The 68,682-nt window shown below is 33.6% G+C and overlaps 5 protein-coding genes across 6 annotated transcripts; 1 reads left to right on the top strand and 4 right to left on the bottom strand.

Moving 5' to 3' along the window:
- Positions 1–8,227: 8,227 nt before the first annotated feature.
- Positions 8,228–16,110, bottom strand: LOC106120853 (cathepsin O). Its single transcript, XM_013316320.1, has 6 exons — positions 15,821–16,110; positions 15,426–15,736; positions 11,712–11,844; positions 10,018–10,211; positions 9,248–9,367; positions 8,228–8,495 (listed from the first exon to the last, which is right to left on the bottom strand). Exons 1-6 carry the CDS (start codon positions 16,007–16,009, stop codon positions 8,309–8,311), a joined length of 1,134 nt encoding a protein of 377 aa, XP_013171774.1. The 5' UTR covers positions 16,010–16,110; the 3' UTR covers positions 8,228–8,308.
- Positions 16,111–16,406: 296 nt separating this feature from the next.
- LOC106120617 (ecto-NOX disulfide-thiol exchanger 2-like) lies at positions 16,407–21,268 on the bottom strand. 2 transcript variants are annotated; one of them, XM_013315972.1, is made up of 9 exons: positions 20,805–21,268; positions 20,370–20,537; positions 19,379–19,824; positions 18,886–19,020; positions 18,351–18,534; positions 17,601–17,707; positions 17,206–17,313; positions 16,990–17,124; positions 16,407–16,843 (listed from the first exon to the last, which is right to left on the bottom strand). In XM_013315972.1, the coding sequence occupies exons 1-9, from the start codon at positions 21,025–21,027 to the stop codon at positions 16,484–16,486; spliced, it is 1,866 nt and encodes a 621-aa protein (XP_013171426.1). In that variant the 5' UTR covers positions 21,028–21,268; the 3' UTR covers positions 16,407–16,483. The 2 variants fall into 2 exon arrangements, with proteins under 2 accessions (XP_013171426.1, XP_013171427.1); XM_013315973.1 differs by having other exon boundaries at positions 21,119–21,268.
- A 138-nt stretch (positions 21,269–21,406) lies between these two features.
- Positions 21,407–24,260, top strand: LOC106120762 (RNA-binding protein 41). Its single transcript, XM_013316188.1, has 5 exons — positions 21,407–21,725; positions 21,808–22,080; positions 22,209–22,824; positions 23,263–23,410; positions 24,122–24,260. The coding sequence occupies exons 1-5, from the start codon at positions 21,721–21,723 to the stop codon at positions 24,235–24,237; spliced, it is 1,158 nt and encodes a 385-aa protein (XP_013171642.1). The 5' UTR covers positions 21,407–21,720; the 3' UTR covers positions 24,238–24,260.
- LOC106120765 (forkhead box protein B2-like) lies at positions 24,091–26,550 on the bottom strand. Its single transcript, XM_013316189.1, has 4 exons — positions 26,490–26,550; positions 26,235–26,309; positions 25,686–25,883; positions 24,091–25,357 (listed from the first exon to the last, which is right to left on the bottom strand). The coding sequence occupies exons 2-4, from the start codon at positions 26,305–26,307 to the stop codon at positions 25,323–25,325; spliced, it is 306 nt and encodes a 101-aa protein (XP_013171643.1). The 5' UTR covers positions 26,308–26,309; positions 26,490–26,550; the 3' UTR covers positions 24,091–25,322.
- LOC106120576 (Brahma associated protein 111kD) lies at positions 26,473–33,169 on the bottom strand. The gene is made up of 12 exons (XM_013315927.1): positions 33,017–33,169; positions 32,416–32,493; positions 31,957–32,001; positions 31,312–31,574; positions 31,001–31,204; positions 30,645–30,720; positions 28,919–29,026; positions 28,401–28,534; positions 27,949–28,089; positions 27,508–27,639; positions 27,005–27,197; positions 26,473–26,660 (listed from the first exon to the last, which is right to left on the bottom strand). The coding sequence occupies exons 2-12, from the start codon at positions 32,477–32,479 to the stop codon at positions 26,473–26,475; spliced, it is 1,548 nt and encodes a 515-aa protein (XP_013171381.1). The 5' UTR covers positions 32,480–32,493; positions 33,017–33,169.
- Positions 33,170–68,682: the final 35,513 nt, after the last annotated feature.

The raw sequence follows: 68,682 nt of genomic DNA, 5'->3' as shown, positions 1-68,682 counted from the left end.
CGATAATAACCTATTAATCCTAAAAATCTTTTGATTTCTGTTGTCGTTCTAGGTAAAGGATAATTCAAAATGGTTTTAATTTTATCGTTATTTGGTTTAAGTCCTTCTGGGGTTATTGTGTGTCCTAAGTATAATACTTCTTTTCTTAAAAATTCTGATTTATCGAGTTGTACTTTTAAATTGGTTTGTCTTAATCTATCAAATACTGTTCTTAATTTGTCTATATGTTCCTGTAAGCTTGTTGAATATATTATGATATCGTCTAAATAAACTAAGCAATGTATTCCTTGTAAACCTCGTAATACATTGTCCATTGTGCGCTGGAAAGTTGCTGGACCTGTCTTAAGACCAAAGGGAAGTCGTGTGAACTCGTAATGTCCTGACTGTGTACTAAAAGCTGTCTTTTGTCTGTCCTTTTCGGCTACTTCTATTTGATGATATCCACTAGCTAAGTCTAGTGTAGTAAAATAACAACTGCGTCCTAACTTATCAAAGAGGTCCGTTATGTTCGGCAATGGGTACTTGTCGTCTATTGTTATTTCATTTAGTTTACGATAATCGATAACCAGTCTATATTTCTTTTCGTTACTTGCATCGGTCTTTTTAGGAATTAAGTGTACTGGTGCACTCCAGGGTGAGAAAGAAGGTCTTATTATATCGTTTGCTAACATTTTGTCTACTTGTTTATTAATTTCATCGTTAATTACTTGTGGTTGTCTATACGGTCGGACAAAAATAGGGTCTTCGTTTTGGGTTCTTATATAATGTTTGACATCGTTAGTAAATGTTAAAGGTAAATGTTCTGAATAAAAAATATCTTTATATTGTGAACAGAGTTTTTTAATACAATTGCGCTCTTCGGGGTTCATGTGTTCTAAACGTAATCTATTTAAGTTTTCCGTTAAGATTTTATCTATTTGGATGTTGTCTCTGTCTTGTAAATTATTCATATTAATTCTTTCTGTTCTACTATTGTATGGGGTTACGTCAAAGGGTTTTGTTATCTTTAAGGTAATTTCTTTTTCCGATGTGTTTTGAATTATTGTGGTTGCATAGCCATTCTGACATTTTACAAGTGCGCTTGGCATTCTAACGCCATTACAGAATTCAGTATAATTTAAAATAACTTCGCCATTTAAAATATTGGTGGGTAATTTAACTCGTTGTTCACAACGGGGGGCTATTCTAATTTCATTAGATGGGTTATAAATAATAGGAATTTTAGCGGAGTCTGTGTATAATATTTGGTTTTTCATATCTATTTTGGAGTTTAATTGTTTCAAAAGATCACTACCTATTACTCCGTCGTATCTTCCGTCTACATCAAATATATAAAATTTATGAATTTTGTCAGTATTAAAAGTGGGAAATAATTGTGTCAAAATCACTTCATTATGAAAGCTTGAAGCGTGTGTGCTAATAACTTCAAAAGGCTCGTATTCTTTACAATAATAAAAATATTCATTAGCCTTTGCCGGGCTTATAAATGATCGTGAACTTCCTGTATCGATCATAAATTTTGCGTTTATTTCTGGGATTTCAATGTATGGTAATTTTAATCTAGGGTCAGAATAATTAATATGGATTATTTCCGGTTTTTGTTCGAGGCTTTCATGGGAAAATTTTCGTCATCTGTTAATAGAGATTCATCCTGTTCATTATAAGAATTAATATTTTCATCGTAATCATTTTGTTCTAATTGGTACTGCTCTGGGTAATATTCGTTATACTCGTCAAAGTAATATTCACTTTCATCATAAGGAATGTCGTCTTTTATGTTGTACAATTGGTTCATGCGAAAAGCTTGAGGCTTAATGGGGGGTGCGGTACGCATGCTAACGTCCGTTGTCTGTGTTTTGGGTTGGAATTGTGGTTTTAGTAAATGAGGTGGTGGTCTATAACCAGTAGGTTGCGAATTTAAGTTGGGTTTATATCCAGATTGTTGTTGAGGTAATCTAAATTGCTTGCTTGGAGTAATACCAAATTTAAATTTAGGTTGTGTTTGTGATTGATATATCGGTTTCGTATTATATGTTGTGTGTGTATGTGGAATACCGAATTTAAAATTAGGCTGTGAATGTTGCGCCTGGTAAATAGGTTTCGTTTGTAAGTTGTCTTGTTGTGGTATTCCGAATTTAAAATTACTTTGTTGTGTATTTTGAGAAAAGAAAGGTTTCATTACATTTTTGTCTATGAAAGGATTTTGTGTGATTAGTTGCGGCTTTTGTTGCGCGTTATTAGGTAATCGAAGCATTTTATTTCTAGTTTGATACTGATATAAGAAATTTACTTCTTCTAAAACAATGCTTAGGGCATCTTCAAGTGAGTTGCATCCTTTTAATCGCACTATGCGTAATAAATCTTCTGGTAAATTATAGAGAAATACGTTCATTGACATGTGATCGTAAATTGTGATTTTACTTTTGCGCAGATTTACGTCACTAATTCGGTTTACTTTTGCAAATAGTGTACTTTTAATATGCTGTATTCTATTACAAAAATCAAGATAAGATTCGCCATTGTTAATTTTTAAAGTTTCTAATTCAATCGCGATACATTCTTCGGAACGTGGATCACCGAAATGTTGTTCAAAAGCTAATTTAAGTTCATTCCATGTCTCAATGTCTGGTCTTTCACTTATTAATGTTGCTGCTTTGCCTGTTAGTTTGGATGTAATGACTTGGAATATATATAGGTCTTGTTCTAAATTACCTGCTTCTCTACTTAATTTAATAACATATTCACTTTTTCTTATAAAAAGATTTAATAAACTTTCATCACCGTCGAATTTGGGGATGATTCCTGAAAGTTCTTTGGGAATTTGTGTGATCTTAGACATTTTTATTTATTTAATAGTATTTAAAAGTTTAATAAAATTTTCTTTCAAAATGTTCTTATATACTAATTAAAAGAAATATATAGTGCAAATCAATTTTTGGAAAATACACTACGTATCTCTAGACACTTATAATTAATGTGGAATAGGATTGGATTAAATCAGATGGAATAGCGATAGAGTCTACTCACATGCTGTCCATGTCCCTCCTGGTGAGTCTTAATCTGGAGCTCTGCCTTGGCCTGCCGTTCTTCTTGACGAATTTGTTTGGTTCGAGGATTCTCGTATGAAAACGTTAGAAAACGCTCGTCGAATTTTTCTGATTTGGAGTAAAACGCGACGCGAAAATCCTACCGGCTGCGCCAGTCAAGTGTTGTGGGAGCCGGAAGGCCTTTTAAAAATACGACTTTATTTTAATTAGACATGTATATTGATTACAAGTGCTAACGAAAGTTCGTATGCTCGCTACCAGAGTTGGCTTAAGACTAACTTACAATGCTATTGTTCTTATGCTAGAGAAATATTATCCTATCTGGTAATTTGACCCTCAGGAATGTTATCAACATCCGTTACGTTAAGTCAGACGATGATTGTTACAATGTAATACAATGTTCTTAGAATATCTCGCTGACGCGGGCATTCGTGGGGGTCTCAGCATACGTAACTAGGTAATGGATTGCTAAAAATAGCAAGTCTTCTCTGTTTACATATACACATGTCTAAGGGTCTAAAGGTATAAGGGTCTAAGAGTCTAAGAGTCTAAAGGTCTAAGGGTCTAAAGGTATAAGGGTCTAAAGGTATAAGGGTCTAACGGTCGAAGAGTCTAACGGTCTAAGAGTCTAACGGTCTAACGGTCTAAGAGTCTAACGGTCTAAGAGTCTAACGGTCTAAGAGTCTAACGGTCTAAGAGTCTAACGGTCTAAGAGTCTAACGGTCTAAGAGTCTAACGGTCTAAGAGTCTAAGAGTCTAACGGTCTAAGAGTCTAAGAGTCTAAGGGTCTAAGGGTCTAAAGGTATAAGGGTCTAAAGGTATAAGGGTCTAAAGGTATAAGGGTCTAACGGTCTAACGGTCTAAGAGTCTAACGGTCTAAGAGTCTAAGAGTCTAACGGTCTAAGAGTCTAACGGTCTAAGAGTCTAAGAGTCTAACGGTCTAAGAGTCTAAGAGTCTAAGGGTCTAAGGGTCTAAGGGTCTAAAGGTATAAGTATCTAAAGGTATAAGGGTCTAAAGGTATAAGGGTCTAAAGGTATAAGGGTCTAACGGTCTAAGAGTCTAACGGTCTAAGAGTCTAACGGTCTAAGAGTCTAAGAGTCTAACGGTCTAAGAGTCTAACGGTCTAAGAGTCTAACGGTCTAAGAGTCTAACGGTCTAAGAGTCTTAGAGTCTAACGGTCTAAGAGGCTAACGGTCTAAGAGGCTAACGGTCTAAGAGTCTAACGGTCTAAGAGTCTAAGAGTCGAAGAGTCTAAGAGTCTAAGAGTCTAAGAGTCTAAGAGTCTAAGAGTCTAAGAGTCGAAGAGTCGAAGAGTCGAAGAGTCTAAGAGTCTAAGAGTCTAAGAGTCGAAGAGTCTAAGAGTCTAAGGTCTAAGAGTCTAACGGTCTAAGAGTCTAACGGTCTAAGAGTCTAAGAGTCTAACGGTCTAAGAGTCTAATGGTCTAAGAGTCTAACGGTCTAAGAGTCTAACGGTCTAAGAGTCTAACGGTCTAAGAGTCTAACGGTCTAAGAGTCTAACGGACTAAGAGTCTAACGGTCTAAGAGTATAAGAGTCTAAAGGTCTAAGAGTCTAACGGTCTAAGAGTCTAAGGGTCTAAGGGTCTAAAGGTATAAGTATATAAAGGTATAAGGGTCTAAAGGTATAAGGGTCTAAAGGTATAAGGGTCTAAAGGTATAAGGGTCTAAAGGTATAAGGGTCTAACGGTCTAAGAGTCTAACGGTCTAAGAGTCTAACGGTCTAAGAGTCTAACGGTCTAAGAGTCTAACGGTCTAAGAGTCTAACGGTCTAAGAGTCTAACGGTCTAAGAGTCTAACGGTCTAAGAGGCTAACGGTCTAAGAGTCTAAGAATCTAACGGTCTAAGAGTCTAAGAGTCGAAGAGTCTAAGAGTCGAAGAGTCTAAGAGTCTAACGGTCTAAGAGTCTAAGAGTCTAACGGACTAAGAGTCTAACGGTCTAAGAGTATAAGAGTCTAAAGGTCTAAGAGTCTAAGAGGCTAAGAGTCTAACGGTCTAAGAGTCTAAGGTCGAAGAGTCTAACGGTCTAAGAGTCTAACGGTCTAAGAGTCTAACGGTCTAAGAGTCTAACGGTCTAACGGTCTAAGAGTCTAACGGTCTAAGAGTCTAACGGTCTAAGAGTCTAACGGTCTAAGAGTCTAACGGTCTAAGAGGCTAACGGTCTAAGAGTCTAAGTGTCTAAGAGTCTAACGGTCTAAGAGTCTAAGAGTCGAAGAGTCTAAGAGTCTAAGAGTCGAAGAGTCTAAGAGTCTAAGAGTCTAAGAGTCGAAGAGTCGAAGGGTCGAAGAGTCGAGAAAAAGAAGAAGAAGAAGAAGAACTTATTGCGAAGATTAGTTTGGATAAGCCAAATAAAAGTTCATAGTCTCTGCCTACCCCTATATGTAACAGGCGTGAAAATGTATACGTTTTTAACTTAATCGAATCGAAAGTTACAGTTCAGTGTTTCATCCTAAAAAATGTATCCCTTACTTCAGTGGTTTGATGCAAAGTGTCAAATGAATTTAACAGAAGTAGTTTATTCCAAATTGTACTACAAGTATCAACTACAAATAGAGTTCAATTTTGTCAAATGTTACGATCTTTTCGCACACCTTGACTGCTTCGTTACTTATGACGCTGTGGCTGCTACGATATTTATGGGCACCTTGCATGTACTCATATATTTGACGCCATGTACCGATGTATTTGAGCAGGGTGAATGTATCTATTAATTTGAGGACTTTTGTTGTACCGATATAATTGATTACTTTTGGTGTACCTATATATTTGCATATCTTGTCTGTTACGATCTATATCACGCTGACTGTACATCAAGGCGTCGTCGGTAAGTTGAGTTGCAGCTCAACGGTTCGAATCTATATGACCTGAATTTATAAACCGGTTCAAACCTGATTTACACACGTATTATTTTGAAAGTAACACATAAAAGGTTACGCATTTACGCTAATATACTGACATTTTGCCTTTTTTGAAGACAATGAGAGATGGCAATGTAATATAGGTGATAATCGAGATTTACAAAACCCGTTCAAAGCTAGGGCGTATCGCTAGTATGCTCTTATCAAACGTCGTAAATATTGGTTTGATATCAGATATACAAACAATGATGGGAAACTATTTTAACCGCAAATTATCAAGTGATTTTTATACATGTACCCGAGGTTTGATAAACTTTTGACATTTAAAAGCGCGCGCAAACGTAATGTGGTATAGTTGACTTCTAGAAATAACATAATCTATGGTGAACATCACAAATAATATTAGAAATAAAAAACAACAGTATCTTATAAAAAATTTATTTAAAAGCATTAAAACACGACTGACCATATGTAACTACAAATTGGCACTTAAATATTATTTACTAAGAAAAAAAAACAACATGATATTCATAGCTTTTTACAGATTATGCAGTAAATCTACAACAGAGTATAAAAGTAAAAAAAAATCTGTCACGTTCACTTCAAACGAGGGTGGGTTTTTTTAAGTTTTTTTTCTTAAACCATAGTTTAATGGTACAAAAGTATATGGAATGATTTCTCAGTCAAGATATTAAATTTAAATATATTTTCGATATCAAAAAATCTTTTCCCTTCAAATAAAATGACAATCATATAAAGGTATGAATAAATCTTAATATTATTTTTTTAATTATTTGTAATTAAATAGTTGCCATTTTTCAGCCCATGATTAATTAGTATTATTTTTGTTTTAATAGTTTTTAAACATTAATCAAATATTTTTCCTAAAATAAATAAAGGATTGGACACAAAAATATTATTGTCTATGAAGTAAATTCTACAAAAAAAAAAACAAAATTGGCAAGAACAATTAATTCGACTTTCAGAGAGTATTTCCTATAATTATTATAAAAAAAACATACTACTTATAAATGCTTTCAGCCGTGAAAAAATTAGTTTTTTTTTTATATTGATATCTTCAACACATTTGACGTGATATTTTTTGTAACAACAATAAATTTTGTAAAATGTCTAAAAATGGACGGTTGATTTTTTTTTTTTGGATTTTTTATTTTTTAATAAAAAACCTATTACAAACAGAGAGCTTTATAAATTGTTATAATCACACTTTATAATTATTACTAAAAATTATTCTTAATTAATAAAGTTTCTGAGCATTCTTATGATTTAAGGCACATTGAACACGATTCAACTATTATTATGTTATTTATTAAAAAGAAAAAAAGAGTATTCGAAACGCATAAATCTGGAATTCGAGAAATTAAATTCAATATTAAACATCACAAATACAACTAAACTTTAAAATATCACATAAAAAACTCTTGAATTAAACTTTAGAACCACTGTTAAACAAATGTATAAATATAACTCATACAAAATAACTCTGCAATGTATTAAAGCAGTCTTTCACAAAGTGGGCAATAACGCCCCCTTGTGGGCGCTGCAGGTCTCAAGGGGGGCGGTGAGAGACCCAGAAAGAAAATGGAGGCGTTGTGTAGAGGCCTGGGGGGGTGATTGTAATTTTATTTAGCTAGGAGGCCTCTTAGACAACGACTGCATGAACTCTCGACTCTCAACAACAACTTGTGAACATAAACGAATATGAATTAAAAGATTGCTTAAACTCTAATATGGGAGCGCTAAAAAAATATTTATTCTCAAAGTGGGCAGTAGACAAAATAAGTTTGGGAACCACTGTATTAAAGTTTGCACATGGCAATACTGATTGTCCAACAATCAAACATCTTGTCAAACATGTTTGCCAAATATATAGCGTTATTTGACGCTTTGGAGTAAATTTTATTTACAAGGCAGTGAACGAGCGTAAAAACGATTTACCAATATTGGAAATGTAACTTAATAAAATTTTGTCAAACAAGTTCAGAATGGTAGACAATCATACTAAACGCCTTAGAGACGCGACATTCAAATAAGGCAGCCATATTTTTTATTACCTACTAGCTGTCGCCCGCGACTCCGTCCGCGTGGATATATAAAAAAACTTAATGTATAGATAAGTTAAATAAAAAGCAGCTCTTCAAGGGATAAATTCTAAAAAAAATGAATAAATAGTATCCTATGTCCGTCTCCTGGCTCTAAGCTACCTCCTCACTAATTTTCAACCATATCGGTAAAGTCGTTCTTGAGTTATAAATAGTGTAACTAACACGACTTTCTTTTATATATATATATATATATATAAGCTATGCAGAATTATCTTGGATGGATTATAAAATCTCTTATATCATAAATAATTAGGCTATGTCTTATTTGATATTAACTGATGCCACTTCGTTTGCCAATCCGCAAACGTTAGTACCAATAGCCAAGTTCAAATAGCCAGCATTGCCAAACTCTTTGCCCCAAGAATTCTTCACTATATAATGAGGGACGTCAGCGGACAGATCGTAACCAATCAGTTGGACAGCGTGGTTTAGGTCACGTGGTTCACCGCTGGAAAACGTCAAATGTTCGTAGAATTAAATACAATTTCCACTAAGGATTGTTTATCATAAGAGCTATAATTTAACACGAATCAGAGCGTCGGTGGCTCAAGGCTTAAGCGCTTGATTTATAATCTATAGGTTCTGGGTTCGAATCCCGCCATGTACCAATGTGTTTTTCGATTTTCCGATTAACATATGTACATTTATCCGACATCCTTCCGGTGAAGGAAAACATCGTGATGCTGCACATATCTGAAGAAGAAATTCAAAGATATGTGTGAAGTCAACGTGCACTGGGCTATGGTTGACTATGGCCTAGTCACTAACTTAGAGTAGGCTCCGAGCCCCTCATTGGGGACGTATAGTGAGCTGATGATGTATGTGGATAAGCATTCGACTAAATTGATCTGTATGAGTCGAATGGCTTTGCGTTGAAATGGGTAGGAAATTAACGTCCTCGACTGTGTCATGCAAAGTTACGTATATATGACATACTATGACTTAATAATATCAAAAGTAATATTGCAAATAGAACATTTCATAATTTCATAAACGTTTTATACACTATTTTGAATATTTTTAAGTTGCAAATCGAAAACTGGGTAAGGTCTGTAAAATTTTTTCTCGGTGTCTCCTGAAACACAGTTTCAACTAGTTCCGGAGATAGAGCCGATAAAATTTTGTTATTTTTTTTTTCTTAATAAAGATTTTTTTATCATTTACCCTTTTTTATCTGAAAAGATACAGGAATATATTTACCTGCAGTGATATTGTATAACTCCACCTAAATAGTTCTGCCAGGTGAGAGCGTTCACAGCGACCGTCACAGGGCCGTGAGTCGCGATCATTTCCAGTATCTTATCCTCTGTATCCACAAAACTGGAATAAACAAGAAACCTTTTACACTTCCTATTGCTTTTAATTGTCTAAACAATTTTGTAAAATCACTTGCAGTCGCCCGCGATTCCGTCCACGCGGACTTACAGAAAACTTAATTAGTAGCCTATGAGTTCTTCCAGATTGTTTTATATCTATGTTAAACTGATCAATGCAGCCATTCTGAAGATACAAACATCCATCCATACATCCAAACATTCGCATTTATAATATTAGTAAGATAGTAAGATATAGTTATCTCCCTCACTTTCTTTGAACAAAAAACAAAGACAATATATATCAAATACAAGTATCACGGTAGTTTATTTAACGGTTAAATGTATCCAATACACTTAGAGTCTTTTAGATAAGATTTGGTATGAGAAGTCTACACTAAGAGGATCATTTAGTAACCTATCCCCCCCCATCCCCATTAGGTTACATAGACTAAAAGCCTAGACACTCCAAACTAAGGGTAGCTCGAACCTCAAGGAGACATATAATCACATGTTATTCCATTTTGACCTTCTGCATACACGCTAAAATGATTTAGAATAGTAAGGTTTATGAATTCCGTTTCTTATTTTTCCCTAGAGTTAGTTAACCTTTTTTATTTATAACCTTTTTCAAGCCAACACCATTAGCCAACTTACTCATTACAAGTGAAGCTCTCGACTCGTACACCAGTTCCAGTGGCATTAGCTTTGCACACGCCGTCGCGTAGCTTCAGCGGATACTCCTTGTCGGCTAGCACTGGCGTGTCCGTCATCATCAGCCAGTCCAGCAGCAGACAGATATCGCCACCTTCGCATCCGCTGTTTCCCAGCCCCGCGCAGTCTATTGCTTCCTGACAACATTGAGGATTTGTTATTAATAGCCTATGTGTTCTTCTATTTTTTGTAAATTTACTAATATTTCTTGTACCATTCCAACTAAACTCTATGCTTGTAAGGACATGGTTTACGACAATAGTCGAATGGTGGGATTCGAACACCCGACCTCGTGATAGGAAATCCGCTTAAATTAATTTTAGAGATGCAGCCGTTTTGGAAATATCTTCTATAATAATAAACATCCATCCATCGTAACTTTCGTATTTATAATATAAGTAAGATAAACTCAAAAAAAAGCTAATTACATCACGTGACTTTATTCGAAAAAATCAAAAACTGACCTATATTAAATCGTGTTTTCTTTACGAAATATCAAATTTCACTTTCATGCTTCAATTTATTTAGTAACAATTAAGATTATTAAATAAAGGAAACAACAAGATTCAACAAAACATATAAAAAAAATATCTCAGTAGAAAATAATGAAAATCAAGACATTAAAAAAACAAACACCCCAAACTGGAATGTAACTGGACGAATGAACGGGGATTGTAAATGCTTAATTATGTTTTTTTTTTTAATTGAAGGAATAATTTAGGAACTATCTGTCGTCCGCGACTCTGTCCGCGATGTATTAAAACAAAGATCTGTGTCAATTTTCATCCATCTAAACATTTATAATATTAGTAGAATTGCTATTAATTTATCCAACTAAAGATCAATTTTATTTTGCCTTATGTATTACACCATTTTACATACAAATAAAATAAAATAAGTGAAGCAATAAATTCTGTATTAAAAAGTCAAAACACAGTTAGTCTTATGTTAAATAAATTAAAGTAAATTTCAGTTCAATGGCCTCCAAAAGGGTCCTTAAAACGTAAACAACTTCAAAAAAACATTTACTCCGAAAGTGTCAGTTTCGAAAAAACAACCAAAACTGCACAAAATCTTAAAACCGGTCGAAAAATGCATTCGCCATTCAAAACTCGTTACTGTTATGGTTATTTCCACTAAGCGGGAAGTCGCACGACTTTATCACAAAACAGACTGCATTATGTATTAATACATGTATCACAGTAGAGATATTGGTGGGCCTAGCATGAATATTTGTGATAAACGCCATCGTATCGTCATCGACAAAAATTGAATTAAAGTTTATGCAGCACCCCCTTATCGGCCCTAAAGTACACAAAAAATCTCATGCTAATTTTGACGAAATTGACGATGATAACACACATCTCGCAAATATACATGTTAGGCCCACTGTTATATTGTAACGCTTTGGAGTTAATTCTATCTATATTATTACTTTGAATTCAAACCACCGCTACAAACCTCTATCATCAACACCAAAATGGCTGAAATCAAGGCACAAAATACTATATTTTATAGCCAGTCCACTTATATGTCACTGATTTTCTCCGATTTCAAAAAAGAGGTTCTAAATTCATTTGTTTTTGTCTATTTCTATCCTAGAAAAAGCACTGTTACGTATTCTAATTATACCTTACCTGTACACTTAGAGGCTGCAGTTTCCCTGTAGACATGGCTGCCATAGTCTCCATGACACCTACCGTGCTGAACGCCCAGCACGCTCCACAAAGACCTTGATCCCTGACAGGGCCAACCACGCCTTTGTCTCTCCTAAAAAAAAAAACAACAAAGTGACGACGTGATGGTAGATATTTGACGGTCGGACTTCTTTTTTCTAGTGTATTGGAATTTTAAATCATCCTATGATCTATTACGAATATTTGCGTGACAGTTGCGAAAACATATTATTAACGACATCGACAAAATTTATGAGACATGTTGGTGGATTTTACGCTCAATAAGCGCTTCTAGAAGTCTACTAGTCATCAGTTATCAAAATTCGTGTGCTTCAATGAAATTTCAAAAGGATACAATTAGGTTTGTTAGTATTTTTGAATAATGGCTTGTTCTATTTTGCATATTGAATTGTTCATAAAGATAAGCAGTGGTAGATCCCGCTTTAATATCTTCGCATGAATTGTCCCGGCTCGCCTGGTGAAATACCATGACCACACAGAAGATACGCCTCAAGTGGAAGCAATTCCGCGTACAGTCTGACGAGTTTGCGTACCGGAAGCCTAATTTTAGTCCTCTTTCCTTTCCCACACTTTTTCTTATAAGGAAAGTGGAAGTCGACTTTCCGGACGAGAGGATGCATGGGAAGGGAAAATATTTCCCATCTTTGCATCCTCTCGTCCCTCGATTAAAGGTAGGCAACGCATATGCAATTGCGTATATCTATGGACAACGATCACTTCGCTATTTCAGTGATTTCAGATGGCCGCTCGCTCGTTTGCCACCTTATGATATAAAAAAGCTAACGTGTCTTTAAAGAATATCCCAAGTTATTCAGGTCACACGGTCAATTGAACTAACTTCAAGTTATTGGATTGCAACTTAGTCGCTTATAATTCGCGGTATGTAAGCTTAGCCTAGGTCTAAGTTATAAGTTATTAGAGCAAAGAAATTCCATTCATAAACTCAATCCTTGCTTAAACTAAATTTGCCTTTGGTATGTCTTGGTCCAGTAACACGTTTTTAATTATGGAAAATTTTGAACTATTAATTAGCATAAAATATGTTTGTTACTATGCCTTTTTCGTTTTGGTTTCATAATTCTTTTTTTTTATAGAATATTAAGATCTACAAACACGTTACAAGGGTGTCAAAAGTGCGTGTCACTTCAAGAAAAGGTCAATACGCGCACGACCCGACGGGAGTACCATTATTCTCATTTCCGAAATTAACATCCTGTACTTCGTATACATTTAATCCCTGAAACGTTATTTACAAGCTGTTGCCTGGGATTTCGTTTGCGTGGAATTAAAAAATATATATATAACCTGTTACCCGGAGTTAGTGTAGCTTCCAAACAGTGGAACAATTGCAAATCGATTCACTTTCGGAGCCTATTCAATGAAATCAATCATATCTTTCCTCTTTATAATATTACTAGCTGTACGCGAAATTAAAAAAAAAACCTTAATTAGTAGCTTATGTGTCTTTCTACACTGTCGTACATCTATGTCAAATTTCAGCTAGATCGGTGTTTTCCAGAAATACCTTCTAACAAACATCCATCCAAACATTCACATTTATAATATCAGTAGGAGGATATGAGTCGCATCTTAATATCAGATGCATGGAACCAATTTATTAATAACGAATATTATTATTAAATTGGGTAAAGTTTGTTTTGCATACTAATGAATGCATAAACATGATTAAAATTTACGAACATAAACCCAAAACTGGTTTATGTACCTTGATCGCTTTATATAATGTTAAAAACTGGTCATTTACATAAAACACAAAAGTACATTATTCCTTAAAATGCAGTAATTAATGTACTTATTATATTGAAGTGTCTGCATTTAAAAAAAAATTCAAAATGTCTGTCCGTAAATCCGTATTTAATCTATGAAATGGATATTCTTTGACGGGGCTCTTAATAGAAGATAGCTTATGTATAAGGAAATACCTCAAGTTTCCGATCCAAATAAGATATGACCTAAAGGTCTATGTTACCAGGTCATAAATTAAAAAAAAATGTAGCTTTCGAAGTATTCAATCAAATCTTTCTTTTTAATAATATTTGTAAAGACAAACACATTATTTAGTATACATTATCTAACTAAAATTATAAATGCGAAAGTTTAGATGGATGGATGTTGTTTGAAGGTATTATTAACGGCTCAATTGATCTTTATGTAATTTGGCATAGATGTAGAACATAGTCTGAAAGAACACATAGGCTACTTATTAAGTTCTTTTTAATACCGCGCAGATGGAGTCGCGGGCGACAGCTAGTACAGAATAAGAGAAAATATATCTCTTTGTATTAATAACATTTTTTTAACATATAAAATGCCGTTCTTTATAATTAGTGATAATCTCTATAAATGGATATATTCATGAAGGTAAAACAAAATAAACATTGAAAAAACTAACAGTAGATTATTGTTATGAATGAATTATCCTTGTTCAATATCATTACTTATAAGAAATGAAAGAAGGTTTTTTTTGTGAATAAGCTAATCTGAATAAACATCAATTTAAAATTTTCTTCTTACCAATATATCTGTTGGACGGATTAACTTACTGATCAATAACACTAATGACACCCTTTTTTGCTATTAAAATTTACATTATTAAGGTTAGCTTTTAATATGCTGTGATGCAATAGTAGGTGTGTAAAGTAAACATAAAATTTAATAAATATATAATCTGTTGTAACTTAAATTAGAAAAAATAGTGTATAAAAACAGTTAGTAGTTAGTCATGATCATCATCAGCTCACTGTACGTCCCCACCAAGGGGCTCAGAGCTTACCCTAAGTTAAGGGTGATTAGGCCATAGTCAACCACGCTGGCCAAGTGCGGGTTGGTTGACTTCACACATATCTTTGAATTTCTTCTCAGATATGTGCAGGTTGTATCACGATGTTTTCCATCACCGTAAGAACGTCGTATAAATGTACATATGTAAATCGGAAATCGAAAAACACATTGGTACATGACGGGATTCGAACCCAGGACCTGCAGATTGCAAGTCAAATGCTTGACCCCTGAGCCACCGACGCTCTTCAGTCTAGTAGTTAGTAAATAATGTAAATTAAAAATGTATTAACTACATGATAAGTGCACTTCAATGTCATACTATCTATTTGTTTGTCCAATTAAATAAATATGACATCAAATTGTGTACAAATTATGTATTATCATGTAATTTTTATTCATCAAAAAAGATGCAATTTCTTTTTTTTAAATCTAAAATGGTAAGCAAGTATTTTTTTATAATATTAAACCTCAGCCTAATTGTTTAAATTTTAATTATACAATGTTACAAATTCAATTAAGTTGCAGTCAATTTCATTTATTTTTACAGTTGTTTTAATACCTAATAGTTTTAAGATCATCATCAGCTCACTATACGTCCCCACCGAGGAGCTCGGAGCCTACCCTAAGTTAAGGGTGATTAGGCCATAGTCAACCACGCTGTGCAGGTTGCTGCACTATGTTTTCCTTCACCGTAAGTTTTAAGATAAGTAAGCTTAATTATAATGTGTATTCCTTTACAATATACTATGTGATGTATTCAGCTGTTTGTAAGTCACAAGAAATCAAACACCCATCTATCCAAATTTCCTTATTTGTTATATTAATAAGAAGAGAGATATTATAAACACTTACCAATCAACTTTTAAAGGCAAAGTAGCTCTTTTCTTTCTGATAATAATATAAATATTGTTATGAGGTGAATTGCCGGATGAATTATCACTCTCTGCGTCATCTATATCAAACACGTTGCTTGTTTTATTATTCTTCTTGTTGTAATTCTTATTTTCTCTATGTCTTCTTTTATGTGGTTTCTCATCTGATAAATGGACATCTCTGTACTCGGCTTTCGACATATCTGATAACTTAGTCAGACCATATCGAGCTCGATGCTGTTCCGGACCTCTAGACTCAGAATTGAGAAGTTCAATTTCTCGTACGGACGCCTTAAAAAAGTTTTAAAAACTTTAGTAACTGTATATTGTGCAATAAAAACTTAATGTATAATTAATAACATTTTAATATCTTACCACGAAATATTTAAACCTCGTTTCGTATTCCTCTGGATTGTCTTTATAAGTTTTATTAAACTTTTGAATGTAATTATCGTACATGGGTTTTAATTTTTCCTTTTCATCACCACTAAATGTTAAAGGTATTGCAATAAACAGTAAACAAAATAATGCTATTCCTAACATCCAGTTCCACCATTTCTTCATTTTGATATTAAGTGAAATAAATATAAAAATATTAAAATGAAAACACGTCCGTCCAAGTCACACGAAGAAAACAATAAGTTTTGACTACTGATAAATGACAATTAATGGCCAAAGTTACGTCAAAGTGAAATATTGACCACAGACTAAATTAAGTAGTAGAGTTATAGATTATGCTTAGAGTAAACATTAGCATTTTCATTAAAGGCAATTTTCTCTTTTCTTTAATTTTCACAGATATTGGGTAATTTTTCTGCCCTAGTTTATTTTTTGTGTTATTCTGACACCTGCGAGTGAGCAAGTGAACTGAGAATATATAAAAAAATATTCAAGTTAATAAGGATGTGCAATTATTCCGACCGTTTAACGATTAAAAACATTTTGAAAACACGTTAATATTTATTTGTACTTTTATATTTTATTTTACATGCTATACATAATTAAATATATAAATTCATATCATACAATTAAGGTTATTTAACGGTCCTTTTTCATAATATCGAATGTTATAAAACTCCATCTGTGCTCTATGGTTGCACCGATTCCGGACGTCTTGCATTCGAAAACATCTGTGTATTTTTGAAGAATTTGTAATACAGTGCTTTGGGTGACATTATGTGTCATAGACCTTACGTATGACACGAGGTAGTCCAGGGTAGCACCAAGTGGATGAACCATAAGGAAGGCTGTAAGTATGCTGATGAGCTTCGCGTCTGTTGGTGGTACTGAAGGTGACGAGGTGTTGACTTTTTTGTCATCTGGTGTGGGTGGAGGTGGTAAGGGCTTGGATACTTCATGCATAGTATCGGGTTTGTAATTCGGTAGTGGCGGGTACAACTGCAAAAGAAAAAAATGGCTTTAAATTCGCATAGCGTTAGTGACCATAAATTCTGTTCTATGTTTATTTTTGTGAATGGAAGTCTTTAGGAACAATGATTGATGATATTCTGCAATAAAGTCTCTCGTTTATTACAAAAACATACTTTTTGATTCTGCATTGCTTGTTGGGCTATAAAGTGGGCTTTGAACTTTTCAAACTTCCTTTCCGCTTCGTCCTTTGCCAAGAATGCTTCGTTTTTGTACCCCTCTAATTCATATGACAGATTTTCATTCTCAGTCTGTAAGAAATAAAATATTAAAATTAATCTAATTCAATGCAAAGAACAGTTTAGATATTACAATAATAAACTTTATCTCACCTTCAATTTATCGTATTTTTCTTGAGAAACCATAGGTTTGCCTGAGTTAGTCCCACCATCTTCATCCTCAAAAACAGTTTTAAACTCCTCTTTTATGTTTTCTACCTCCTAATGAATTAAACGTAATACATTTTTAAAAACATAAACAACAAAGCGAACATTGGCTGTAGGTTTTCCAGGTCTATTCTTCACTTTAGTCTATTCTATTTTTACTTTGGTCTTCAGTTTACGATTCATATTTAACCTTTTTTTAAAAAATAATAAATAAAATTTATGCAGAGAAAAAAGGTTTTAATAAATATTTATTACAATATCACTTAGGGCTGTATCAAAATTAACTTACCTTGAAGTTGAAAATTATATTAATCTGCCAACCCTATTTATAAAGTACTTACCTCAGTCATTTTCAGCCACATCTCGACATTACGTCGCTGCTGCTTAGTGAGGTGATCAGAGACTCGTTGGTGTTTTGCCGCTGTCAGAATTTTTGCGACCTGTTCGACTGATAGTAAAAGGTTATTTTAAATGCCATTCGGCCTTACCAACTCACTGCCAACATTCCAAGTAATTTCAAATTTCAAGAATAGACACAAAATTATAGTTTTAAACCATGACATTCCTAGATTTTTCGTTACTAAATGAACTATTTACATCAATTACTTTACTACAGATAAAAATAATAAAGGAATATTATGATATAAAAGCCTATATGGTTTTGTTTCTATTCAACATTTGGCCATTTATTAATAGAACGAATTAGTATTATAATAGCAAAATGTGGCAAACTAGTAAGCGTAAGTTTAAGTGACTTGAATTCGCCATAATACCAAAGTGACAGTTGCCCATAGACATCTGTATTCACAGATGTGTTCCCTACCTTTCAACGACATAGTAGACATATAGAAAGAGGGTATTTCCTAATGATTCCCCTGCTCTGCCAAATGAGGTGGATTTCCACGTAGCATCTTTATTTATAAGAAAAGGTATGCTTATAATGCGGAAGGGGAATAATATTTGACCACCGGCACAATCATGGACGAAACGCGGAATTAATTCCTTTTTAAACCATTGCATTACATTTTTTTAATTTTTTTTTTTATCAAAATAAGTCAAAAAATAATTTATATCTAGAAAAAGTTACTTACATTGCATAACAATACGTGCGAATCTATCTTTTAGGGAAGTCTTTAAATTTTGAAATTCCTCATCCAGTTGCATTTTCTCATTGAACAATCTTCTAAGTTGGTTGTTGCTCACTTGTATTAGAGAATAGAAAATATTTGCATTCTTCTTATTGCATTCTCCACGTTCCAACCATACAGCTAGAGTCTGAAAATAAAAATTAGGACTTTCGTTAATTAAATCTAAAAAAAGGTTGGGGAATAAGTCCATAAACTTCGATTTAAAAAAAAACAGCCTTTCAACAATTGTTTTTATTATAAACTAGCGGTCACCCGCGACTGTGTCAGCACGGAATAAAAAAAAGCCTAACTAGTAGCCTATGTGTTCTTCCAAGCTATGTTCTATATGTATACCAAATTTCATCAAGATCCGATCAGCTATGAAATGATCAGCTTATGGAAATATCTTAAAACAAACATCCATCTATCCATCCATCTAAACATTTGCATTTATAATATTAGTAAGATATGTTTTAAATTAAATATTAAAGCAATATACCGGTGCAGATGTGGAGAATTCGTCTTCACTTTTAATCTTGTCTATGATAGCTGTCAGGGCTGTTGGCGTGAATTGCTCCACACGGAAAGGTGTATGTTCAAGATCTTTCTCATATTCAGCTTCATCTTCTCTATTCTAATCAGAAAAAAAAACAATACAGAAAAAAATACATAGATTTGCTAATACATATTTAATAATACTTCTTTAAAATTTCATCTAATTGTGTTAACCCCTTTTGGAAATAAATAAACTACATACTTCCAACAAATGAAACTTTCTCATTTATAATATACTAGCTGTCGCCCGTTACACTGTTTGCAAATTAGAAAAATAACTTAATTACCAGCCTATGTATTCCAGGATATGTTCTACATCTATGCCAAACTTCAGCGAGATCCATGCAGCCGTTCCCATTAGAGACTTTCAAACAAACATACATCCATCTAAACATTCACATTTATAATATTAGTAAGATAATAATTAGTTAACTCACCATGGCATAATCAATAAAAATTGTAGTAGCTTCATTATCTAATTGTTCATGTAATTTGAATCTATATCCGGTCAAAAAGAATGCTTGTTCCATTACATCAGACGAAACGAAACGAACATGAAAGATGCCGTTCCGTGGTGAGTTAACATATATCTCTCCGAATCGTTTGAAAATCTCCGTCACAACATCTGTAGTCACACCATTGGGTAGACCGCCTACAACAACAGTACGACAACCTTTCGGCCGTTCACGTCTAGATGGCACTGATGTCCCAGGAATCGGTGGAAGTAATAATCCCAAAGAGAATATCTGGTTAGGCATTGATTGGTTCATCATCATACTTTGGTCCATCATATTTGGCATTACCATGCCCGGCATCATATGCATTTGAAGATCCATTTGCTGTTGTGGCATTATGTTAGGCATCATATGATTGTATATCATACCTGTAAGATTGAAAGAGCTTGTAACAGCAACTGTATTATCTTTTTTTATATTATAAGGTGGGAAACAAGCAAATGGCGCAGGAACCGCTGCCCATAGACATCCAGGCATGGAGCCTTCCCTAAGTTAGGGATGACTACAGCTTAGTCTACCATGCTGGCCTACTGTGAGTTGGTTAACACATATTTTTGAATTTCTTGGCCAGGTTGCATAACAATTTTTCTTTAAAGTAAGAACATTGGATAGAAGTACATATGTATATGGAAAATCGAAAAACACATACATACACAAGTAACATGCACATGGCGAGCCACCAATGCATATGCATTGCCTAACTTTAATTGACGAAGGAAGAAATATACACAGAAAGAGAATAAAAATTATCTTCATTAGTTTCTTCCTTAGAAACAAGAGAGAGATTACTAAGAGTTATTTGTTAAAATAAACCCATAACTCTTGTAATACATTGTTGTGTCTGTTTTGTAAAAATAATAATAATATGTATAACAAGTGTGTTGAGAGCGGAACTCTATAGTGACTGACTGACCTGGCATCATCATGTTTCCCGGAGGCATGCAAGGTATGAGCGGCATTGCTGGCCTTAAATTGGATCTGTCTCTGTCATCATCCCATTTTGAATGTCTTTTCCTATCATCTCTATCACATCTGCCACGTCTCTCATTACGCTCATGAGATCTTGATCGATGTCTATGGTCTGTATGGAGAAAAGTGAAGTACTATTATACTATGACTAAAATGAAAAAAATATGTCTTTATGGGAACAATATTATGTAACACATTATATTTTAATTAGTGTAGATGTCTTAAATTTTACTATGATTTTTATTAATTGTAATCAATCAATAATTTATACTGTTACGTGATAAAAGTTTGTAAAAATTGTTTCTATTTTAATAAGACATAGAGTAGGAATAAATTGATCACAATTTTTAGTCCAACTTATTTGAAATAGACGTAATACCTCTGTTACGATCTCTCCTGTCCCTTTTGTCTCTACTTCCTTGATCTTGGGACTGGTTTGTATTTTGTGTGCTGCTTTCAGCTTCAACACATTGGACTTCTGCTTGCTTAATGGGTACATTAGGTGTTTCTACATGGTTAACAGGAAGTACTGGACCAATCATTGGTGGCATTATAGAATTCATTGCGTTATGCATTACATATTGCCCATCCCAATTGCTCATTCTGCACTTTTGAAACTGTTTAGTCAAATCAGTTTCTTGATCAAATTTACTTATTATAATTATTTACTAGGATATAGTACTTTGTACGAACGTTTATACTTCTTTCGTCATATATCTACGGCTTATAGTTAATGATGTATTTATCAGAAATTATGCACTTATATATAAATTAACAATTACAATTCATCAATTTTTAATGTTTTACACAACCAAAACAAACCAAACTTTCTGATTTAGACTGACTTTGACAATTGTTTTGACAAGACTACAGATCACAAATAGTTCCAAAGAGTAAAAAACTGTATCGATAAAATTCTTGTTGCCATACGAAACCGGAGTATTAAAACTATGGTTTGATGATTGCAGCTTGGCTTGACAACGATTGTTTTGATTTTTTAAGGAAAATTATTGATAATTCAAGCGACTTCGAAGCAAAATATTGGATAAATAACGTTCCTTGAATTTGTTAGACTAACTTAAGGAAAGTTATGTTGTGCGTCATGAACAACACTATTTATCTCATTATCTGATAATAAAATCAAGGTTGAAGTTGATGTGAAAGCTTTATAATATAAGCATATAAAGCTTTGGGGATGGAGAAATAAACGAAGCGCAGGGAAATAGAATGATATTATTTATTTAATATCACATCACTCTGTATATATGTGATTTATTGTGATCCGAGTATTTAAAATGTGGTGCGTATTATTATAATCAAGATTCTAGTTGGATTTGTAAATGTCAGACCAACCAATCTTATTATTGTGTTACATGTTTTAGTTCTGAATTGCCAAAGGAATTTGAGAAAAACACTGAAGTTTTGCCATTCACGAAATATGGATTGTCGTCGTTAAAAGATTTTTCAAAAGCAGAAAAAGATATACAACATTTGGAGTGGCTAAAAAAAGTGGGATTGTCGAATGAAGAAGTGAAACTATATCAAGAAAACGAAGCTGGTCTTTTAGATCAGCGTAAAAAAATCGAATCCACTGTTTTGAAGTCTAAACTGGATGAGATTTATAATAAAATAAATAATTTTCTAGCCTTTGGCAGGTGAGTTTTATAAAAGTATATTTTCTTTTAAGTAATCATTAATGTCGAATGAATAATTGTATACAAAACCAGTAGCCATATAATTAGCATTTCTAACTATAAATAATAAATTTACTAAAAAATTTCAGTTCAAATCAAAATAATGATGCACCAAGTACTTCGAAAAGTAAAAATGAACAAATACAGGAACCAAAGCTGAAGAGACCACTTCAATTCTATCCGGAAGGTCATCCTATGCATGAACTGAAAGAGATTGAAGAAGATCTCTTTGGTCATTTGAGGAATGATAACATAATGCCAATTACAAAGAGAAGAAAGTTGTTAAGACGCCTTGAAAGAAAGAAGGAAAAGATAATGGGACATCAGAAGCAATTGCAACTTGTTCCAACACAAAATGAAGCACAGCCTTCAACAAGTAAGCCTGGGAGTCTGTGGGATGTAAAAGATATACCGGAAAGACTTCCAGAATGTAGTACATCTAAGGAAATACCAAAAATTACATCAAAAGACAGAATCATTGGCCCGAAAGAGCAGACAATGTATACAATAAAAGATAATAAAATATTAAGATTGGAACCAATGCAAAAAGATAAAGATGAAGCAGGGAATGAATTTCGAGCAGTAGATATTGTGATGCCAGTGAATCCAGCGGAAGAGCAATTGCTGGAAGGAACTAAAATGAACCTGGAAGACATCAAGGCAATAGAAAGATTCAAAGATTATGAACCGGGGATACCATCAAAAGTAAGTTATATATAATAATTCTGTGCTACAAATGAGTTTTTTACGCTTTTTTAAGTTAGTATAGATTTGATGTCCAAATGTTTCAAAGAATCATAACTCCCATCCTACTAATGGTGAATGACATATATTGACAATATAACTATCTCTTTCATACCCTATCAAATAAAACAGAGATAGCAATAAACACTTATAGTAAATCATTTCGTCATCCATCTCAAACAAAACTATCTTACTATTATTAATAAATGCTAAAGTTTACATGGATGGATGTTTGAAGTTATCGCTGGACCGGCTCAATGGATCTTGATGAAATTTGGCAAAGATGTGGAAAATTGTCTGGAAGAATGTATAGGCTACTCATCAAGTTTTTATTTTAATTCCCCGTGGACATAGTCGCGGACGACTGTTAGTATGTTATAAAAAATGTATTGCTTTCAGGTATTATATTTGAAAAACATCTCTCCGGCAGTCTCACAAGAGCGCCTCTCTTTACTCTTCAATCAGTTTTTACTGGACAATGGAGGGCCAATTGATCTACGATTGCTTACCGGTCGTATGCGCGGACAGGCCTTTGTTACCTTTCAGAGTGAGTTTCATATATTAAATTAACATTTAATTCAAACATATATAAAAAAAAAACAAATGACTATGACTCTTAGGGAAGGAATACTAATTGGTTGACTTCTTACTAATATTATAAATGTTTAGATGGGTGGATGTTTGTTTGAATGTATCTCCGCAATGGCTCAACAGATCCTAATGAAATATGACAAAGTTCTAGAACATCGTCTGGTTAAACACATAAGCTATTAAGTTTTATTAATTCTGCACAGACGAAGTCCGGACAGCTGGTAGGGACATATATTCTTTTAGGCTCCAGTTGACCATAATGCAATTTGTGTACAAACCCACAAAACACATTGCCATTGTCTCATTTTCTTTAAAAAAAATACGGGATAATAATACAAACAAGATTGTTTTAAACAATTATCAAGCCGATGGAATTTCAAGGTTATATTTAAAGTAAAAATATTCTTTACTTTGTATTTAAGTTATTTTACACAAAAACAATATGTATCCAATTTTTGACATTATTAGTTAGAGTCATTTGGCACGAATGACGCGCTTTCGTTACAAAGTCAAGTGTCAGTATGAATAGTGAGGGGACATAAACGTCGACATTTTAATAAGGCTAGTGTTGCGCTAGTACACTCGCCCTGTGTTTTCTTCCTAACACAAAGAAGGAAGATAAATAAAATCCATGCATACAATAAAATCATTTATTCTCTAATTCCAGGTGAAAATCTAGCCATAAAAGCATTGGATGAAGTCAACGGTACAATATTGAGTGGTCAACCGATCATCGCACAGTTTGGTAGAAACAGTAACCGCATCCAAGATGACAACAGATAAATATTCATTAAACTTAGTTTAGTATTTTAAGAACTTATTTATATTATCAATCTAATATAACCAAATCAATGTATTATTAAATTATTCAAACTTTCGTGAGACATTATCATAAAGTTATACAAACACGGCTAAAACACTTACATATGAGTGTCCCGTGTCGGCACCGACTAATTCAAGCCCATCGGGTAAATTCAACAAGGTGAGTAGGACTGGTATTATTTCGCGGACGCGGCACTTCGTTCACTTAGCGAAACTAGTCGGTGCCGCTACCGGACGAACATTTGTGAGTGTTTTAGCCGTTTTTATATGTCTGTGTATTACATGCTAAGGTTAATAACTATGTATACATGCTTACAATTAAAATGATTTTTATTTCTAATTAAACCTAACTTAGTTACTGTAAAGATAGTAACCTTGTTCCAATCTTAACCTTTCTTACTATAGACAAACTGCATATTTTTAGAAATTCGTAAACTTTTTACTCCAAAATATTTAATCAAATGTTTTAAATTTAGGTTTTCAAATATATCTCTTCTCTTTATCTCACAATTTTTACAAAAAAATAGCGTATTGGCCGTCTAATCTAAAAAAAATGGTTACAAGAATTCTATAAAAATAATAATGGAATTATTTTATAAATGTTATTTGATTACTATTCAAGTTCTTATAAACTGATAATGGCTGTAATCCAAAATTCCAAGCAAACTCTTATTCATACAAACAACCTCAATTTTATATCTCGTCTAATTTGATCAGAAATATCAAAATACTTTTACACGTATAAAACCTTAAATCCGATGAGGGAGAGCCATAAACAAGAAACAGAACAGTAAAACCTTTAGTAAAGTTCAACATTTACACTACATTAAACACGAATAGATTTATTTAACCGAGGTTCCACTGCCAATCTGTACAAAAACATATTCTTTATTTTTTTATAAAGAAAATAAGCGATTCTCATTATATTTTTATACATGTTTCGGCAATGTAAACGTATTAATGTGTTCACTGCACTAGTGTCTCTAAATCACTTGTTCCTTCGGCGAGGATTTGCGACGTCGTTTGACGACGCGCTTCGGTGACAATCATTCGCCCTCTTTCTTTACTTGTGACTCCTCCGCTGTAACAAATAAATACAAAAATGTATAAAAATACTAGCTGTAGTCCGCGACTTTGTCCGCGCGGATTGAGAAAAACAATTAGTAGCCTATATGTTCTTTCAGGCTATGTTCCACATTTATGCCAAGTTTCAACGAGATCCATGCAGTCGTTCCGGAGATACCTTTAAACAAACATCCATCTATCTATCCATCCAAACATTCGCATTTATATTAGTAATATTTTATTTTACCAATTCATTTTTAAGTTCTTAGGATAGCGAATGTGTCATCGACCATTTTGAATTTATTGTGCTGTACTAAAAAAATCTTAGGATCTCCTATACTCACGTTTGACGAGATGATGGGGCGCAGGGTGAGGTGCAGGATGCTGGGGATGCGCTGGATGCTGCGGGTGGGGGGCGTGGTGCGGCATGTGAGGATGCGCGTGATGCGCGTAGTGCTCGCCCGTGTAGTAGTAACCCGGCGGGAAACCGCTGCCGTAGCCGCCGTAGTACCGCCCGCCGTAGCCAGGACCGTAGCCACCACCTATGAATGGACCATCAAGTTATTATAGAGTATGTCTAGATCTGCGAATCACAATTGAAAGTTTAAATTAGCAAATATTTTTCGATATGACCTTAAGAAAAATGTAATGGCATTTTACTAATAATAGAAAAGCGAAAGTATAAATGGATGGATGGATATTTGTTAGAATGTATATCCAGGTAACTATATCGATCTGGATGGATGGTATAGATATAGAAGTGTCTGGAAGAACACTTAGGATTTTTTAATTTCGTCCAGACGGAGTTGCATGCGACAGCTAGTTAATAAAGTAACAAATATGCAGGGGTCCACATAATAAATAAAAATTAAATGCAAGAAATTACAACATACCAGGGGGCGGCGGTGGTCCGGCATGTGGAGGTCCTTGATGCGGCGGAGCGTTCGCGTTCGGTGGTATCATCATCGCTGTCATAATAATATTAAACATGTATATATAATGAAACTATATAATATAATGAGTAAGAATTTAGAAGCTAGACCTAGTTTTTTACACCGTACATATCCTAATCGTAAATTAAGACAAGTACCATTTGACCTTGGACAAGATACTAAAGCACTAGTAAAGTTATTAAGTGAGAAGTTTACAATGATGGGGCGGCGAAGTGATGTGCTGCTGGGGCGGGGCGGGGCTAGGTCCAGGGCTGGGGCCGGGGCCGGGGCTCGGGCCGGGGGCCGGGGCCGGTGCGGGTGCGGCCGGGGGCGTGGCTGCTGGCTCCTTGGCTTCTACTTTCAGCTCCACTGGCTTCTCTTCTTTATCTATAAGAATGTAAAAGTGTTTTATAACAAGCAAAATAAATCATCATACTACAAGTGATATACGATTAATATATGAATTTTGTCAGTTTGTATTGTAAGGAATTTCGTATCATTGTGAAATTGTGAGAAACGAGTACACATTAGCTTTTACAACCATTTTTATTAATGATTTTTAAAATATATTAAGGGATTATCAATCTATTTTAATAATTTGTGCTGTTCAAAGTCATACCTTGCCCCCGCGGTCATTCGCGCTCTGCTATACCTAACATTGTGTTCTGCGCAACAACTCGTTCGACCTTCTGAGTCATAAACATGTTTGAAATCCTATACTATGGACTTACTTTCAACTTCAGGTGTAGATGCACTAGCTTCAGCCGGCGGAGGTTCCTTAGGGGCTTCAGCTTCAGGCTTATTCAGTTCCGTAGTACTGCTACTATCCGGCTTCACCTCTGTTGTGGATACTTTATCCACTTGAGTTGGAGGATTGGGTCCATTTGCTTCGGGTTTTATCTGATTTGTGTCTTGTTCCATTGGCTGTGGAGATAAATGTTTTTTCATAATACAGTCTGGCTAAAATTGACTGCGTACATCTGATTTCTTTTATATAATAATATGGCAAACGAGCGATCGGTCACGCTGCCTATGGACATCGCATTTGCGAATGCGTTACCTACCTTTGATCATAGGATGGAATGCACAGAACGAGAATATTTCCTGTTCCAATGCATCTCTCGTACAATTCAATTCCCCTTCCTGTCCTTTCCTTACAAGAAATGGGTAGGAAGGGAAAGAGGACTAAAATAAAATAAACAGCGACTCGTACGATGTGCATAGCCTACAATACCTCGTCTTTCCTCTCAGCGTTGTTCAACGGCAGCGGCGCAAGAGGCTGCGGGTTACCGCCGCGCCTCATCTGCTCCACCGCGCGCTCCACCATACGTCCAAACGTCTCCTCATCTACTGCCGGCTTGCAGTGCTACAATGTTATATTGCAAATGATGACATCACGATAAACTACGTCAAGGTACATATATAAATCAGCTATGAACCGATTCAAAATATCAAGTCACACGTAAACCGTTGAGCTGTAGCTCAACAACTAGTAGCATATGATTCATTGTGGTGTACTCTAAATATAGAGCCAACGAGTCACGTACTGCTTAGTGACTCGGAGTTCAAAACGTAAATAATAACTCTATCTAGGTACAAATTGATCTGCGAGTCACTGATCTGCAGATCATCAATTTTAGTTCAAATGTTATAAAAAATTAATCGTATATATCACCTTCTTTAACTCCTCTTGGAATGTCTCACTACTTTCAATGAATTTTCTCTTCTTTGCTTCAAACTTCTCCTCAATTTGTTGCAGTTCGTCTTCCAATTTTTTCTGATGCATTGTCAACGATTGGACTTGTTTCTTCAAAATCTATAAAACACATTTACTTTAAAACCTTAATACGAAAAGTTCAAATCATATTTCTACTAAACTTTATTATTACCAAGTTAAATACCAACATATAGCTAATAATGATCCTTCGAGTCGGATAAGTCAAAATAAAGAAAAATACACCTTATTCATGGTTCTTCTTTAACAAAAAAAAACGCTTAAATCTCACTAGTTTTTAGTCCCAAACACTTTTCAAGCATGATTATTCAATGTAAATGGTCCTTCGAGTCGGATTTGAATAGAACTATTATATAAAGTTTATAATATACATAAATGATATATTACCGTACCTGCATCCTAGCAGTGGTGACCACAGATCTAACATCAGGGACTACCGTGTCTGAGAATATTTCATTTATAAGTCTATGGTTGCGGAGATACCGCGCGTACGCCACGTGCTTCACTGATAGACCCTCGTCTTGATCTGAAAGTTGTCGCATTAATCCAATTATTGTGTGAATAACCAAAAATAAATATCAAAAACTAGCTGTCGCTGACGACTCCGTCTGCTTTTGATTAAGACAAAAACATAATTATTAGCCTATGTGTTCTTCCAGACTATGTTCAACATCTATGCCACTTTTCAGCAAGATCTCTTTAGCCGTATATATGGGAAAAAGAAAAGGGCTGTTTTTACGGTTTTCCCGGCAATTATTCGAATTTTTCTCACCTTTTAAACCTTCCCTAGACTTCCACGAACATTTCAAGACCAGAATAAGATAAATCCGGTCAGCAATTCTTGGGTTTTAACGTTTAACGAACAGCAATTGATTTTTATTATGAAATATGAAGCAACATAGAAAATTACCTTCTTCATCTTCCGCTGGTTGTATATCAATTCTTCTGTCTTGCTGCTGCTGTTCCTTCTGTGAGCTTCCCTTCTTGCTTGAACTCTCTTCTTCAAGATTACCTACTGCTAATACAATATGTGTTAAATACGAACATATATTTGAAAAAAATAATATATAGTTAAACTTTAAATTGTATTATTTAACTTTGGTGTCTTTGATAATATTAAAAATTTATCAAAAAAAATATAAACTGCTGTCTTATTAAATTAAGGTGTTAGTTCTTAACTCTCCCAAACATGCCCGGTTTACATAATTCCAGTCCAGCGAAATTTATAGTTGTAATCCAGTGCTGACATTAATCTGTCGACTGGAATAATGTAAACTGGATATTAAGATATATTGAATTGTAAAAATCTCACTATTCTTAAGTTCTCACTTATGAAACATCCATAGTTTTAAGAATGTTTTTCACGTGAATGTTTCGTGAGTGTGAACGCATTCTTGCTTACCTACTGCTTTGTTTTTGGCAGCGATATAGGCGAGATATGCCGGCGAGTTGTGGTACGCCTTCAAACTCTTTTCATACTCAGACTAGCGTTCACAAAGCGGTCCAACGTGCAATGTATGAGGTGAGCGGTGCATGTGGGACAAAAATGGTTATTAATATGTGCAAGTGTTAGTCACAGTTGTTGACAAAATCAAATAAAGAACAAATTATATTACTTCTATTATATTTTGACATTCAAGAAAGTTGCCGGTAATATTTTTTTTTAATATTAGCAGAATTTTGTAAATTTATTAATATTTCTTGTACCATTCCAACTAAGCTGTAGGCCTGTGCTACGGATTTAAGACAATAGTAGAATAGCGGTATTCGAACCCCCGACCTCGCGATCGGGAATCCGCACCCTTAACCACTAGGCTATTGGCGCTTAATTACAACCTTTTTTTTCATAAATGCTTTTTTAATGATTTTAAAGAAATATTTGTTGTTAAATACTCTATATTATAAAAAATATATATATTTGAATAAAACTCTCAAAACTTATTTTTTTTTGTCTTTTTTTTCCATCAATCATATAACGGAACGTAGAAACAATATGAATGGGGTTACAACAGCTGTATTGATAAAAATGTGTTTCTTATTGGATTTAAGAAAATTATTTTTATTTGATTTTGTATATCGTCAAACAAACTAAATGAAAATGAATGGATAAAACAATAAACATAATGAATAATCTTATATACTAAACACCATTTATTATAAATTATAAAGAACTTTTTAATACCATTATTGAATATATTTTGTAACTAGCGGACCCGACAGTCGTTGTCCTGTCTACACGTCTTTAATTTAAATAAATTAATATGAAGTTAATATTTGTTGAAAATTGTGAATCTAAACCATTCCCAGATCCCCTTGAACACACAAAAAATTTCATCAAAATCGGTCCAGTCGTTTGTGAGAAGTTCAGTGACATACACACTCACAGAAGAATTATATTATTATGTAATGATTTCAAAAGAATCATTAAAATTAATTTAATAAGATCAATATCCCATCGGTTACAAAAAAAAAACATCCCACATATTTATCATTGAATATATATTGCTAAATTCATGTTATGTATTTACGATATTATCGTACATAAGCCCATATTAAAATGAAGCTAGTGATGTGAATGCGGTGTACACAAACTGATACCAATGGTTATTTTAATGTGGTACTGTACGGGTTCAAACCTCGTGTTTTGTGCGCCAACCACTGTATGTACGCGGGCGAACTTTGGTATGCTTTCATCATTTCTGTATACTGCGCCTATGTTCAAAATTTTTTATTTTTCAATTTTATGATTTTTCTTTTAATAATGTCAAAAAATGTATTAGTAAAAATTAAATAATTTGTAGTTGTCATAAAGTAGGCAAGATTTATCTATTTAAAAGTTTCTCTAATGTATTTTACATACCTAAACTATATAATTTTTTTTTATTGCATATTATATTCAGAAAAAATACCGTATTTTTTTTCCAATGTTTTGAACACATTTTTTTAACCCTAAGGGTATATAGCCCTGATATATTAGTAAAATAAATTTTACCTTTTCAGCCTCATATTCATCAACAAATCCAGCTTTTTCAGATTCAGGTAAATCCCTCCACATACCACCGATGATTCTGCCGATTTCCCATAGCTTCAGATCTGGGTGAGCTGCTTTAACACTGTCCCAGACACGACGAGAGTAACGCATGTATGGCATCAGTGGCTTCTCTGGAGCCTTCGGTGGCTTTGGTAAAGAAGAACCCTAGAAAGTGTCACATTTTTAAGAAATTTTCGAATTTATTACCCAATTAATATTTTTACAACAACTATTGTCTATATAGTTGTAAGTAAAAATAAAAAGAAACGCACCGATCCAGATCCTTTTCCAATTTTTTGCGGCTGAAATCCAGGATGTGAATGCACGGTGGATATAAACGGACTAGTTTTATCATCTTTTGAGGCCTGCGTCGTGATGCCCCCTCCCCCCGAGGTGGCTCTCCTCGCATTCTCTGCAGCGAAACGCGGTTGTTGTGGAGGCGGCCACGCTCCGAAGCCTCCGTGGGACACTGGCCCACCTTGGTATTGCGGGTGGTACTGGTATTGGTTATGGTGTGGCGGTGCATTCATACCGCCTTCAAGCCAAGCAGCGGGCGGCAATACAATGAAAGAAAAAACAAAAAGCATAAGGGGATAGGACAGGAGGGGGGCGAGGATAAATAAAAAAAAAGAAAAAAAATCATAAATGCACTAAATTTAAAACAATTGCTTAATCATAGTTTAGTATTAGTTTGAGCGAGCGGTCAGTAATAGTAGTAAGTGTTATGTAGGCACTAATTCAGCAGAAAATAGATAAGTAAAGAAGTGTAAGATGGTATATGCTCGTGATTTTGGAAACGGAAAATTTTGTGTGTGAATTTTTTTTTTTAAAACCCCATAAAGTACCTAAATCCGAAAAGGATGAGAATGTGAGAATAAAAATTTTGAATAGTAAACTAAATAAATTCATTTTATTACCTTTCATCATACCGAAACTCATTGGGGGCCCCGCAATCATGTAGTCTGTTTCAACATAATATAACATGAAACAAAACCAACAAAATAGAACGATATAAGTCTATAATGGATAAAGAATAATAAAATTATAAGAAAATCATAAGAGAACAAGTTGCAGATGCAAACAATCGAACGAGATAAAGCAAATAGAGGGCAGCATGCTGGTTTTGAGTTGACACTGCGGTTAGATATTACCAGCAATACCAAGAACGCACTGAGCCTGCCAAGCTTGCATTGCAAGGACTCTAGCACTTTCATGTTAAATTAAGTTAGTAACTAACAACATTCTATTATTACATAACATACATATTGAATTATTAATTCATTAAAATATTCAATTTCATTAAAATAATACATTAAATTTAGTCTTCAAAAAATGTAATCAGGGACTACATAATTTAGATAAGGAAATATACAAACGCGGATTGTTCTGCGGACTTGGCATAGACATTGATGGGTTCTGTTTGTAACCCGGTGTGGCCATACGGAAAATTCAACCTGAAAAGAAAAATATTAAACAGTGTATATTAAACAGATAATCCTTTATCTGTTTAATATACACTGGATATGGGTTATACTATAATAAATGATTAAGCTTTAATTACTTGATTGGTAAACAACAATGACTCTTTTCACATGTTTCAGTTGTTTTAAAAATGCAAATGTTTATTTCCACTAAAACATATATAAAGATAATACTCGTGTATTGTATAGTTATAATTGAACTTCTACTTTAAATAATATCCTCGTAAAATATCAGGGAATGCTTGGATGTGCTAAACAGCAAAATGTAGCACGCTTTTAAACTGTAGAAGACTATTTAAGACTTAAATTTACAGACTAAAATGTTTTTAAAATTGCAACTGTGTTGTTAATTAACGAATTATTATTATTATTACAGTGCCGTAGCATTGTAGCATCGAGATTATAGATCCTCAAAGCTTAATAAACAATTTTTGATAACACAACGATTTCATACCGGCGTGGCTTAAAAACCATTGGTTACTTAAACTTGTCTTACCTGTAAAGTATAAAACTAATTAGATTTGGAATCAATATCCTTTGTATGTTTTTATTAGTATTTAGTAGTCGAAAACGAAAGCGTCACTTTGCCATCGCATTTGATTTTGACAGCATGTTTTTCCGACATTTTGCGTTCGCTGTCATTAAACGAAACCACAGATTACTAATACCAAAGAGATGCAGATTATTATGCAGCTCTTTTTTGATACCTGTATCTTGGGTTAACTCCCAAACGTTTAAATGTAAAATAAAAATGAACATTGCTTTTTTTTCTTTGAGTCATACCAAATTTCATTAATAATTTTAGCTGCTGATATTGGCTCTGTCAATTAAATAACAAGGTAATTTCCAAACTAACCTGCGAACTGAAATACAACTGAAAGTAGAAGGGAAGGTTAAGATCATAATGAGGTCAATTATGAATTGTTACATCAATGAATATTTACGGAAGTTGGCAGTTAACAGGCTCAATAGTTGCCAAATCTATATACCTAGTGTTTGGTCCACCTGGATGTTAAACTATATAACCTGCAAATAGAACTATATATATATATGTATTTTGTTCCGATTCACGGTCTATGACCTTACCTTACTATGATGTAACGACTGAGGTCAATTTTATCTTAACGGTCACCTATTGTTTATCGACCAGTGCATGATTATCTATGTGTATCATTGTATAGGTTCCTATAGATTCAGGGTTTAGTTTGTAAATAATTTAGACTTTGAATAAACTGGGTCGCGACACGGAAATTGGTACCAAAGTTCTCCGTCGTCTCGAACTTAATTTGACTGTGACCCATTGTAACCTGATTGATTAGGATCGATATTGTTCTTTATTTTAGACGTCTAAACCATCACTGGAGATCACTACTTCATATAAACTGTTCCATATCTATAACCCTATCTTCTCTGTTACAGTCAGGGATGCTTAGCTTTGAAGAATAATATTTAGGATCTTTATTTAGATTATTAATGTAGTATCAATATACAGTTGATTGCTGGCAAAGTGGTATGAGTAATTCCGAAGCATGCATTGCAACGTGCTTTACTTGGCAGCTTGACATTTTGTCGTCTAATTATAATTAGTTTTATGATTTTTGTTATTGCTTAGAGACGGAACTATTTGTTTTAAGTATCAATATTTACTTCCAAACTACTATTTTATTTTCAATTTTTCAGTGAATGCTCGCAACATATAGTAATTGCAACATACGAAGAACAAATATAATAAAACACTTTTTAAATTATGTCTGAAATCTGTACGTAACGATATCTTTGAGGTGATGACGTATGGATCGCCCTAACCTTGGGTAATAAGCTAATAAGATGTGCTATTTCAGTTTGTATAGATGCATGTAATCTTTTTTTTTTACTGTGGATGGTGGTAACTTTCATAATGATCTTATATTAGACTACAGCAAATTGGAATTTTAGCGTTTATTTTATTTACAACTTTTGACAAGGGGACGATAAACACTAATACTTTCGTGACCATCAAAGTTGCAAGTAGTTGCGCAAGTACTACCTACCAGGTAGATAGGTATGCCCATTTGTTCTGTTATTGTTTTTTCCTACTTGCATTTGCTTGATATTGTAACTATCACAACATATGCTTGTTTACAATAAACATGGCATTTTATAGGTACGTTTATTTACATTATATAAGACTATTCGCATATTTTCACATTGTTTGAATTCTTTAAACATATTAGTGAATTTAACCTTCATTAGAAGAGGACGTTTAACGCATTTGGCGCTATACCCTGTTCAATATATTGCATACAATCGGTAAACTCACTAATCTTTGTTAAATGCAAGTGTTTTGTTGGTGTTTTGTCTAAAAATAATGTTGACCTATCGTCGCCTTGCACGCGCGTTCTCTGTCCCCGGCCCGCGCCGATACCGCCGCTGCCGCGCGACAGTTGGTTCATCGACATCTTAGTGATAACACGTGTGTGTTTGCGATCTATTTGTCTGACAGCAACAATGTTGGTGAAAATTTCTTTCCCCCTTCAACGTGCTTTCTTTGACGTTGATATGTTGAGATGTAAAGAACTCAACAATTTCGAAACGGAATGTGTCCTGCCGAGACGGTTGAAACGCAATTTGCCGCCATTACCTGAGGACAAGGAATGCAGCAATATGGAGCTCAAAAAGTCCATTAAAACCGTTCACCGAAAAAGGCGCCAAAGACGACTTCGTTTACCCGCTTTACCCGAATATGATGAGAATTAGAATATTTGGTTGAAAGCAATTCAAAATGCCGTCGAACGGCAAGTGAATTTGTGGCAAAGGTGAAAACACTACGTCAGGTGAAGTGTTGTTAATAATGAGAGTTGTAAATATATTTGAATACCCCTTGGATGTGGTGAACTTCTGCTGTTTGTTCGCCCAAATCATAATAAGTTAAGAAGTAACAAATGGGGAACAAGATTAATTATTAAGGTTATAATTAATTAAGTGATTTCATTGTATAATTTATTGTGATTTAAGCTAGTCACGTAAATTAAGTCTTAATACTGAACTATAATGGAAAAATACTTTCGATTTAAGATATTTAGTTTTAAAAGTGTTCCTTCTTGTATTTACCAAAAATATTTTAATTGTTATTAGTACGTACATCTTAAATTTAATCTAACTTTAATGTTGATATGTTTGTGGAATTTTACTTGGTATTAACGAAAACATATTGTAAACAAGTGATGTTGTGGTGATTGCATTGTTTGTTTATTGTTTTGAATTAAAAATATCTTTACAAGTACACCAAAGTAATTTAAGCTTCATAATCTTTACAATCAAACCTATCGTTTCAAGGCAGGTACTTTTAAAATTAAGTTAAATTATAATGTTGATAGTTTTTTGTAATTTTTTAGCCAGATTAAGACTTTAGACTGTGTTTTGTTCATTTTACATTTTTTTTGTATCTGGGGAAATCTTCGTAAGATACCCTGCGCGCAAAGGAACGAACCGGAACTTGTTCATTCTAAACTTAAAGGATTATATTTTTTTATTTTGCGCTAGAAAAATTCCTTGTATTTTATATAGATTAACAGTTACTTTGATCTGTGATATCTGATTGGTTGCAAATGAATGAATAACTTGTTTTAACGTTTAATTTTAATACATTTTATAGTAGAATTTAAAGGTTGTTTCATTTTATATACCCTAACATTAAAGCCTACGTTTGCATAAACATGAGTAGGTATAAATGTTTTTGATAATGACGAACTTGTGTAACTAAGCTACGACTTTCTTCAATTATTTACAATAAAGGTTAAAATTATTTAATAAACTGCAGTCAGTGACGACAATTTGAATATGAGTTCGATAAATAATTTAAAATTTCTTAAAGAAATATTGATAGTGGTATCAGAATATTAAATATTCCACGACATTATCATGTTTTATTGTTATTTACCGATATGTTTGTTTACGACGAGGCGCAGTATGATTAATTTCCATACATATTGTCGTCGATGTTTATTTAAATAACTCAAAGAATTCATTAAGTAATTTACAATTTGGATTTTAATTCAATAAATCACAATATTGTAAGAAATGATGTTGACGAATGCTTCTTTTATTTGGTAAACGAAAATCAGTTCGTTTACCCAAATAGTGTGGGAAAAGGACAGAGAGATGATCCATTAAATCGAAATTTTTAGCCGTTGGACTGATCGTCGTTTTAAATCCAACTATAGACCAAATTAGATGTTATATAAGCTATTATTAAACAGTTTGATATTTATTTAACTAATTTACTTTAAATCATAACAAAACATTAATATTTCATTCAGATATATTAATGTATCAATCATCATTTTATCTTTTAAATGGATTTTCTAATCTGTGGTCACGTCAAGAGATTGCATTTTTATCGACACTATTAATAATGCGTTCTGTCAAGATAATAATAAAATGGTCGTGTACCTGGCCTGTAATTTTTTTTTCAAAGAAAAAAATCGAAGTAAAATGGCCAACTTACGTTATTTATGTTTAACTAAAGTCTATAATACCCACTATAGGCAGGCCACCGAAAATATGGACCGTTGATCTAGTCTAAGCTACAAAGTGCTCTGGGTGAGGGTGGCAGACGACCGGGCGTAGCTGTGCCGAATAATTGTATGTCCACCTGAGGCTCAAATCACTTGACTACTGCGCCGAAAATTAAAAAAAAATCAAATTTTAGAAATGAAGTGCAGTTAACAATTCGTTTGAATAACTTATCGGGGCAATGATTACTAGGAAGCTTTATTGTACAAGCAAAAAATGTTTGATATCTTGAAGTTAGCAATTAATAATTGCGCAAATCACGCAAGAAACCGCAGACATGTTGTTTCTCTTTCGATCTCTAGCTCTTGTATATACGTTTGTCTCGCTCACACTTTGGGTGATATGAACTAATTTCAGATTTTTTCAGAAGATTTATCAAAATTATTATACTTGATAAATTGAACGTTTACAAATAATAGTGATGTAATTATGTGAATCATTTGCCGTATCTGTGATAAATAATATATTATCTATAAATCAAATATATTATCTACAAAATAATGTTAGACATAGACAAAACAAATAATTCTTATCGATGTTGTCGTTGTTTCTTTTATATGTACATAAATTACATACTTTTAATAATAGTATTGATTTGTTTCACTTTGTAGCACACATGTTTTAAATTATTTCACCAACTGCAAGAGGAAAATCCATGAACAGAATTTAACAGAGCTCATACTGGTGTTGGCAAGGATATCGCCAACAGTTTTTTTTCTTCCACTAAATATGATTGTTTTTTTTTCTTTAATAAAAGTTATTATAGTACCTACAATAAATAAAAAAAACGAGTTTTTATTTTTCCGAGGCACAAAATTGCTTCTACCAGTTAAAGGGTTAATAGGAAAATTGATAGAATAGGTCTTTTCTGGAAAATACAGGCTCAAATAGGTGGATCTTACGTTTTGTTGTCGTTATAAAGTGATCAATATCTACTACATTCCGGTTTAAGACCGCAGTAGGTCAGTGAAAATAATGCACCAACCAGACACAAGCACATTTAGATTGTCCTATTCCCGCAAATACTTTGTTGTAATGGCAGATCGAAAACTAGGAACTTTTACATCATAAAAAACTATCTCTAACTTAAATCAGCTCACTATGTGTCACCACAGAGGGGCTCGGAACCTATCCTAAGTTAGAGGTGACTAGGCCGTAGTCAACCACAGCCCAGTTTGGGTTAACTTCACACAAATCTTTTGAATTTCTTCGCAGATATGTGCAGATGGATCACGATGTTTTCCTTCACCGTCAAAAATCTCTTAAAGAGCTTACGTTGTGATAAAATGAACTTAATTATTTTCAATATAATTAAATTAATATAGAGTTAAGTCTTTTATTCCGATATAAATTGTATAAATGAATAATTCGTTCTTATTCCTTGCCAAAGCGTACGCCTAGAGCGGTCAAGCCCCCCCAAAATGACGCCAAGCCTCCCAAATCACGATCACTTTTGACAAAAAAATCATGTACCATACCATAAAGATGCCTTTTTTTCTTTTTGCAACTCAATAAAAAAGTTAAAAACCGTCTGGTGAGTTTAACGACCTTTCAACGATTCCAGACACTTCGACAAAAATGTTTGCATATCGCTTCGAGACACAAAGCTTCCATTCTCTAGTTTTCCTTTTGTGATTTTTGCTTTCCCACTTTTTGCGGAGTTGATTTTTACCCGCTTGAAAACATGTTCAAACGAACTCTTTGGATGGCGATCGAAAATAGATTTTATCGCTTGTTAATAGTAGTTATATTACAATAATAGTTATCAGTTGTAAAAAAAAACAAGCAGTTCGCGTTAAACGTTGACCAGTTAAATTACTACATTCCACGTACCTATTTAACAAAGAACATAACCATGTTTTCCTTTTTAATCTTTGATTTGGAAGAATAATTTACTTACGATTTAGTTCTTGCATAGTTTTCTTTTAAATAATATTAAAGTATAAAATGTGGATGATTTCTGTATATTGCGAAAGAATGAATTCTTTGTTTCTTTAAAAACAGAATTGAAAGTATATTTCGAATGCTGTTTTTTTTAAATTTTGAAATGAAACCAAAACATTGCACATTCGTAAACCGAGAAATTTCACAACATAATTTTTCATCATACAAATAGCACGTGTGGTACGTGTGACGTTCATTTTCAAACTCACACGTTAAATGTCAATCACCTTAATTATTTTATAACAAACAAATTTAGAAGTGTTTATAATTTTTATTATTTTATGCATGCATTGAAACGTCATTCGAACCATCTACTTGAAACACGATCCTTGAATCTCCTACAAAATAAAGCGGATAATAAAAATGTAGAAATAGACTTTAAACGAAAAACGTTGCCTTATAGAGCGTCAATAAAATATACGTAACGTTCATGCATATGCAGTCCAAATTATTGCGGAACACACGCAATTTAACAAAAAAATGCGTTTTAATTTTAGTTGGTTACATTAATTTATATGTATATTTCTGACATGAAAAACTTAATTTAAAACTTCGATCGAGCAAATAAAACTGGAGTTAAAACTTTTAATTTTATGCTCGACGAAAGAAAGACCTTGGCTGAAAACCATAAAAAACTAAATACGTCAATGGTAAACGTCAATTTTGACGCTTATAAAAAAGTAAACAAGGCCGAGTTGTCGATAAGAAAAACGTCAGTCGTCACGGTTATGACGTAGTTGATTGTAATTTAACAAGTTACAGATCGTACGTAAGATAATTACGTAAATTCTACGTAGTGCTCGCGATAATCGTAATGATAGATTAAATTAGCTAATTATACACGCACGTGTTATGGCTCCGCACGATTAGAGATTGCATAGGTTTTGACTTGTGAATAGTTTTTTATATTGCAAAACTTGTAGTTAACAGCCAATTTTATTATCTTACAAACTAAATGATTACCATACTAACGAAGATGAGATTTTAAGATTAAGAAGCGAATGGGGATGGAACAAAACCTGGAGTGGGATAAGAACTGGGATATCATAATAAGTCATTCTTTTAAAAGTGGAAATACAAATGTGTGGTTTTACTATACATTTTGAAAACAAAAGAACACATAAACTATTGTTTTCAATGACACAAAATGTGTCTGCGTGTTGGAAAACAAAAACTGTACTCGTTTTTAATTACTGGAGTAAATGTGTGGGTGTTTCGTGTGGATGAGTAAGCCAGCGTTTCTCAAACTGTCGGATATTTATCTTTATGTTGGTAGTTGTTCGAATGAACTTAAGTAACTTTTTGAGTTACTGGATGACGAGACGCGAATTATCTCTGTCTTGTATTAGCTTTTATGGCTACGTTAGGTCAATGCCAAGTTCAAGACATTTATTTATTCATTAACTCTTAATGCTATTATAATACATAAAAAAAATGACAATTAACTAATTTACAAAGCAAGGGCGGCCTTATCGCTATAAGCGATCTCTTCCAGGCAACCCAGTGGGACAGGAGAGAATAACATCGAAAGAGGTATATATAACATATAAATTTTATTTTTTATTTTTATTTTTAGTTATTTATTTATTATTTATTAAAAATGTATACACATTAACAATTAAACAAACAGGTTGAGCGTTGGAGTCTGTCATAGTATGAACTGTGTGACAGACACCGGCGCCTTTCCTTTACAATTTACATAGTTAACAAATTAGTGCTTGTGTGTGTGTATGTGTGCGTGTGTGTACGTGTGTGCGTGTGTGTGTTACCGCGTGTCTTTGTCAATTAAATTTGTGTTCGTTTCGATATCAGGATAAGTCAGGAATAAATAAATAAATAAGAGCAAGAATTAATTATATATATATATATGATAAAATTATTTGACCCTAATAGGCCAATATATCTTAAAGTATAAAGGACTTTATTGGTTCATTTATTTATTTACTAACACAAAAGTTTTAAACTTTGAGAAGCATAGTCGTGTTGTTCCAATCCGTTACATAATGTGTGCGGGGAAACATTTCATGGTTAGCTTCGTTTTACAGAATGCTTCTATTATGAGAAGTTTGTCGTATTTTTTTACATCCTGCGTAATCAATATAATAAAATGGTTTAAGCATAAATCGTTAACTGCTAAAATTACTAAAAATCTTACTAATATTACAAATGCGAATGGATGGATGAATGTTTATTACAAAATATCTCGCTAACGTCTCAACGAATCTTGATGAAATTTATCATGGATGAAGAACATAGTCTGGAAGAACACATACACTACTAATTAAGTTTTAATTCAATGCAATCGGAGCCGCGTAAGCATGTTTCTATTTGTAGATTTCCTTTATAATACTTAATTTATCTAGATAGATTTTACGTTAGGGAACGTACACATACTACGTGACCCGTTATTTTTCATAATACACAATTCACTAGTAATTTAAGTATGCATGCAGTCTTATGCTGTAAAGAAGATATGATTAAAAATCGTAATATGAATTACTACGTAAAAATGTACTACGAGTGGTCACCGAGGGGAGGGAGGGATCGAAAAAACTAAAAAAATTGTATGGGTATATTCCCTTAACTGCATATTTGCCTTTTTAGTAATTAAATGAGGGTTTTTTTTAAGACTACAAGAAACTCATGATAATCATCAGAACTTGCTTTTAAGAACATTGAATACGTCACCAACTCATCCAGCAACAGAGTTTCAAAGGTTGAGGGTTATATACAAATTAGGTCATTAGTCCAGTTGGTAACAATCACAAACAAACAGACATATTATAGACAAATATTTATTTCAAAGGAATTGGAACAAGGAATCAGCGATACTGTCAAACAATGTATATTAAAACGTTATTTTATCGGGGGCGTGTCGAAACCCGCATTATATATGTACAGAATAACCTCAACTTTATTTATCTTAATAACTATGTAAATACAAACATACCAAATAAACACGAGTCTACATATAACAAATCCAAGTAGATTAATATTTTTTAGAATCAAACTTACTTCTTACTAATATTTTAAACTAGAATTAAAACACATCTAATTAGTAGAATATATATTCTGCCAGACTATGTTCTACGTGTGTGACAAATTTCAGTAGGATCCGTTCAGCCGTTCTGAAGATACCTTCAAACAAACAACCCTAACTTGGGGTAGGCTCCGAGCCCCTCGGTGGGGACGTATAGTGAGCTGATGATGATGAAGATGAGAATGTTTAGATGGATGTTTGTTAGAAGATATCCTCAGAATGGCTGCATGGATCTCGCTGAAATATAGCATAGATGTAGAACATAGTCTGGAAGAACATATAGGCTACTAATAATTGTTTTATTAAGACAGACAGAGTTGTTGCCGATAGATAGTTTATCCATAAGTCTTTAAAACATTGGCAACATGAATCCAGTAATATCTAGTAATAATTGGGATGATAAGCAATTTAAGATGTGGACAGTCACGTTTTGTGTCCAATGTTTGATAGTTCAATTGAGTTCATTGCTGTTTTATCTTTCTTTATGAATTTGTATCATCGATGCTTGGAACGGTTGTCCTTCAATGTCGCACATTTATTTTTCATCTTGAAAATTACTTTTAATTTATAAGACAAGATAACAGTTCATTTGACAGTTGTGACTGTATGAATTAAAAAAAAAACTTAATAAGTATTATAGTATATGTTTTCTTCCAGGCAATTTCAGCAAGATCTATGCAGTGTTTCTGATACCTTGTGACACACATTCATCCAAACATTCACATTTATATTATCACTAGGTGGCGCCAGCGTCTCCGGCCGCGCATATTTAAAAAAAAAACTTAATTAGTAGCCAACGTTCTTCCAGGATATGTTCTACATCTATGCTAAATTTCAGCAAGATTCATGCAGCCGTTCTGGAGATACCTTCTAACAAACATCCATTCATCCATCCATGTAAACATTTATAATATTAGTAAGAAGTACATATCTTTTTTTACATCCTCTCCTTTATAGTTTAAAGGCACATTTCGTCTTTCCTGCAGATGTATATGGGCAACGGTTGTTTCGCTCTTTCCTTTGCAACTTTTAAGAAAGTAATTAAAGTGTATACAAGCCCTGATTCAGTTCAGGATGATGACAATACGCCATAAAAAAAAACATAATGAATACAACACGATTAATGGATATATTTAATTATCGACTCCATTGCAATCCGGTTGTTGTTAATGTATTTCTCACACTACTTTATGAATTCCAAATAATTTTGGACTTGAATAAACTTATTTACGTAAATTATTTTTTATTAGTAAAATAAATATTATACGTCAACGGTAAACGGTGTTTGAGAATAAAATGACAAATATATTATTAATAATCGGTTTTCCTTAAAAAACTTGGAGCAGTTCGTTGACTCAGAAAATGATCAAATATTACATAACCACGAAACGTATTGACTTTTTAATGATTTCCACCGAAATCTGAAAAAAGGCAAAGGCCTGCAAGACATTGTTACCTGATTTATTGAGTCCCTTTTTTTCACTATCAATACACTTATTTTTTGCTCATTGGCAATATATCTTTCATCTTACTAATATTATAAATGTCTCGATGAAATTTGGTATACATATAGAACATAGTTTGGAAGATCACATAGGCTACTAATTATGTTTTTTTTTAAATTCCGCACGGACCAGTCGTGGGCGACCGCTAGGATTTACATTATTTCTAGCTTATCTTGAATAACCTTTTAACCAAGTTTAAATAAAATACGTGAACACAATATCTAACTATGTAGATGACCGAGTCATTATTTGGCGTGCATGACGACAACAATAATTTCAGGAAAGTCGTTAGTCCAGTTGTATCCAGTACATTTAATTGACTAGCTTGTCTATTCCAGTAGACACTGGATTCATCCAGTTAATTAAAAGGAGGAGCTAGGAGTGGACTATTAGATGAGTCATGTAATTTCAACTCTCAAATCATCAGCTAAATTTTATGAGATTAAGAGACTAAAGATTCTGAGGATTAGGACTCTAGGACATTGATTGCCATCCGAAATGTCTAAAAAACTAACTTACTTTGGGTCACTGCGCCAGCGGAGTACGTAAGTATGTTTTCTATCCCTATCTATATGCAAATAGAAATGCTTTTCTGTTCTTTACGTATTTACGTATTACATAGAAATATTATTAAAAATTAAATATAGCTTTGATGTAATCCACCATAATGCCATAAAGTTATGAATACATAATCATAGTGTCATTAATTACGAATTCAAATAAATTATGTGACTTTAATAACTGACAAGGCTCACCTTGGCCTGTTTAGATGATTGTCGTTGACACATTGGGAAATAATGTCGTAACATTGCTATAGTTACTATGAATAACGACATTAATGAAGTCCAGTTAAGCGCTGAGGGATTAGATAAAGTGCATTCGATCCGATGCGATTCCATAACGAACTTCGACAATAACATTCGATAAGTCACGTGATGTCGCGTGATAATCCCTATGGAATCGCTTCGAAGGCAATGCATTTTGTCTAACCCATCTGATCTCTGTAAATGGATAGACGATAACAGCTTACAATTTACAGCTTTTTGTTTCGCATTTAATGTGCTTGTTGATGTTACATGCCAGTTAATACTATCTATATTAATAGTTCGTATCCACACTACCTCTAACAGCGTTAAAATAGGCACAAAGTACTACGTCTGATAGCCAGTCCATTTATATAGGTCAGTGCGGTTAAATGAATATTATGTGATTCTTGTAAATAGTATGAAATATGTTTTAATGACATTAATATCTGGCCAGTATAATAAAAACTAACGTTACGGTAATTCTAGTTCATTGAACCTAATTTACGTAATCATTAGGGTAATGAGTAGAATCTTGTAGAATTTAAAATTACAAAGAATTCAACGAAAACCAAATAAAAAAGGTAATTACAGTAATTGGCCTATTAACCAGTCGGAGACTTTCAATATTGTGAATGGAAGATAATTGAAATAGTCAATTGCGCAATTTATTGACGTTCATACAATCTTTACTCAACTATCGGTAAAATAAACAATACAAAATAAACATTTTATTCTTTTAAAACTTAGTTACAAATAACCAGTTACAAAGGTCGATGATTACATCGTTAAATTATGTTAATAATTTTTAAATATGTAAATAACATCTCATGAATAACCTTAATAGATTACTCATAGGCAGAACTTTATCTTATTAATTTATCATTAATTTTAATATTATATGAAAATAATAAAAAAATATAGCAAACAACACAAATTATTTACATTTGAAGATAAAATTTGGCGGTTAGAGACTCCTTTTTGATTTAATGCGGCAATAATTGTCTAATTGCAAAATTGATCATAAAAAATAACAGTTTATAATTCAACTTACAATTACCTCTTGTGCGATAATCTGTAACAAGAATGAATTTTAAACCACATTTTATATATATACAAAGGTTAAAAAAGAACTAAAAATATGTATTTTTAGTTCGTTTTTAACCTTTGCGACTAATGTTTGTTATTTCTGTTTGTGATTTTAGGACTGTCGATGTCGTCTCCATTTTATTGGTCAATGGCCTTGGTAATATCAAAATGTGCAGACACGATTTTGGCATTAAATACATGTCACGTGCTTTAACACGTTTTTAGCTTTTAGCGAATTGTTTTGACTGGGCTTTTTATTTGGACTTTACATTAAGTGGTAAGTCATTGCTTCTTAAAGGTTAAAGTACCCGTCTGGTTAAATTTAAGGTGTAAAGTAATAAATACATAACAAAACAATAAAATATCTTACTGCACTAGGAAATATTACTTCAAAATTAAATTCATAACCTATTATGTAACCAATTTGGTATAGATTATTAAAGGTTATGTTACTAAATATACTATTTATAAGGCTCTTTGGTTTGATACGCTTTAACGGCTGTGTCGACCAGCTGCCTCCACGCCGTCATGTCTTCGGCTTGACTCAGGGCAGTCGTGATATTGAGTGCCAATATAGCCTGCACTTGATCGGACCAGCGAGTAGGTGATCGACCCCGTGACCTTTTATCCATTATCTTTCCGACCACAACTAATTTCACGATCTTCAGAAGAAGAAGAAGGCCCTTTGTACTCAAGGCAACGTAAATATTCGAAACTAATATTGAATCCCTACGTTGCGACTATCACGTTGGGCGGTTCCTACTTACAATTTTAAATCGTCAATGCAAGTCGTATTCGGATAGTAAAGGCATGATCAGCGATGCGCGCTTTCTTTTTTGCTGTTTGCTTTGAAGAGGCATTTACAGCTTAACAGGACTTAAAGTGGACAGACGCAGATGGCGCTTAGCCTGAACCTCGTTTAAGAGTAACAAGACTCGAGGGCTCCCTCAGCAGCCTCAGCTCGGGCTATAATTTCGTTATTCTTACCGGATTGGGGCAATGCGGGAATGTGTACAAAGCTCTATCATATTGCATAAGTCGCCTGGCGACTAAAATCGTTGGGATTTGAAGTTTTACATGGCCTTGTGTTGGGCCGCTAATGGATGAAATCATTATAACTTGTTTTGGATCGCAAGTCTAATTAAGATATAAATAATTGCATCGTTATTTTATAGATAAATGACTCGCATAATTAAATATTTAATAAAGAATCTTATTTTTAATCTATATATAAAAGAAAGTCGTGTTAGTTACACTATTTATAACTCAAGAACGGCTTCACTGATATGCCTGAAAATTGGTGGGGAGGTAGCTTAGAGCCAGGAGTCAGACATAGTTTACTATTTACTCATTTTTTTTCGAATTTATGGCTTTAAGAGCTGCTTTTTATTTAACTTACTAAAATTATAAATTCGAATGTTTAGATGGATGTGATGTGGATGGATGGATGGATGTTTGAAGATATCTCTAGAACGGCTGAACGGATTTCGATTAAATTTGGCATATGTATAGAACATAGTCTGATAGAACACATAGGGTACACTAATTAAGTTGTTCTATATATCCACGCCGACGGAGTCGCGGGCGATAGCTAGTTTAGCATACCAAAGATTCAAAATACTGTTTAATTTTAAAGTGTGAATTTATAATGCAAATTTATAAACTTATTTAATAGGACATTGATAGATATTAGAGAATATTGTAAACGCAATATTTCAAAGACGTCGCAAATTAACTACGAAATATTACGGTACAGAAAACTTTAAGTAGTGATGGCCTGTGTCGATAGATAAAAGTAGTTAAAAGGGATAAGTCTAACAGACTTTATGCTGAAGATAAGAAATGCCTGTGTTCTTTTTGCGATAAGTAAGCAGGGATTCTTTAGAACGTAAACTAAAATACATAACAGTAATTTCTCTAGGCTAATTTTGGAACGAATCGGCACAAAACCTAAGTATGAAGTCTTTTAAATAGGCTATATAAAGTCAAATAGTATACGAAATAAAAAAAATAAATATTAAACAACATAAATAATGATATTAAAAGGCTAGACGTCACTACTTTCTAGACTTGAGTTTATTGAACTCAATAATTTGTCAACGAAATGACGATAGTTGCGAAATAGGCATGAAAAATGCTAATAGCAATTACGTTATTCATGAATGATTGCTATATTGATTTGGACATCTTAACTCACTCACTCACTCTTAAAGGAAGGCTCCGTCCTCGCCGACGAGAGCGAAAGCGTGCCCGTGGCCCCGTCCCGATGCGTTGGAGGAACAGAGAGGTTTAGTGGGTATGTCTCCGCTATGGAGGAGAATCCCACATAACTACCGCGTCCCTCCCGGGGCGCAGAGTATGCATAAAGCATTCCTCTCTGGAAAAAGAAAAGGCTCCGTTCCCTCAGTGGGGACATATATTGAGCTGATGATGATGAGTTGCAAATAGTTTCTACAGCTTTGAAATACATTTTCAGATGTCTGTAAATTGTTGTATATTAACAATAATAAAAATAAGTAACAAAGAATATTATTTAAAACATGAAAGGATTCTTTATTCATTCTTTTCTATAAGTATGTAATTCAAAACTCCAGTAGATTGGAGTATTAAGGTGTTTTTGAAGGAAGAATATAATATATTGATATTACTCAAGTCCACTAGATAAATTACAACCAAGGAGGTATTAGCTTTCAGTATGAACTGAATAAACAGTTGGCTAATAAGAACTACATTAGAAATATCCAAGAAATTTCAGAGTAAGGGGAACGAACCCTGAGTTGTCCAAGGATAAGCTTTAGAGGAATGGATCACGTTATATGGCTTCGTAGCCCCTACTATTTGTTTTACTGATATTATAAATTCGAATGTTTGGATGGATGCTTGTTAGAAGGTATCTCCAAAACTGCTTCATAGATCTCGCTGAAATTTGGTATAGATGTAGAACATAGTCTGGAAGAACACATAGGCTACTACATTTTTTTCTCGGACAAAGTCGGGGCCGACAGTTAGTATGGAATAAGCTTTCGTTTCCCTTTCAGTGTTTACTGTACATAAGTCTTGAAAATAAACAATGATTGATTCATTTTGTACATTTTATATTCGTAAACGGAAATGATACATCTTCTTTGTGAAGTCTATTTTATTTTTAGCACCGAATACAACATGATTTGAATGTTAAATATTTATATATCCTATGACGTGACAAGTAGACGTAATGTTAAAGGAAGTTAAGTAACAAGGGATAACCTTGTATTAAGTTCCGTATTGATTCGAATTTCAAATGTCGTTTATGTGACTAAAATTGAGAAAGGTATGTTTTAGTTTGGACATATTAAATTATTTAAGTTATTCATGAAGTTTTTTATAACATAAAGTGGCAAAAAGCGTCCACCTGAAATCACTGAAATAGCGAAGCCACCGTTGCCGGTAGACATACACAATTGCAGATGCGTTAACTACCTTTAATCGACGGAAAAAGGGGTTCTCAGAAAGATAATGTTTACCCTTTATATTTCCCAATAGAAAGCCGATATTACTATCACAGAATAAATACTTAAGTTCTTCCGAATTGTTTTGCCGCGAGGTTTTTTATTCGAGTTTGGATCGATAACCATTGGTAGTGGTCATTTGTAATGTACTCGGGCCCGCTTCCCGCTTGCGTCAATCCCTTATTTCTGATCATGTAACATCTGTAACCCGGTTGAGTCGACCGCAATTGGGTTATGTTTCGTTTTTCACCTATTTCCGAACTGATGGGGTTGAGTTGTGCGTAATGAACTGATTGCGTACCTAAATATAAGATAACTAGTTGTGCCCGCGACTTCGTCCGCGTGGAATAATGTCTTTAAACTGCTAGCTGTACTGGACAGTACTTGGACATTGCAACATTACTTTATTTTTCTAAAATAAAAGGATTTTTATAAAATAAACGTAGCCTAAGTTACTCCTTATTACATCAACTACCTGCTAATAAAAGTCCCGTTAAAATCGGTCCAGCCATTTCAGAGATTAGCCGGAACAAACAGGCAGAGTTACTTTCGCATTTATAATATTTGTAAGGATTGTTTTTTAATTGTTTTAGAACGTGTTTTTTGAGATATGGATTTGAACTTTTAGGACTCACTTCTTTGGTTCTATTTTTATTCTATTCTGTATCTTTTGATGAGGATGACAATACATCTTAAATTTTGCAATCGAATAGTAAGTGTAGTCACATAATGATTTGCTGGAACTTTTCCCTCCTTTAAAAAAAACTGTAAAAAAAGTTTCTTTCTAGTCCAAGGTTATCGAATAGGAAGCACACGGGTAACACTCTATCTTTTTTATTTCAGTTACTTGTCTAAGATGTTATCTCGACTTCTAAATATTTACGTAAAACTAAACGAGCAAATTTGTTTTGGTACTAAAAGCAAGTCAGAATGACCTAGAATAGTGTACCAAAAATAGTGGCACAGTCATAAAAGACTGCACTAAATCGTGTTGTAATGTTCATAATTTGATTCCATAATTCTGTCTATATATTGTATATAGCGTAGAGTATCAGAGTTCTACGGCGACTCTACCTCGTGTGAGAAGACGAACGTTGCCCCTCAAGTCCCGCAAACCAGCAGACCACTAAAGCGGACTCAGTGTAGTCCACCTGGATCTAGGGTCAGCTTCATCGTAAAATGAAACGGTTACTGAGCCCCACCACGCCGAGAAAAGGGAAACTTGGGAAGGGTGGCCGCTCGCTCGCCACCTTATAATATAAAAAAAAATGTCTCAAAATTCAGCGAGATCCATGAAACTGTTCTGGAGATACCTTTTAACAAACATCCATCCAAACACATTTATAATATTAGTAAGAAATAATAATTATTCACAAAGGAATATGATTTTGTATCGGAAGTTATTTGTGAATAAGAGACGAGCAATGTTGAACAATGTCATTCAACAGGTCGGGTATGCGAGTGTGAGCGATGTTTTTGAGATGTGTTATGTAAATTATCGCTTAACAATGCGATCACGTTTTTAAACGTATCGAATAGGGTTGTCACAAATATATTTTTTTAATTTATTTTGAATTAATTGATTTATCATCTAAGTCTTTTAAGTAAAAAATGATATGGACCAAAGTTGTGTACTATTATTACTGTGCACACTGTAATCTCTATACTTATTTTACATCTCATTTTAAGATGTCTCGTGTATAACAGTATTGTAATATTATATTTACTATTGTAGATAGCGGTTCTCTAATATGTAATGTTACATTTATTTGGCCAAAGTTAATCAAAATTATAATATAATAGTTTTTAGACATGTCAATATTTTTCTCCCTTTCTTTTTAAATCGCTTTTTTTCTTTGTTTCTTTGAGATGTAGTATCAAGAAAAGTGGATACATTTATTATCGGAGGCGAAGTACAAATTCGCTTAATTTCGTCATCGTTATCATTCTTTATCTGCCTACTACTGGACATAGGTTTTGCTCAATGCCTCCCACAAGTCTTTTAGTTTAAACTAATAATGCAAGTAAAATTATGTGTAAACTAATATTTAAAAAATTATATTTAAACAAAGTGACAACCCTAAGAGTGTTGCTAAAAATACAGCGACAGGAAATCGATGTTCCTACATTGTCTATGGTGTAAAATTCAACAATACAAAACACTGAGACCCGCCTTACAATGCAAGCAATCGGTACCACATAAGTCTGTGTTATCAGGATAGTACAAGCATGACCACCATCATTATCATCGTCATCATCATCATTATCATCCTCATCATCATCATCAGAATGTCAGTTTATTGCCGGACGTAAAGCATACTTAATGCTTTGGACAATGATGCTCCGATTTCCACAGCCTGCCGTTTGGACAGGACAAACGAGCTTTGTGCTATTAAGAAGTTGTTTGGGCGTTTGAAATAAATCTCATATTAACTCTACTTTTGTCTTTTCACAATCAAATAATATAAGTTATAGAAGAAATAGAATTTGTTGTTTAATTTCGTTTGAATAGTTATCAAAATAGCTACTGTCATTTCTGTTTCTAAAACATTCGATACCCAATGATGTAATTGTTTTTAATTCTTTGAATTACTATGTTATAATTGAGTTAAACATAGTTATAAAGGCATTTGTTAATCTTACTAATATTACTTACTCTGTTGGCGCATCGACCTAAAGTGGGTCTTGGCCTCCCACACAAGAGATCGCCAAAGTCACCTGTCTTGCGCCTTCTCCTGCCAGTCCATCGCTTGTAGCTCTCGAAGATCCAGCTCTCCGGCGTCTCGCCAGCGGTACTTGGGCTGACCGATGGGTTGGCGGCCAGTCCCGAGATATGCTGCTTTGGCCTTTCGATTTCCCCCATCCTCATGAGGTGCCCCAGCCATCGGAGTGTGTGAGCTTTTGCTTTTGCTTTATTAATATTATAAATGCGAATATTTAGATGGATGGATGTTTGTTAGAAGAACGGCTAAACAGATCTTGTTGAAAGGTACAGATGTAGAACATAATCTGGATGAACACATATATTATAATACTATTTATGTTTTTTTCATAATCCGCGCGGATGGAGTCGCGGGCAAAAGCTAGTATATTTATTACTTCTTTTAGTCTTATATTTAGATGGTTGTTTATTTGATGGTATCTCCAGAACGGCTGCATGGATCTCGCTTAAAATTTGGCATCGATGTAGAACATAGGCTAGAACAATACATAGGCTACTTATTAAGTTTTTGTTGTGTAAGGCGATAGCAAGTTTTCATTATAAAGAAAAAAACAATCGGAAAAACTAAGATTTTGAGTTCCGTTAAGTGTTACCGTATAATAGAGGTAATTTTGTTTCTAGGACGTTACACTGTTAATGTTCTTTCTAGGTCATAATTGTTCATATCTGAGATGGAATCACTGTGAGGTCATCTAGCGGAATATTTGTAACCTAGATCCAGGTCAGTTGCAAATGGAACGCATTATCTAGGTCTGTCTGCATTGAATTATCAGATACGATGTAATCTCTCACGCCTGATTTCCAATGGAAAAGTTACAACGTTTAGTATACTTAATAGCCTTTTTATTTAGTTCACATTATGGTGCTTATATTGTCTCCTGTTTACACACAGCCGTCTGTATCTTTCTAATATTATAAATGCGAATGTTTAGATGGATGGATGGATAGATGGACGGTTGTTTGAAGGTATCTCCAGAACGGCTGAACGGATGTCAATGAAATTTGGCATGGATGTTGAACATAGTCTGGAATCATAGTCATCACGAACGAAGTCGCGGGCGATTGCTAATTAAACACATGCAGTTACTCTTTTTTCAGTCTTCCAAACATATTTAAATTATAAATGCGAAAGTTTAGATAAGTGGATGGATGTATGTTTGAAGGTATCTCCAGAACGGTTCAACTTGTATAATATACATATACATAGAGCATAGTCTGGAAGAACATATAGGCAATTAATTATTTCTTATTAACTTCGGCGCGGATGAAGCCGCGGGCAAGTATTTTATAAAGTTAACTAAAGGTCCCGGTATTCGATAGAATATTGAAACATGCTATAGATTCTTTGTTTCTTCCATTAAATACACATACCAAATGACCTTACATAGACATTCATATAGACCTCGTAGTCTACTTCCACGTATGAATGATAAAAGGCGCGGTCTTCCATTCACTCTAAACACACCCATGAATCGTAAAAACGACGCGAGAACGTTACAAAGAAATCATATAAAGTTAAGTGCACCCTGTATAACATACTAGCTGTCGCCCGCGACTCTGTCCGCGCGGAATTTAAAAAAAAACCTTGGTATCTTAAAATGACAATAAAATACGAGGATTAATTGTTAGTGTGTTTAAAAGGAACGACGTATTATACTCGTAGTTTTTTCACAGAATAATCAACTTTACAAAATATATTGTCATCTCTTATATTGTCTTGGAAAAAACAGAGAAAGATGATTGTTTTATACAATTTTAAATATATAAAATTATGTTCTATTTAATTTGTAACTAATTATTAAACAATAGAACTTGCTTGTTTATCACTTTCTTTGTCTATTACTAATATTATAAATAGGAACGACTTGATTGTTTGCATTGGATGATCCGAAGATAAACGACGAGGTACGATTATGCCAGCTCGTTTATAAAATTATAGAAACGGCACTATGAGATTGGCATATACATTGGCTGGCGATAAGGACAAAAATCCCAAAAAAAAAACATAAAAAATATTTCAGTTTCAGAAAATATAGTGTAACTACATCTTTACTTTTCAGGAATACACATTGATTAAAACATCAGGCAGGTGCTCGGACTGGGTGTATGAATGAGTGTCATGTGGGTGGGTCACCCTCGCCTCGTTTCACGAAATGGGGCGCGCCTGACCTACTGACTTCTTAGTAAAGAATGGACGAATACAGGGTTGGATTAAGGCCATGCGAAATCATACGATTTATGATAAGTGAATTAGTGTGTATAACATCCAATGCCTTTAAATGAATCCTCGACGAGTATTTATGGTTGCATTAGCTGTCGCCCGCGACTGTGTCTGCGCGGAAATAAAACTTCATTGGTAGTCTATGTGTTGTTAACTATGTTCTATATGTGTGTTAAATTTCATCAAGATCCGTACAGTTGTTCCGGAGATATCATCAAACAAACATCCATCCATCCAAACATTCGCATTTTTAATATTAGTAAGAAGTAAGATAAGATACTAAGATACATCAAGTATTTTTATAGGAATCTAACCTATAAATCTAACCTAAAATTTGTATTTATTTTACGTTATCGCTCTTAAGAATTATAACCACTAAATTAATAATCTTACAAATATTATAAATGCGAATGTTTAGATGGATGTTTGTTTGAAGGTACATATCTTCAGAACGGCTGAACGGATCTCAATGAAATTTGGCATATATAGAACATAGTTAATTATGTTTTTTTAAATTCCGCGCGGGCGGAGTCGAGGGCGACCGATATTTTACTATAAAAATTTATTACTTACGTAGTTAAATAATATATTATTCTTGCTGTATTCATGATATTACAAACGTAGTACTTACGATTTAGCACTATAAAAATTGTGCGAAATACTATCCTGGGCTGTGTTTTTAATTAACTATGACCTTCATATATAAACAGGGCGTTAATTTAGCGCTTGTTTGTAAAATAACTGTTCTACATGTTTCTGGAATGATGACGAGTCAATTAGGAAAGAACAATGAGTAATTGAAATAATAAATAAAACACAATTTCTAAGAAAACAGTTGTTTTAAAATGTGATATGGAATCATCCTGAAATTTCAATCGTTACAATAAAGATTTTATATGCGGCATAGCTAATTGGAAGTCTGTGACTAGAGATAGACCGAGATGGAAAAAGTTGCTGGACCAAGCCAAGGCCCACAAAGGGCTGTAGAGCTAGGAGAACAAGAAGAGACATACCTTACTAATATTATAAATGCGAAAGTTTAGATAAATGAACGTTAAAGGTATCTCTAGAACGGTTTTACCGGATTTTGATTAAAGTCACAGGAAAACATAGTCTGTAAGAACACATAGGCTGCCTTTAGACATGATTAGTAAGAATCCTTTGGCTCGAATGGCGCGCTTTTAGTACAAAGTCAAGTGTCAGAATTATTAGTGAGGGGACATAAACGTTGACATTTTAGTAAGGCTACTGTTGCGTCGATACACCGGTAAAGTGTCGGATTTTCTTCCTAACAATACTTATTAAGTTCTTTAATTCGACGCGAACGGAATCGCGAGCGACATCTAGTTTTTCATATTTAAAGGAGTTGTTTCTTATATAACTTATAACATTTAAGGAAATGAAATATAAGAGAAATAGATAATCAAGCAGATTTCTAGACTTAACCTTTAAATGCAAGCTTGATCGGCAAATGCCACGAACTGTGCTAAAAAACAAACATACGAGTATCTAATCAATTTCACCTTTATAAGGCTGTAATTACAGACTCATTAAAAACAGACATGGTTTGTAATCAATTATGCACTAAAACTTTTCAAAATAAATCCATAGACAAGACAGGCGTGAAGTGGAAGCAATTCCGCGTTTCGTCTGATGAGTGTGCGTCCCGGAGGCCTAATTTAGTCCTCTTTCCCTTCCCTCCTTATTTCTTATAAGTTAAGGATGGGACCTGGAAGTGTACTTTCCGAATGAGAGGATACATGGAAAGGGAATATATTTTCTTTCTGTGCATCCTCTCCACCGTCGATTAAAGGTAGGCAATGCGTATGTATGTAATTGCGTATGTCTATGGGCAACGGTCACTTCGCTATATCAGCGATTTCATGTGGCCGCTCGCTCGTTTGCCACCTTATGATATAAAAAACAAGACAATAAAGTTGAGAGTTCGAATCCCGCCATTCGACTATTGTCGTAAATCATATCCTAGCACAAGTATAGAGCTTATTTAGAATAATATTAATTCTAATCTATAGAGAATCAATCAAAGTACATCTTTTAAAAATATACAGAATCCTTCCGATACATGATCAAAGACGTGGTTGTTTACATTATAACGTATTAAACGCAAAATGTTTTTATAAAAATAATAAACATATATATATGGGTCTATAAAATTATAAAACGCTAAAGTAGGTTACAATAATTAACATAATCAATGAACTTAATAATGTAAAAATTAAAGTACGTTTTCTCTATGCGTTAATTTAGGATTTTACTGTTATAAAAGAAGGGTAAATTTACCGCGGGCTTCTAGCTCCAAAATCTCTGTATAAAACATATATCCCTATCATCTTTGACAACACTGAGATAACAACGTTTTAAAAGGAGATTTTGGACACAGAAATCCTCGGTTAATATTTGACATTTGACATCTGTCAGGTTTGGCTGCACAGTGAGTGACCTTTTTAAAACATCGATTAAATCGAATAATCGATACGCACTTCGAATATATTATGCGAACGAATAAAAAATCGATATTATTGTTACATTTTTTGTAAAAGGCGACCTCTAGTATGTATAAAATTTGTTTTAATGAGTTTTAACCTAGCCTCTGCATCATAGTTCAGTATAGCGTCTTAGTTCCTGTATTATAAAATCTACTAAGTATATAAATTTAGTGGAAAAGAACTTTTATAAGTTCACTAGAGTTACGCGGGAGTTATTTACGCGATGGACTACATTAGAACTTTGGCAGATTTATGGATCATACTGATATTTGTGGAGTATTCTTTTGTACTGAAATAGTTGCGACGAAAATAACCGTCCTTTTCGCGTGGGTTTTACTGTAATATGTTACAGAGTACAATAGAACATAATACTATTGTATACAGAAATATAACAGCGTTTATTTATACTCCTTTATGTTTCTATTTGATCTATTGTGTTGCCAACATAAGCATAAATAGTGTCTGCAGTAAAGGTTTTGTGTTCGTAATTTCAGGGAGTTGGAGTCTTTATTCTTATCAAAATAAAATTCATTATTAAATATATTATGAAAGTTTCTATAATAAATTAAATAGTTTTTTTAAAACTGTGTCATTTATATTTTACTTCTTACTAATAATAATAATGCTGTTTGTTTGAGAACGGCAGCATGGATCTTGCGGAAATTTGGCATAAATGTATAATAGAAAATAGTCTAGAAAATATATTACAAATTAGGTTTGTTAATCCAGTGCGGACGAAGTCGCGGGCAACAGCTAGTACATATTGCAGTCTTTATTTTATAGAAGAGAATAAAAGAGACGAAATGTATCAATGTAAATAAAAAAATTAAATCGATATAAAAACAAAATCGATTAACACAATTATGTATTTAAAATTAAATTCGGAAATATAACTACATAGTTTCACGATGTCTAAAGTTTAGTTGAACTCAGTAGACATACCGAAATGTCTATTGTTATTCTTAGGAAGAAAATCCGAAAACGTGGCAGTGTATTGACCCAAAACTAGACTTACTAAAGTGTCGACGTTGTACCCTTACTATTTATTTTGACACTGGACTTTGCAACGAAAGCACGTCATTCGCGACAAAGGATTCTAAATAATAATGTCTAAAACATTCTAGTCTAGACATCTTTCAGACAATCCAATACCAATATTGAAAGTCGTAGTAATTTTCCATTTGCATTCACGTGACGCCTGCAATCGTCGCCTCCGTTATGCATTTGTTTTGTCTGAAGACATTTGGCTTTTCATTTGTTTAGTCTGGCCTTTACCTTTGGTGTGAATGGAATTTATTTATGTAAATAATTACGTAAAAACGTTTACTTTGAATGAAAATTGGCATGATCAAGAAAGGAGTGATGATTGACGAGAGAAGATAAATCGATCTGAAAGATAAGAAACTGTTGTACCGCGTAAAAAGGTTTTAACCAAGAAACTAATCGAGAAATAGGTACAAAAGTAAAAAGAGCTAAAAAAAAGTATGCATTTATTAAGTTCTTGTTAATAAAAAAAAATCTAATAATTAAAAAAAAGTGGAAGTGGACTTTCCGGATGATATCGCGTGCATGGAAAGGGAAGATATTTTCTTTCTGTGCATCCTTTCCTCCGTCGATTAATGGTAGGCAACGCATATGCAATTGCATATGTCTATGGGCAACGGTGACTTCGCTATTTCAGCGATTTCAGGTGGCCGCTCGCTCGTTTGCCACCTTATGATATAAAAAAAATATTATCACGATTATAACGAGTCTAAACTCGATAAGTTTGTGTCGTTCCATTTTGAAGTTCCTATCGCCTTACAGCTCCATCATCAACTGAAACGAAATGATCATATTGTATTGTCAAGCGAATTACAAATGCAAAATGTTAGCTCAATCAGCAACTAGAAAGTGGATCTTTATTTTGTAAGATTTGATGACAAAAGAAATAAAAGGTTGTAATAAACTTAATTCAAATATAATTAGTGGTGTAGATGAATCGAAGAGTAGCTACTCTCCACGTAGGAAAAAATATAGAGTACCTATTAGAGATATCACAACCACAACTAGTTGCTTATTTCGTAATTTTATATTTTTAGAAAATGTTAAAATATTACTGGCAGTTTTCCAGCGACCCAATAAGTTTTCGCGTTAACTATAAAATTTATTTCACTGTATTGTAGATACATAGTAAACCGAGAAATGAGCGCAGAAAGTAATTACTCGGAAACTATTTAAAAAAATATTCCTCGTGAAGTAATTCAGTCGTATAAATGAGTACACGGTACAAAAGCTATGTGCACTTTTAGTCTCAAGGTAGAATGATTATGAACAATTATTTTTTTAAATTAAACCACAACAAAGCACAGATTATTTATGCATGAGAATTCAGTGCAATGAAGCGTAAGGAAAGAGTGGAGCTGACAGTCCCTGACACATCGTGAACATCAAAGCGAACTTGACACAAGCGGGGTTCGCACTCTATAAATGGACTGGCTTTAAGGCGTAGTATTTTGTGCCTATTTGATTTTCGCCATTTTGGCGCTGATGGTAGCGGTTTGTAACGGTGGTGAGGATTCGAATTAATAATATAGATAGAACTGCCACATAATAACAGGCGCGTTTAAAACAACACAAAAGCTGTCATTTCTAAACTGTCGCCTATCCATTTATACGGATTAGTGGGTTCACGTTTTAAAGTGATTCAATGATTCACTAATGAATCACGGTTCATTAACCCAAATAGTACGTAATTCACATGTGTATGCTCTCAATGATGTTAATATTATAAACAAAGGGACACTTCACTCTCAGTAAGAAACAAAAAACAATTACAGGGTGTTAAAACTAATAATTTGTACGTCAGTGACCTTTAACAATTTTTTTAACACGTAGATCCAGATTAATAGTACTGAAACAATTATGTTTTATTACCATTTTTTAATTAAAACGTAACGTCATAATTTGAAAGTTCATGCACATTCTTATTTGAAATACATTGTTCTTTATGACCACTAACTGTCGTCTACGACTTCGTCCACGCGTGACAAAAAATAGAAGCCTAATAGCCGATTCTCAGACATACTGAATATGTAAAATTTTATAAAAATCAGTAAAGCCGTTTTGCAGGATTACGGTAACTAACATTGTGTCACGAGAATTTTATATATAAGATGTTCTTTATTGCCATGATTTAACGTAATAAATAAGTTCAATAATCCATAACACCAGGTCTCTTATAAGCAAATTGATTAATGAAACATATTAATTCGAGACAGCCCCATTTGATTAAAAAAAAAGGTCCAATGCATTGAGACAGCGCGGCGACAGACCGGCCTCAAATCTGGTATTGACCCGCGACGGTGCCATGTCTGTTCTTTAAATAGCTCTACACAACTGTGGGCTAAAATTGCCCACTCTAATATTGTCGCGGCCGTGTCTGAGAATACTTTAACATCTTTGACGTAAGCATTACGTTTACACGTAACCGGGATTTAAAAAATGCAATCTCGTTTCATCTCTACATAAAGAAACCAAAGAATATTCTACTCTTACTACTCTTTGACAGTTACAAGGCAAAATTAAAAAAATAAACAACATTAGTATTTGTAGGTTATGGCCTGGACAATTAAATGTTGCTAGATTCACGATACAGAAAGTCATTATTCGTAATCGAAAGGCATATGTTTGTGTTGCCAAATAAAATAAATATCCTTAAGCTCTCCAGGCTTTGAACATCAATCACTCAACAACTAATATTACGGAGTTATTGACGCGCTATTGAATGGAACCTTCTGGAATTTAATCTTTCATTCCATCAATATGGTTAATCAATCTGTGGTCGGCTTCCAAGTTCTCTCTATATTTGTAAGGAAATGAGTAAGTTCGTTCACTGTCTGGATTAAATTGTTTGCATATTATGATTACGTCAAACATGGTCTAGACGGCGGGTCCGCCTTCTAAGAAATATTTTCACTACAGTTTGATCCCTCTTTATCGACATTTTTCTCTGTTTCTTCTTTCTAGTTCCTATTGTTGATGTACTTAGATTATTAACATCAATTACTCTTTTTTTTGTATATGAGGATTTTTTTAATATTTAAAGAATTCCTTATATTTTGAACGTTTTAACTAGTAGTTACTGCTACTTAGTGCTTAAAAACTTAACGAAATTAAAAAATAGCCTAAGAAACCAAGGATAGTGTAGCTTCACAATAACGAAAGAGTTTTTCAAATCGGTTTAGTATTTTCTCAGCCTATTCAATGTAAACAATCAAATCTTTCCTCTTTATAATATTAGAAGTAAATCGAATGTCTTCATAAAAATATCGCCTTTTAACGAATTCAGGCAAAGTTTAAAAAAGTCATTATATTTTTAAGATTTCCATTTTATTATATCGATTCTTAAGAAATTTGGCAATTGGCAGAATACTGAGCAAACATTAGCCCAACATGTCGTAAATAAAAAGGCAGTTAGTCTCTGACTAATGATGTAGATTTGGCGCGCAATTCTTTATAATATTTTTAAAGTAAACCAACATTGTTGTTGGCGTTTGGCTAACAGCCAGAAAATCATGGTCTTCTCGGAAGCTCACTCTATCCACAATACTGGTTATATCAGTAAATAAACTGAACGAGGATTTATTTTTAAAATAAAATTGATTTAACTTCCGTTCGATATTTCATCTGTAATTTATTAAATAAAATCACGTATTCAATATCTTTCAAATCAAACTAAATTCAGATAAAAGTCCTATTCTAAATAGATATAACATTATTTCTAGTTTTAGCCAGAAGTGTAATAATTATTCAATTAGAAAAAAATTATAGAACATTCTGGACATCGTGTTTTTTTATTTACACCTAAAATAAAGATGATTTCTACCTATATCTTCATATAAGCTTATATGACAAAATTTATATTGCCTGTAATCATAATAAAATGACCTACATTAAGATGGTATAAATGTTTTATGAAAGAACAGTTTTATGTCCATTTATACCCCTGTAAAGATGACATAAAATTGTTTCACTGAATAGCTTTATTCTTTTAACTCCCTTATTTTTTCATGTATTACATTTTAGTGTGACAGATAATATTTTTTTTTTCTAGTATTTATTTGTTATTCATCATCATCATCATCATCAGCTCACTATACGTCCCCACCGAGAAGCTTGGAGCCTACCCTAAGTTAAGGGTGACTAGGCCATAGTCAACCACGCTGGCCAAGTGCGGGTTGGTTGACTTCACATATATCTTTGAATTGCTTTGTTATTATTGGATATAAATTTTTATACTTGCTGATATTTACATATTATTATAATATAACTTTTTAAAAGAGCAGCTGTTACTCACTAACCTTGATAAGTTCGGGAAATGCAATATTTTTTATTTATTATTTAAACATCAAGTTGTTGAAATGATCCATTTTAAAATACGAATTTAACAATTTTTATACGTATAATAATTTATGTTTTATTTCTTTTAAATGTTAAATTGTTTTGTGAAAAATATTTTTGTTTTTTTAAACTGCTTCCTGGGTTATTGATTTGTAGTGATAGTTCCTGTATATTGATAACAAGCTTCCTAAATATTATTGTGGCTTTTACTGACGACAAGCAAAAAAAAACATATCGTTTTTTGTCATAGAGCATGCGAGAGTCAGAGATTATGTCTATAGGCAGCGGGTAGCTTACTCTTTGCCACTTTGCAATATTAGTGAAAAATGGCAAAGAGTAAAAAAAATGTATTAATGTTTCGTTCCGAAATAAACCAGCATTTTAATCCAAAAACATGTTACTTTCAATGTTCTCAGTTCACATTTCTTTCAAGGTTGCGATTTGTCGTTGTCTCATTATTTCGCAGTTTGTTATAAATGTTTTCTGTGTAAATTCGTTTTCCTTATTTCCTCACTGATTTGTTTCGTTAGAAAACATTACGGTACAAGTTTACGTGAAACTTTATTGGATTTACGTTGGTTCGTGTTTACGCTGAATTTGGATTTACGAGATTGCAGTTAATCGATTTGTTTAATGTTTATTTATACTGTTACAGGCAAATTATAGATTGTACGTTGGTGTTTTAATCCATAGATTATTTTTATAAATAGTAGCCTAAATAAAGATTGACATACGCAAACGTAATAATTAAAAAAAAACAATAGCTTGAGAAAAAATGTTATGGTTAACCAATACGATGGATGAGGGGTCTCTAGTTAATTATAAATATTTCGTTTATGTTTTGAGTCAATTAAAGAAATGTGAATCACCTTATTCAACAACATTTGGTCGTTGTAACGACGGCCTTTGATCTGTCCTTTGAAGCGACACTGATTAATATACAACGAGATTGTCCGTCGGTTTGTATGTAAATAAAACTATGTCTCACTTAAGATTGCTGCGACAATATATTTGTTTAAAGATATGTTGAAATACACTTGTAAATATATATAAAGCTTGATAAAAACCGTTTTAAAAGCAAGAAAGTAGATTTAATATTCAAAGTATTTTTGGATCTGTTTTAAGGAGCACCCTGTATTCTATATATTTGTAAATATATCTTTCAGCTAAATAGTTAATAGGCTATAGGAATAATATATCTAAAAGTTTATATAAAAATAAACAGGAAAGCTTTTGACGTAAGCAAATTATATATACGCATACAAGATCAGACGGTGTGGCGGCTAAACGGCCTCGTGGTTTATAAAATGCGGTGATGCAAATTTATCTAAATACTATTTGTATGTACATCCACTAGATATAACCCGCGACTCCGTCCGTGCTGAATAAAATAAATAAAGTAGCCTATGTGTTCTTCCAGACTATGTTCTATATATGTACAATTTCAACGAGATCCGTTAAGCCATTATGGATATATATCCATTTAGATGGATATCCATCTAAACCGGTGGTTCCCAAACTTATTTTGTCTACTGCCCACTTTGAGAATAAATATTTTTTTAGCGCCCCCATATTTTCACATATTTAAAAACCATTATAACTTCAAATTAAATTAATTAATTATTGTGACCTATATATGTATATTAACGGAGGATTCTAAACGAAACTTTTACTATAACCCACAACTTGAGACCTGCAGCGCCCTCAAAGGGGCGTTATCGCCCACTTTGGGAAAGACTGGTCTAAACATTCGCATTTATAGTATAAGATAATTTGTATACATATCTGATATATTATTTAGGTTGCGCCATTTTTTTTGCATTTTTGAGAATAAAAGAATAGATGTGAAATTAAATCTGTGTATTTTATTTATATTTCAAGCTAAAAAACATTACACATTGAATGTTTACCGAGAAATTTGCAACGCAAAGTGTGTTCATTCTCATTTTGGGGACAGGGAATATAAAAACGTGAATAAAAACATTGATTCGGGGAAATAATTTAAGCCACGTGCCCCGAGGTGTCGACATGTCTTGTGTTTTTAAATTTAAAATGAAACAGCCACAGAAACGTCGTCGGCCATGACGTAATTTTAACTTCAACAGAGTTAAATCAATTCGTATAAAAATATATTCAAGAGCTACCGTTCGTAAATTGTATTCTTTTCATTGCAAACATTGAATTTTAAACGATAAAAACTTCGTACTTAAGTTGATTTCCGAACGCAACGGTAACAGATTAAAAATTAAAAAGCGCGCGAATTGAATAAAACATGGCGTTCGTCTTTCAGTTGACATATCGAACTGTAAACTATCACCGTTATAAAACAGTTTACATAATAACGGCTTCTGTTCCCATTGGACAGTTTTAACACAATAACAATAACGGTTTGTTGGTCATCACAGCTAGGATGTGGGTCACAGATTTCGCACAATTTAAAGTGAGTCATTTACAACGTAAGGCGCAATATGTTCTCATTTAGTGCACTTGTTCTACGCACAATGAATTTAAAAATCCTGACATTGGATCGTAAATAATAACAAGGCAAATACAAAATAACATTGAAAATCTGAAAATAATCAAATAAGTCAATAAGATGTTTTACATCCATATTAATTACTAGCTATCGCCCGCGACTCCGTCCGCGTGGAATTAAATAAAAACTATTAGTCACAGCGTAATGTTATATAGCCTTAAGTCTTCCTCTATAATTGGTCTATCCAACAAAAAAAAAATTCAAATCGGACTAGTAGTTCCCGAGATCAGCGCGCTTAAACAAACTCTTCCGCTTTATAATATTTGTAGAGATTATTATAGCTAGTCTAGATCTCTATGTTCATACGGGTGGATATAAAGGGAGGAACTAGTGGGTGTATGTTAATGTAAGACGTGGATGTTTAGCTACGTTGTTATAAACGTAATGTTAATTAAATTGACGTGTGAGAGTATCCTATGTATATGAATACATACAGTATTTCTGAATTCGCAATAAATTATAATTTATCCACAGATAATATAGTTCAAAATATTATAGTAATTTTTTTTTATATCATAAGGTGGCAAACGAGCGAGCGGCCGCCTGAAATCGCTGATATAGCGAAGTGACCCTTGCCCATAGATATACGCTATTGCATATGCGTTGCCGTCGTGGTATTTCACCGGGCGAGCCGGGACAATTCGTGCGAAGATGTTAAAGCGGGCTCTACCACTGTTAAATAATAAAAATATATAGTCACTATACCATCTTACTATTATAATATTTTAAATGCAAATGTTTGGAGGGATGGATGGACATTTGTTTGATGGTATCTCCATAACGGTTGAACGGATCTCGATGAAATTTGGCATACATATAGAACATAGCTTGAAAAAACACATGGGCTACTTAAGTTTTTTTTTTAATTCCTTGCGGACGGAGTCGCGGGCGACAGCTAGTTATAATAAATGGTTTATTAATTGTGAAATATCGAAGCTATAGTAATGTATATAAATCAATCAGTAAACAAGTTGTGATTCAATTTCTCTTGAGAAAGTTCACTTGACTGGGAACAGAGTTGAGCAATATCTTGCTATTTGAATATCCAATTAAGGAGAAATTTATTCCAGGGATGGCTAACAAATAAATCGTATTATATAGAAAATTAAACGAACAACTCCTTAGAACTTTCGCAAGCAAATTGAATTTAGATTTATGCGTATTTATATAATTTAGTCCTCTTTCCCTTCCCATCCCATGCGTATGTCTATGGGCAACGGTCAGATGGCCGCTCGCTCGTTTGCCACCTTATGTTATAAAAAAAAAATTATTCCTTCCTTCTCCTTTCTCATTCCTTCTTATCTAATCCAATCAGTAATTAATCTGATAGTTTTAAATATTTGGAAGTAATAACTCATCTAATCTTAGGTTTTAATTTTCCATTCGTACTAAAAAGTTTGCGTTTTAAAAAGTTTGTTTGACATTATTTTGCAAGGACAATTGGTTACGTGATTGTACACGTGTGTGCAATTTATACGTTACGTACATAGTCGCATAACAATGTCTTATCGGCTAATAAAACCGTTTTATTTTCTTTACGTAAAAGGAAATTAGTTGAGGAAATAATAATGTGACGTGTTATTACTTCGATGGTAGAAAATTCTTGTTTATATCCGACTTGTAACATCCCACACAACGATTGTAAAATATGTCTGATGTGGTAAGTTTTATGTGAAACCAAAATGTAAAAGCAATAAAATTAAGTGAGACTATTTAAAGAAGAATGTTAATCGTTCGTTTCCGCCATATTACGTTCCATGTTGGCCATATGCTTCCCTCAAAGATCGCCACGATGATAGGTCGTTAATAGAAAAATGGTGGAGAAGTAATGCCGATAGCCCGCCTACCAAGTGCGGCAATTTTCTGCTCTTATGATGGCCACAAGTGAATGTTAATACAAAATTAAATAATCTTAATCATCATCAGCTGTTTAAATAGTTTTCTCTTCACCAAGTTGATAGAAGTTAAGTTTTCTTTCACCAAGTGGATAGAAGTTTAGGTTTCTCTTCACCGAGTGGATTACAAAACGCGAGAGATGTTTCATGTGTTACCTTAGTATTAGTTTGAATTGGCTGTTCTATGCGAACGTGCCTAGTGATTAGAAGTTTCCCCGACAAACACGATGATAAACAAGTAGGTCGTATAATTAACGCGGTGTTGCCGTGCGACTGGCCATTGTTCACTTTCATAACGAATAACAGTAACAAACTAATACTCCACACACGATATCTTTAAGATACAAAATCTATAGTCAAACAAATATCTGGTCCGAAGAGAGAGGCGCTACTGTCGCGGTGTTTTTGTCACCAAATATGTAAAACTTATATGGGCAAGAAAATGCCATAGAAAAGAATATGACAGCTACTTGAGGGCGCTAGTGAGCTACAATAATTTAGTTTCCTTGTCGGCTTATAAGTTGTTTTAGATCAGTTGTCAAGAACTTTAATATGTGTCATGACAATAGAAAGCCATAGTTAGACATGTCAAATGTCATTTATGATTTCATTAAGGCAAATGGGAACATCTTACTAATATTATAAATGTGCATGTTTGAATGTATGGATGTTTGCTTGAAGATATGTCAAGAACGGCTCAACTGATCAGAACGATGAAATTTGGCATAAATATAGAGCATAGTCTGGGAGAACACATAGGCACTATTTATTTTTTAATTCAGCGCGGACGGAGTCGTGGGCGATAGCTAAATTAATAAAAGATTCGATATTTTTTAATCCTATTATAAACTTCCATTAGTACGTTTAGGATTGCAACATGTCGGCGCCAACAATGTGACACTTGAGTTTACAAAACATTTATCGTAACCACAAAACTGGGCTATTGTTTTCGTGCCTGCAGTTTATAAATAAAATGTTATCAACGCAGTAGAACCATGAAGTCTCACGTGTCAATGAATGGCGGGAAATAAAACGTCAACACTTCAACATACGGCCAACGTTTTTACCGCCATAGATAATAAAAAACTTAAAAAAAAATAGTTTTAATAGCGTAAACCTTCTTTCGCGTGCGCTTTACATCCTATCATAAGTTAATCATAATCTGTATCTTTTTTTTGTTGAATCCTATAACACTCCAGCATGCATCAGCTTTCTTCCCTTCAGAGTTCCATCAAAATTGATCCATTCATTCCGGAGATTATCGGGAACAAACTTGACCGTGCGAAATTGACACACCGAGACAATTTAGAAAAATTGGTAAAGTAACTCTATAGTTAAAACTGAAAGTTTGTAGCCGGCTTTATCTTTAATTCTCACGGCAATAATGAAACAAGATACTCGAATTCATCATTGTTTTAGTTATAAAGGTACGGCTTTTTATTGTATAGCTATTGGTTTCCACGGCCAAAACATATATATACATATGTCATCTCAGTTTTTCCAGAGGAAATGAGCAAGACAGCAACATGTTTTTATATTAAAGGCAATGGAAATCCACTGTTATATATTCCGTTATATACTTTCTCCGCAAATGCGACGTGAAAGTCAAATTGTCAGACGCGCCATTTTGACAGGTGCCTTTAATATGATTGCATTGTATTTTGCGACAAGCTTATCTAGGCCTGTAACTAATGGCCACCAGGTCAAATAACTTTGTCGGTCTATATAATAAAACTACTTACTAACTTTACTAAAAAGAATCGAATCAGTTCATATATAAACATTTTATTCATTACTAGCTGTCGCCCTCGATGCCATCCGCGAGGATTTAGAAAATAAACTTATTTAGTATCCTATGTGTTCTTCGAGACTATATTCTACATATATGCCAAATTTCTGGAGAAACCTTCTAACAAACATCCATCCATCTAAACATTCGCATTTATAATATTAGTAAGAAGTAGGATATAGTCAGTTGTAAACAGATGATACGTGTCAGACTAGACTTATTACCTAGTGTTAACGCGTTGTGGACATATGCCTGTTGTTATACATACGATTTTTTTATTGTCCTGTCTATTAATAAATGTTGAATGTCTTTGTTGATAAGTCGAGAAATGAAGTCAATAAAGATAAAAAGGCTTACTTAATACGTACTTTGCTTACCTAAAGATTAGTAGAAATATAAACACAAACACAATTGGTTTTTTTACAAGGTCGTCTGTTAGCCAAACGGTTTTTCCTCTTTCGGTGTTAGGTCACTTTTATGCATGACAAAATCTTTTATTACGTTTGTTAAGTTTGTTAATCGAGCAAATCAAAATCCATGAAGATTTACAGTGAAATCAGTATACGATAAAACTAATGACGTATTAGCACGTGCCTACAATCTGCAGGTATACGTTATCACGACACAATCGGCCGTTTATTTTCCATTGTACCACGTCATGACGTAGGCGTCGTCGTCCGGTGAGAA

This window comes from Papilio xuthus, unplaced genomic scaffold (assembly GCF_000836235.2).
Source record: "Papilio xuthus unplaced genomic scaffold, Pxut_1.1 DF826949.1, whole genome shotgun sequence".
NCBI classification, from domain to species: Eukaryota; Metazoa; Arthropoda; class Insecta; order Lepidoptera; family Papilionidae; genus Papilio; species Papilio xuthus.
Note: the sequence above shows the minus strand (reverse complement) of the source record. Positions and strands in the feature narration are given on the sequence as shown.

What these genes read in the sequence shown, in the direction of transcription:
- LOC106120762 (XM_013316188.1), top strand. An exon ending in AACCGGGGATACCATCAAAA is followed by an intron (nt 22,825 to 23,262) that starts GTAAGTTATATA and finishes TATTGCTTTCAG; the next exon opens with GTATTATATTTGAAAAACAT. An exon ending in GGCCTTTGTTACCTTTCAGA is followed by an intron (nt 23,411 to 24,121) that starts GTGAGTTTCATA and finishes CTCTAATTCCAG; the next exon opens with GTGAAAATCTAGCCATAAAA.
- LOC106120853 (XM_013316320.1), bottom strand. Translation starts at nt 16,009, where the DNA reads ATGAAGAAATGGTGGAACTGGATGTTAGGAATAGCATTATTTTGTTTA. An exon ending in CGAGGTTTAAATATTTCGTG is followed by an intron (nt 15,737 to 15,820) that starts GTAAGATATTAA and finishes AACTTTTTTAAG; the next exon opens with GCGTCCGTACGAGAAATTGA. An exon ending in GTTATACAATATCACTGCAG is followed by an intron (nt 8,496 to 9,247) that starts GTAAATATATTC and finishes GACGTTTTCCAG; the next exon opens with CGGTGAACCACGTGACCTAA.
- LOC106120765 (XM_013316189.1), bottom strand. Translation starts at nt 26,307, where the DNA reads ATGATGATACCACCGAACGCGAACGCTCCGCCGCATCAAGGACCTCCA. An exon ending in CGGACCACCGCCGCCCCCTG is followed by an intron (nt 25,884 to 26,234) that starts GTATGTTGTAAT and finishes GTCCATTCATAG; the next exon opens with GTGGTGGCTACGGTCCTGGC. An exon ending in GCCCCATCATCTCGTCAAAC is followed by an intron (nt 25,358 to 25,685) that starts GTGAGTATAGGA and finishes TATTTGTTACAG; the next exon opens with CGGAGGAGTCACAAGTAAAG.
- LOC106120576 (XM_013315927.1), bottom strand. Translation starts at nt 32,479, where the DNA reads ATGGCCACACCGGGTTACAAACAGAACCCATCAATGTCTATGCCAAGT. An exon ending in GTTGGCGCACAAAACACGAG is followed by an intron (nt 29,027 to 30,644) that starts GTTTGAACCCGT and finishes ATATTGTATTAG; the next exon opens with CAGTAGGTAATCTTGAAGAA. An exon ending in ATCTACACCTGAAGTTGAAA is followed by an intron (nt 26,661 to 27,004) that starts GTAAGTCCATAG and finishes ACATTCTTATAG; the next exon opens with ATAAAGAAGAGAAGCCAGTG.
- LOC106120617 (XM_013315972.1), bottom strand. Translation starts at nt 21,027, where the DNA reads ATGAGCAATTGGGATGGGCAATATGTAATGCATAACGCAATGAATTCT. An exon ending in AAAAATACGATAAATTGAAG is followed by an intron (nt 17,125 to 17,205) that starts GTGAGATAAAGT and finishes TATTTCTTACAG; the next exon opens with ACTGAGAATGAAAATCTGTC. An exon ending in AAGCAATGCAGAATCAAAAA is followed by an intron (nt 16,844 to 16,989) that starts GTATGTTTTTGT and finishes TTTCTTTTGCAG; the next exon opens with TTGTACCCGCCACTACCGAA.